Below are 72,089 nucleotides of genomic sequence, written 5' to 3'. Positions count from 1 at the left end.
AACAACATCCAATGAGCATGAGCTATTTGGTGGGGTATGGGAAGAAGTACCTAAAAGAGCAAGTGCACCACAGAGATAGATCAATTGATGGATCGGTTTTCCTGAGATGAGTTACATGTTTCCTTGTAATGCAACAACCTGATTCCAAGTTATTGCTAGTACTATAATTTCTGACCTTTTGTAATCTTATTTCATATAGATACTATTAATATAATGTGGCAATAGACTTTTACCAAAAAAAAACATCTTGAAAAAATATTTAAAAAGTCTAAATAGTGTCCCCAAAAAAGACCAGTAGCATCCAAATAATGTCTTGGAAAACTTTAAAAACATCCAAATAATGTCTTGAAAAACATTCAAAAAAATTCCTGAAAAAATCACAAAAAAATCAAATAACCATGAAACCCTAAAAAATTTCAATACAATTCAAAATTCAAAAACAATTCTTGTTATTCCATCAATAAACTTGTCCCTTGAAACAAACATACATTTGAGCACATACAAATAAAAAACCCATAAAACATTGTGCTTATCAAATCGCTCAACAATAGACAAACTATCAGTCAAGTCAACAATCAAATAGATCAACTTATCCCATCAATCAATCAATCAACACTATCCAAACTATCATCTATCTTATACAAGGTGCAATATACTCGAAACCAGATTGTGTCCATCTTAAATGGGGTACATCATTTCTGAAACCACACATCATGATTGTCCTATTAAACACAAACTATCAAACTCCGATAACAAGATTGGAATGGTTGTTGACTGCCTTAGTCTAATGAGTCTTATCATTCATTGATTTATCTTTGATCATGTTCCTATGTTACTCGAGGATATCCACAAGTGATTAGAGTGGGTGGGATGGTTCATGATCTTTTTTTGTCTTCTGGTTGTTGGATGTTTTCATTATATTCTATAAGAAGTATGTTTATCTCATCTTGCAAACATATGTTACTACCATTGCATAACATCGTAGGATTATGCATAATTCATACATTATATTACATCATATTAATTCATACATAATTCATATAGCAATAACATCAATAGCATAAAGAAGGCATCATCATCATCAAATAGAAACATAACATACATAAGCATTATCATAAGTAAATAAAAAAATTACATATAGAATAATACATCATATGGTCTCATATAGAGCTCGTAGGCTTACACAATATTAGAGTACAAAATCTGAGTCTCTATCTCAAAATAGAGCTCGTAGGCTTAGTACAATATGAAAAGGTTTCTACAAAAATGTATATCACTAGAAGTATCATTGGGTGCTCCCTAGATCTTCCTAACCTCTATCTTGTCCAAAGGAAGAAGCTCCTCCTATCCACAATCCTACCTGTCTTGGTGGCCTCAATGGCCCTATCACCTCTGCACTGCTATGTGTCCTCCATGAGTGTCTCCTATTGTGTGACCTGCTTTATGCTTGATATGATGGTGCTCTCTAATTTATTGGCACCATTCTCTCATATAGATTCCTTCAATACCTAGCCTCCTTCCCTAGCTCTCCTATCTCCCGCATAGCCTCATGCATATTGATATCTATGACACTCTAGATAAACTTCTAAATAGTCGCATCTTCTCTTTGTGCTCTAAACATTATTTTATCTTAAGAGGCTATAAGTATATCCCTCTTTGTTGTAAGTTTGTCCTTATCTACGAGCAAATGTGCTCGCTCTACCTCCCACGCTGCCTTATTTTTTGTATCCTGAGAGTCTATTAGAGTACCCTTCTCTACCAATAGTATAACCCTCTCTACACTCAATTGATCCCTCTCCATTATTAGTCTCTCCATGCCTACAATCAACGATGCTCTCTCATCATCCCAAGGTGTCTTGTGAACCTAAAGAGATGTTATCTATCTCTCTAACACTAAGATGAGCTCTCTCTCATACCTCACCTCACATTTAACAACCTCGTCATTTAGAATATGCTCAACCTCATCGCCTATTGCTATTGCTTGCATAGGCTCATCTTGTGGAATCTGTATGTCATCAGCTTGATCCATCGACATGACATCCTAGTCATCTAACTCTTCATCCTCACGATATCCCTCCTCGTTTGACTCCTCCTCATCCTCATGATTTCCATCCTTCTCATCCTCCTCATCCTCCTCATCTAACTTCTCATCCTCATTCCCCTTCGACTCTTCTATGTCATCATCATGTCCCCTCCTCCAATGTCATCGTGGTGCTCTCCTCAAAATTGAAATATCTAGATCTGTCAAAAGGAGTGGCTTGTGCTTTGGAAACCATCTATCATATGTTATTGTCATACATGTGTTTATAACATCTAGTTTGGCACCCCACGTTCTCAGATGTAACTACTCCAACTCAATAAAAGCTACATGCAGTCTAATCATTGGTCCCTAGTCTCCAACCTCCCTATTGGATCGTGCATAATATGTCATACTTGTAGGAACATCTTGTCTCTCCCCAAACTACCTCCATATCCTCTTTGGTAGATTAACCTAGATGATCCTTTGTCTCATAATGGTCTTTCATATCAGGTACCTCTGTTGTTTGCAATTAAAAAGATGATTGTTATCATTCGACAAAGTCGAACAATCCCTATATGATTTCCACGTTAAATCTCTCAAATGATCTAACTCATGTCTCTAGTACAATGTATGACCCAATGGTCCCTATGATAGCACCCCATGATAACAATATATACATAAGGTAGTCCTAGACACACCCGTTTGTTTGGGTATAGGTTTGCACTTTGCTATGTGCTCAAAACCCACACATGTAATAAGGTCAATTCATAACTAATATTCAAAGTTCATATGTATGCCACCTGGTGTAGACATGCATGGTCCCCACCTAAACATTATCCCCTCCATCACCATATACTCCAAGATTTGACTTTATCCAATAGGGAATCCATGTCCTCTCCTATCTAGTGATACCAAGCACACTTTAACTACACTGATGACAATCGCCAACCTCAAATGTTGACCAGTCATAGTCTCCTATCTAATCTCATAGTCAACAGTGCGTAGCTCGTCCTCGTCCACCTCAAACATCTGACTCAAAGCTTCTCTCCTAGTCACAAGCTCGTACATAGCTAAGTCATCATGGATAGGAATTTGTAGTATGCATCACACATCCTCTAATGTGATTGCCACCTCTCCTATCGACAGATGAAATGAATTTGTCTCAGAGTGCCACCGCTTAGCTAATGTAGTGATAAGTTCCCTATTCGCTCTTATCTCAATCATGGATGTGATATGATGTAATCCTAAATGCAAAAGCAATCTCTCTCATCTTCATAGTTGATGATGTAGTGACAGGCATGCAGGCCGATTCTCACAAGTCTATAAAGTCAAAAGATCAACCTACAAGACAATGGGGCAAACATTGTGTTTTAACCCTAACCTGCCAAAGCAGTTATGTGAACCTATCAACCCTAACTAAGTTCCCTAATTAGGCACATGATAATCAACCCTATTCAATCCAACCCAAACCCTAGTGAAATCATATATCAAACCATTCCTCATCTTAGTCAAAACCTAACCCTAAACCCTAATCTCACTGCACGCTGACTTAGTAAAATGCGTAACAAAACCTACTCAATTGCGCATCATAATTTAGTAAACTACACAGTTTTAGCTTCTAACTATGCAGTTCTAGCTTCCAATTGCGTAGTTTAAAACCCCCAATTATGCAACTCTTCCCTTAACTACACATAAAACACACACAATAGTGCAATTTTGATGTGAGACCCCCCGACAAGCATAATAAATAAATAAAATTAACCTAGAAAAGTGTGCTAAAATAAGAAATTGACAAGTGGGGTTCGAGGTACTTATCGTTGGTCCTACACCCTCTGGTCGCTGGTAGCTCCACACACACTCACCTCAATGATTCTCCCTCAAAATTAACACCATCCTTTCCTAGTCTTCTTTGCTCCACAACTCCAATTCTTCCAAATGAGAGAGTGAAAATGAGCTCTTTTCAACCTCCCACCTCCTTTTATACCCCTCTTACCTACCTAAATTGACATGCCCACACTCCCATTTTCATTGGTTGCAGTCTTTTTGACCTTACCGAGCTTGTAACTTTTGTATTTCAACTTTGATTTCACTATTGTTTGCGATTTTGGAATCCTAGCATCATTGTCGACAAATTAACCTTTCTTCCCAATTTTCCCGATCAATTTCCCGAGGGGGCACCCTTATAACTTTTCATGCCTAGAGCATGTTTTTAACGTGATTTTTCTCAAATTTATTTGAAACAACTCTCTAAATCACATTGTCTCAAAGAGGGACAAAATGTAGACATTAAAAATTGGTCAACATTTGCATTCTTTATTTTTAACCTAATCGTGCGTATAGTCTTTACTATTCGACAATCCTATCTTGCTTCTCTCTTCCCATTTTGTGTCTCGTTGACATCATTTTCTCCCCATTTCGAGTATGGAATATTATTTTGACCTAAAATTCATCCCATTGATGTCATTTTGTCCCCATTTTGATCTTGCAACATCAATCCATCCCAAAACTTGTCGTGAAAAAGTCAATTTGCTTCTATTTTGATCTTGTCATTTTTGCTTTCCCATTTTCCATCTAGATTGCATTATTTTATCCCAATTTCAATTTTATGATATCATTTTGACCTCTTCTCCTACCCTATGGCATCACATCAGTTCCATTTCGATCCTTTGACTCGATTTATATGTTTTTACGTGGTTTGACCTAATTTTCCCATTTTGACTCGTCTTCCCATTTCTATCCAAACCTTCCCAATTCTTCCCGATTTCACCCATTTGATCTAATTTGACTTAATTTGATCGATTTAAGTTATTTGAAAGTTGGTTTGACTTAGTTGACCCTTTTGGGTTTAATTAATTAATTAAACCCCCTTTCTTACTAACAATTCTTCTAAAGTTAAATAAATAAATTTAATAATTTATTTATTTGTCCCCTTTGTCCATTAATTAATTAAATTAATTTTATTTAATAAACTAAGTCATAAATGCGAACAATAAATTGTATTTATATTTTTTAAAATAAAGATAATTCATAAATTTTAATTATTAATTCATCTTTATCTGTCATTTTAAGGTGAGATATTTAATAAATTATATTATTAATTATCTCTATTTATCCTCCCATATGAGGATAATATCTACTTTTTCTTAATTTTAAATTCTTCATATCCTCCTAATTTTTTAATGTGGGAAATTAATAACTTTCCTTGTTTTAATTGATTTTCGAAAATTAGTCTTTTTTGGCAATATCTAATTTATCTAAGATTCTAAAATTAAAAATGAGATATGCACATTTAAAAATCAACTTTCTTCTATCTCTCCCACTTTATCTCCTTCATCTTCATCCTTCCTCGAATGACAACTTTTTCCATACACTTAATCAGGTTCATCCGATCAACCAAAAATCATTTTAATCTTAGTTGTCTACTGAGTCTCGAGTTTTATATAAATCGAGACTGTTCTTCATTTGAATAATATAATTTTCATGCATTTTTACTCTGTTAAAATATCTAGCAATCATCTAGTTTTAGCGTTATCATTTTGTTTAAATTGTTTAAGCTTAGAATTAGATTTTTGAGTGTCCTTAGTATCATCCTTGCTTTCATTTTCAATATTTGCATCTGCACGATGAGAGCTACATAAAAATTAGAGGAGAAAGGAAGAATAATGGAGCCATGCTAAAGGAACGCTATGTGATATCTGATGCTCTACAAAATGGACAAGTGTTAGACTAGAGCCTGTGGTCGTATAACACACAAAAACAACAAGAAATTGTTAGTGGTAATCAACCAAAAACTAATCTAAGCAGGCATATCAAAAGAGACACTAAAAACATGATAAAATATTTAACTATGGAAGTAAATACAACAAGGCATCTCCAAATGCCTTTTAACATGCTCTTAGCTCTTTCTCCTTTGTTCCTCTCCTCTCCAAGTTCCAAATTAGTGTAGCTCTCAACAACTTTTTTTGCACTATGGATGCTTATGGAGGTTCAAGATTGAAAATGATTAACTATGTTGTGCAAGTGTAAAACAAACTAATTAGATATATTATGAAATGAACTAAGATTTATTTTAGTCCAAAATGACAATATATGTGATTTACGCTAAATGCTCTCTAAAATTCACTATAGATTAAATGCATACAAGTTTTCAGGATCTGGATTATGAAGGAATGGGCTCTGTTTATAAGAAAAATGGAGCAATGGATGGTTGAGATTGAGTAATCTTAACAAGTGTCAGGATTGAATGATATTCAATCCATGTGAAGACTTTCAACCCAATCCCAGGATGACAAGTGTCAATGTGAGATAGGTTGAGAGGAGAGGGAATAAGCATTAAATGCTTGACATGACCTGAGAGTTAAGGTCAAGGTTGGGTTGAGTGAATAAATTCTTTATTCAAAGAATAAAACTTTTATCCAATAGATAAACTCTTGTGCAAATGTTAAAGGGATAACCATGGTCAAAGCAATAAATGCTTGAGGAGACACATGAGTCATATGAGGGTTGAGTTAGGGATTAACCATAAATGGTCATGTAAGAGCCATTAGTGGTTTGGAAGACTTTAGAGGTTAAATTGTTGAACACACAAAGCATTAAATGCTTTTCAAAGACTTTGAAGTATTTGAGAAGTGACTCCGAGTTGCTTAGGAATTTGACAATAATTAGGGGGTGGATTAGGCTAATTGATTATGATTAGATAGGTTCTAGAAGAGTTTTTAGGAAGGGCAAGTGGGAGATGTAGGAAAATGCAAGTGGGGGGGAATAAATGATTTAAATAAATGTTTTATTTAATTTATTTAAAAGAGGAAAGAGGATTAAATTGAATAGATAAAATTTATTCATTTAATTGATTGTGAATTTTGGCTTAATGAATTAATTAAAATAAATTGAATAATTTATTTAATTAATAGGATAATGTTTGAAGATGAATTAATTAAATATTAATTTAATTAACTAATGGCTAGTGGATTTTTAATTAAATAAATAGCAAATATTCATTTAATTAAAATGGACAGATTTATGTGACTACAATATCATTTTGTGTTTTACATTTAGTTTCAATGTCTTCATTGGTTAAATTAGGAAATTTTAACATAATTGTTTAAGTTTGTGATTCACTTTGATTGTGTTCATGGTTCATTCATGTTCCCGATTTTTCCTGATCTACAAATTTCATAAAGTTTTGACCAAGCTATGGTGGTCAAACATACAAGTTTTTTTGGTTTTTTAAAAGATCAAGTAAAAAATCATAAAGTTAATTTTTTACTTGGAATTTTGTTTCAAAAAGATATACGTCACAGTCAGACATGTGTTCTCTAATTATATTTAAAGTTTCATAAGAAAATATTATGCTTTTCTTGTACGTAGGTTGGTCAGACATACACTTGTTTTTTTATCTTCTTTTTTTTTAGTTTAGCACTATTGCATTTAAATTTCAAATTTTCACCAAATAGTTTTTTTTTTAAGAAAACAACTAGTGGCAACTAGAAACTACATTCAATTTGGTACAAATTTTGTTCTTACATATTTTTGAAATAATGTTGATAACCTATTCAAATTTTCATGTCAAGTTGTCTAACTTTTTTTTGTTTTTTTTCATCACCACTTAAGGGCCTAGTTCGGCCCCTCATAATCTTGCCCATACCCTTGAGGCATTTGGATAAATGGCACATATTATGTATCCAATTTGGGGTACAATACACACCTAGAATTATCTTGGCCAAGGTTGTGTTATTTATGTCATGAGACAAGTTGGGTTCTGTGTAAGAACTAGTTTCCTTCGAGGGTGACTTTTCATTGGTTAATTTATTGCTTCACATTAATGTTATTAATATTTAATGATGAAATATTTGCTACATATTATCATTGCCATATTTTAACTTTATTCACGATAAGCAAATAGATTGTATTTTTCATTAAATAAGTTACCTTAACATTATAACTGTATTCCCAACAAATAAATTATCTTTTAAGCAAATATAACATCATCTAGGATAAATGATAAATCGCATAAGGCTAAAAAGGTGAATCACAACTTGGTAATTGAGTAAAACATAATTTAGTGTTAAGCTAAGATTGAAATGAGGAGCAAATTAATATAAATGGATAAGTACAATAGTTTGGAGTAAATACATATCTGAATGACTTGAAAATTGAAATAAGACAAAATATGGTCAACTATGAGACCACAAAAACCGACAATGATAATATTCTTTAAAATAAAATATTGGATGAAACAAATTAAAACATTAGGGTGAAACAAATTATTTAGTGTTGCTTTACATATGCCATATATCATTATAGTGCCGTAAATTATACTCGCATACAATTTTGCCCTCACCTATACCTCACCTTGGTGCTTTGTCATTTGATGCCCGATAATTGTGTTGATGCTACTCACACCACCCCACAGATTCACATTTTCACCACCTTCCTTGCCTCCTCAAGCTTGAGTCCTAATTTTTAGGACCATGACGTTGGGCGTCCATTCAAAAAAATTCAAGTCAACAAAAATCAAGCATTCATCAAACATTGGATATAAAGTGAAGTCAAGTTAAAGCATTTAAGATGGCCTCCATGACCAATGTTTTATGAAGACATACTACATGAAACCCTAAAACCTTTGTGTGAAGATCAAACAAAACTTCATCACGATATACATTGCAATTTCAAGCACTTCATTTAAGATCCAACCTTTCCCTCAAAAGGAAAGTATTTTATTACAATTTTTTGTTACATTTATCATCTCAATTTCATGGTTAATTCTAAAATTGGGGTTTCACCTAAGGAAAACTCCTATCAACAACCTATTTCCTCTCTTTCTATGTATAGGGAACATGTGTAGGAGTTGTACAAAGGAATTTTGAAAAAGTTAATAGTGACGTACATGTTCATCTTTCGAACGAGCAAAATTTAGAGGACGAGGGCAAATCTTTACTACTTGGTCCTAAAATTTAGGCCGAACTTCTAGGAACAAGTTCTAAACATCTTCTTTTGCCTAGATCTCAGTTTGTAGCTTTGTGGGATATCCATAGCAATCTTTTTGCAATGATTGACTTCAAGTATCAATTGTTTTACCCTAATTTACAATTATTAATCTATTTCAACTTAGGAAAGAGGAAAAATCTAACCTAGGTGAATCTAATCAGAATTTCAACCTATTTCCTATTTGAATTAGGGCTAGACCTATTAGGTTCTCCCCTATTTTTGTATATTTTAGTTAATTCGGGATTGTTTGTGGTTTTATTATCTTAATTGAAACCGTAGTTCCGAATTGTACCAATTACAATCATATATAAAAACAAGACAAGAATCTGGTAACACTTGGGGAGAACAAGCAAACAACATTTGTATAACAAAAATGAAAAACAAATTGTAACCACCCCATAAGTATTAAATTAAATTCCAATTCAAGAAAGCCCTCATACAATTTTGTAAAACCTTAGAGAATGGCTACCAATTGAAACAAAGGGTTTCAACAAAAAAAGGCATTTACTTTAAAGTATTTTAAATTTCAACTAGAATTAATAAAGCCATAAAAATCTACAACCATACAAACCCATCTCGAAACAAAATGAGTGTAAAAATTGTAAACCAATTTTGAAAGAGTGAACCCATTTGGTGAGTGCTAGTGATCCTTGAACAAAAGATTAAATTCCCTGATAATATATATTGTGTTTATGAACATAGTTTTTTTATTGTTGAAAAACACCTTAGAACACAATGTCGATGCATATTTGTTATGGAAGCACCCTCAAAGCAACAAAATATTCAAGATATTTTCAAAACCACGTAAATCATATAAAATTTCAATAGATAAGAACCCACAAAATAACAAAACTCTATGATTATGAATTATAGAGTAAATGAAAGCAAAAGTATAACAAATTCCATAAATAAAAGAAGCACAAAAGGATAGGTGATTGGTGTTGCCTTAGTGAGGTTATAAAACCTCACCTGGGTCAAACAGGTGTTGTTGAGGTACCAGAGATGCAATTGTTGGTCAACTATCGAAGCTACCAACCCAAACTTGCAAGCATGTTACAGGCATAAGCATTTCAACAATGCAAGTGAAAAACCAATTTTTTTTAAGGTATCGAAACCAAAAAAGAATGCCTGGCAAAGAGGGAATCTTTTGTTGAACATTATGTACCACTCAGAGGGGGGTGAATCAGTGGTTCCTAAATTCTTTTCTTTTTAAACAACCTTGGAATACCGATTATTACCCTAAGCACTAAACAATCAAACCAGTAAGACAAATGTAGATATCAAAAGAGGCAAACACACAAATAAAACCCACAACACTAGATGTACGAGGAAAACCCAATATGGGAAAAACTTTGGTGAGAAATGCTATTGGAGTCTACTACTCCAATCCAGCCTCACAATGAAACAATGGATTACAATGATTTAGGGCACCAACCCAAGGAGCACAAACCCCTACTGATTTAGGGCACCAACCCAAGGAGCACCAACCCATGCACCAAGCTCCAACTCGGTGTTGTATAATGAAATACAATTTAAATACAGTTATAGCACCTAATTGCAAATGAGTTCTACAACACCTAATCAATGGCTTTCTCTCAATTAACAGGTTACTCTCTCTAATCACTCACCAGTTACTCCTAGCCTCTCTTCTTTCTCCCTTAGACTCACACCACACTATGTCACTCTCAAATGCCTTCTTGATCAATCACACCTCACCGGTTAGCTTAACTATTAGACCTGCAACAGTTTATCTGTTACTCTGTCTCTACTGGTTAGACCCTCTCACCGGTTCACCTGCTAACTCACTCTACAAATTTCTTATAATAAACTCTAAGGAAGATGATCTTTCTCCTTGCTCAAGTTCTCTTCTCTCTCACTCTTCACATCAAGCATCAGTTGATTTCTATCTTGAGCTCACCTGTTTATCATCTAGGGTTCCCACCAAAAACAACATTCAAACAGTGTTATGTTAGGTTTTTCCTTCACCAACTTGATCCGTATTGGATTTGATTCGATCTGCTTTTCAAGAGAGATGATATGCATGTCATCGATCAACACTGCCAACACCTCGCATTCCAATGTGCATTTTCTATATCTGAATGTCTGCACCATGTTTTTTTGTGATTCTCTATCACACACCATTAATGGCTCAGTTGTTTCCTTTAGCAAACAGGTATGAAGATCAAATCTTCTTGCAGGATTAGTTCAATCATTTGCCAGCTTGACTTCGTTGATCCACAATCTTCTGCTATCCTCCCATGACTTGTGAGTTCTTCATAAAAGTTGACCTGCTTGTTGACTGTTACATTGATACACACTTCACTGACCTATGCATGATCACCACTTGGCTTCCAACTGTCATATTTGTCAACATCCACCTCTGCTTGGTTTTCTATGTCAGTTTGACATTCTTCTTTTACCAAAATTGACTACCGGTTCAGCTCACCTGACTGGTATAACCTAACTCCACCGGTGGGCCTTCATACCTGCAAACCTCTTCTCTGTCGATGGTTCAACTTGGCCTTCCATCAAACATGTTGGTCCTACTAGTCAGTCCATTTACTGACAACATTAATCCTCTCTGAGTATATCGATTTACATCCTTCAGTTCTTCTCTTGCTTGCTTTCTTTGTCTTGTCGGTCGGTGGTCCTTCTTTACCAGTAGATGATGCATTTCATGTGTACCGGTAACTTACCTTGAACCTACTTACATACATATGGATTGGCATCATCATGTCTTACTTCTCCTATACCGGTCACCACTTGTTACTCACTGGTGACCATGCCAAACCAGTTGACATCAATGACAACTTAATGCCAATAATGCCAACAACCTCCCCCTTTGGCATTGATGTCAACTTATTGCAAGACTTCACACTGGTAGATTTATCCCCATTTTACACAATGAAAAAGGGTTAGGGTACTTTATACTCCCCCTTTGATTCATACCTAGCTCCCCCTTAGTCAAATCTTCTCTTAGATATTACAGCAGGTATTGAGACATACAACCTTGAACTTTCCCTATGATCAGGATGTGGTTCAAGAGTTATAGATGCTGCTATGAACTCCCCTTGAACCATATAACTCCTTGCTAACTTAAGTGCATGAGGCAGGTGACACAACTCCCAACTTGTGTCTTAAGTACTCAAAAGTGCTTACCGGCAATGGTTTGGTGAAGATGTTTGACACTTGTTCTCTTGTAGGGACATAGTCCATCTTTACTTCTTGTCCTTGAACCCTCTCTCTAAGAAAATGATACTTGATGGCTACATGTTTTGTCCTTGAATGCATCATCGGATTCTTTGATATGTTGATGGCACTTGAATTATCACACCGGATGGGAATAGGATTAGAGATGTCCACCTATATGTCCTTGAGGGTTTGCTTTATCCAAAGCACCTGAGAGCAACATGTAACAATAACAATGTATTCTGCTTAAGCAGTTGATAGGGAGACTGAATCTTGCTTCTTGCTATGCCATGAGACCAACCGGTCACCTAGGAAGAATGCACTACCACTTGTGCTCTTTCGGTCATCAATGCAACCTACCCAATCAATATCAGTATATGCTTCCAAGATGAATTCACCCTGTTTAGGGTACCACAATCCATAATTAAGTGTTCCTTGCAAGTACCTGAAAATTCTGCTTACAACATTCATATGTGACTGCTTAGGTGCAGCTTGAAATCTAGCCACCATGCACACTGCCTGCACTATATCCAGTCTAGAAGTAGTAAGATACAATAAGCTGCCTATCATGGATCTATACAATGTCTGATCTACCATCGATGATTCATCATTCTTGCTTAATTTGCTTCTAGTCACCATGGGGGTACTCATCAGTTTGTAGTCCTCCATTTGAAATTTCTTCAACATATCCTTTGCATACTTGGTTTGTGAGATAAATAATCCCTTATCTTGTCGTGATATCTGAAAACCAAGGAAGTATGTCAATTCTCCAAGCATTGACATCTCAAATTCTGACTACATTTGATCAACAAATTTTTTGCAAAGGGTGTCCTTGTTGCCTCAAAAAATAATGTCACCTACACACACAACCACAATGATCACATGGTTTCCATCTTTCTTGATGTATCAATTGTTGTCAGCACTCCCCTTTTTGAATTTTTTCTCCTTCAGGTACTAATCTAGTCTAGAATACCATACGTGGCTTTCTTCAAACGACACGCAAAGGTTTCATTGTCATGTAACAGAAAGCCTTCTGGTTTCTCCATGTTCACTTCTTCTTCCAAATTTCCATTAAGGAAGGCAGGTTTTACATCCATTTGATATACTTTATAACCCTTGTAGGGAGAAAATGCTAGAAACATTCTAATTGCTTCTAATCTAGCTACCAATGCAAATATTTCTTTAAAATCAATGTCCTCTACTTGAGAGTAACCCTTGCACACAAGTCTAGCTTTAAGCCTAACAATTTTACCTTCTTCATTCATCTTATTCTGATAGACCCATTTGGTGCCAATGATGTTCTTATCTTTCGGTCTAGGGACTAATTCCCAAGTCTTGTTCTTCTCAATCTGTTGTATCTCTTCTTCCATGGCATCCATCCATTTCTGACTTTTGCTGGCCTCATTGAATGTTTTAGGTTCTACTTCAGTCATGAGGTAGAAGTTGACTTGTTCATCATTCTAATCAAGTCTTCTCCTAGTCTGCACACCATCACTCTTATTACCTAAAATCTCTCTTCCGGGTGGTTCATCTGCACATAGAGGTTAGGAGCCTTTTTGGATGCTTCTTCCGATTCATTGTCTGACTGAGCTTCCTCACCTTCATCACTAGAATCATCATATCAATTTACCCATGATTGTCTTCCTTTGTGCATATCCTCATCAAATCTTACATGCACACTCACGATGACTATTCTTATTATTTTGTTGTAGCATTTATAGGCCTTATTGTTAGATGAGTAACCAAGGAAGATTCCTTCATCAATCCTGGAATCAAAACTACCTAGACCATCCATATCTCTCTTGATAAAATACTTGCTTCCAAATACCTTGAAGTATTTGACTGATGGTTTCCAATCATACCACAACTCATAAGGTGTCATTCTATTGTTTATTCTTAGTTGAACCCAGTTCAAGGTATATGCAATAGTATGAACCGCTTCCTTCCAATATATGTCTGGCAAACTGGCCCCATTTACCATGGTTCTAGTCATCTCCTTGACTGTCCCATTCTTCCTTTCTACCACACCATTTTGTTGTGGCATCCTAGGGGCTGAGTATTACCTTCTAATTCCATGTCTTTCACAGTAATCTTCAAACTCATTTGATGTGAACTCTCCACCTCGGTCTGATCTTAGACATTTCAGCTTGCACCCACTTTCCTTCTCCACCATCTTCCTAAATATCTTGAATCTATCAACTACTTGTGATTTATCTTGTAGGAAAGTGACCCATGTCATTCTTGAATAGTCATTAATGAAGAGCATAAAATATCTTTCAAATGCAAGAGCTCTTGTCCTAGTTGGACCACAGATCTGTATGTACAATTTCAAGTGGTCTTGAGGTGTTGTGTTCTTTTGTTTTGAAGCTCACCTTAGTTTGCTTCCCTTTCACATATTCATCACAAAATGTTCTTACCGGTTTGATGATGGGTGGAATATTTCTTACACAACCCTTTTTTCTTACTGCAACTAAGTTATCAAAATTTATGTGGGCTAATCTTCTATGCCACAACCAACTTTCATCCACTTGTCCCAACATACATTGGGATTCAAAACGTTCTTTCAGATTATATACATTACCATCTGTCCTCTTTCCTTTGGCTACAGTCTGATCGATACTCTCTTTCTTCACCTGGCAGCTGGTAGAATCAAAGGTGAATTTATAACCTTTGTCACATTTGATTCACACTCATCAAGTTATGCTTTAGGCCTTCCACATAATACACATCATGTGCTTTCAATTTTTCATCAATGTTTAGAGTACCTTTTCCCTTTATTTTGATGGATGAGTTGTCTCTGAATCTCACTGAACCACCATTCCAATCTTCAAGCTTGATAAAAAAAAATTTGTCACCGGTCATGTGATTGGAACAGCCACTATCTACAACCCATAGATTTTTCCTTTCAACATGTAAGGCAGTCTGCACTATCAGACTTGATTTTGCCTTGTCATTTTCTTTCTCATCCCGTACCAGTTTGGTTTCCTTCTTCTTGTCAGTTGCAATTTTGTGCTCCGGTTTAACTACCAGTTCTTGATAAGGATTTGTCCTCTTCTGCTTGATTTTCCTGTTCTTACAAAACTTTGGTATATGTCCAAACTCTTGACAGTTATAGTATTTCACATTTTCATTGAAGTATGAATCTTTGAAACTATTGTAGGACACCGATTTACTCTTCCTACATTCAAAACTCCTATGACCAAATCCATTACACTGATAATAGACAACATTCATATCCCATAGTGCATTAAATAAATTTCTACTTTCATAACTCATAGTGGGCTTATTGGTTAATCTACAGTCAGCTAACCTATGTCCAAATTTGTTACACCGATAATAATAACCATGAAAGTTTGGAACATATCGGTTAGGTTGACTTGGTCCTACAAACATTTGCGTCACTGAGGGTCTTCCTTTCATGTTGCTAACTCTGGTGAATCCTTCATGATCAACTCTTGCATTTCTCCTTGGATCTCCATGTCGGTACATTGAGTGTGGCCTCCGATTCATTGATTGTGTATATTGGTTTGTCTTCTTACTGGTATCCTTGCTTACCATAAATGTCTTTTTCTCTTCACCTTCACTCGAAGAAGTGAACTGTATCTCCTTACTGGATGTGTCCTTGCTATTTCAACATTGTCCTTCTTCAAATCCTAAGACACTGGTATCTTTAGATGGCTTCAGTTTACTCAACATCTTGTCCATTGCTTCGGTGTTGCCTTCATATTTGCTTCTCACTTTCATTTCTTCCTTTCCTTTTTCAAGATCCTTTCTGAGCTTCACTATTTCTGCTTCCAGATCTTGATGCTCCTTTTCCTTCTTCATCAAATCAGAGGATGTAACTTTACATATCCTCTTGGGTTCTTCCAACTGGAGTTTCAAGTCAGATATAACTTGATTGGACTCATCCAGGGATTTCTTCAAGAGACCTTGTTCATCTACTGCAACAAGCTTGAACTTCTTGAGTTCTCTTCTTGTTTTACTCAACTCCTGAAGAGCACTTATGAGCTCACCTTCTAGATCCACTTTGGCCTGAATGTCTTCTTCTTCCTCATCTTCACCAATCGGTTCATCAAGTGCCATAAAGAGATTAACCTCTCCTTCATTCGCATGGTAGTCATCTTCTTATGCACTTTCTTCATTTGTGGCATCATCCTCAATAGTATATAGGTTGTTCTGCTTTTGGTAGCCTCTTCTTCCTTTCCATTAGACATTTCTTTCTTTATCTTTACCAACAGATCTGCTAAAACTTCTTTGCTCATCTCCACCGGTTTCATTATAAGGACATTTTGCAAAAAAGTGTCCAACTTTACCACTGTTGAAACATTTGAGTGGTAACTTTCCCTTATACTTGTCGGAGCCTCTCCTGAGATTTCTGACAAAGTTTGCTACCTCTGCATCTGATTCTTCATTGGATCCTTTACGAGCAACCTCTTCCTTGTCCTTTTTGATGGAGTTGAATGTTGTCTCTTTCCTTGAGGATGCTTCACCGATTGTTCTCATTTCATAGGTTGTTAGAGTACCAAATAGCTCATCCATTGTGAAAGCCTTCAGATCCTTGGCTTCCTCTATGGCAGAAACTTTAGTATCATACTTAGATGTGAGAGATCTAAGTACCTTCTTGACAATAATCTCATATGCAATTTCTTCTCCAAGTCCTCTTATGGTGTTCACAGTTTCATCTATTCTGTGAAGGTAGTCTGCAATCTTTTCTTCATCCTTCATCTTGATGCCTTCAAGTTGACCCCTTAGTGCTTGCAACTTGACCTCTTTGACTTTTGCATCCCCTTCAAATAACATCTATATTTTATCCCAAGTCTCCTTGGTGGATGCACAGTGCATGCCCTTGACAAACTCATTATCAAACAACCCGCTTAAGATAGCATGTTTAGCCTTTGCATTATTCTTATACTCCTTCTAAGCATCCCGATCATTAGGAGGAACACTGGGGACAATATACCCATTCTTGACAGACATTCACACATAAAAACCAAGGGAGGAAATATAGGTCTCCATTCTTCTGCTCCAGAAGGCATAGTTAGATCTATCAAACATGGGAGCTTTTGAGGAGGCAGACTCATTTCTTGCCATTGTGTTCTAAGACCAGAATCTACCCAATCTTTAATCAATTGGAAACCTAGGCTCTGATACTAATTTTTTAACACAATCTACCACTGAGGGGGGTGAATCAGTGGTTCCTAAATTCTTTTCTTTTTAAACAAACTTAGAATACCGGTTACTACCCTAAGCACTAAACAATCAAACTGGTAAGACAAATGTAGATATCAAAAGAGGCAAACACACAAATACAACCCACAACACCAAATGTACGAGGAAAAAATAATATGGGAAAAACCACGGTGATAAATGTTGTTGGAGTCTACTGCTCCAATCTAACCTCATAATGAAATAATGGATTACAATGATTTAGGGCACCAACCCAAGGAGCACCAACCCCTGCACCAAGCTCCAACTCGGTGTTGTATAATGAAATATAATTTAAATACAGTTATAACACTTGATCAATGGATTTATGTTGGTTAACAAATTACTCTCTCTGATCACTCACCAATTACTCCTAGCCTCTCTTCTTTCTCCCTCAGACTCACACCACATTATGTCACTCTCGAATGCCTTCTTGATCAATCACGCCTCACCGGTTAGCTTAACTGTTAGACCTGCAATAGTTTACCGATTACTCTATCTCTACTGGTTAGACCCTCTCACCGGTTCACCTGCTAACTCACTTTGCAACTTTCTTAGCATAAACTCTAAGGAAGATGATCTTTCTCTTTACTCAATCTCTCTTCTCTCTCACTCTTTGCATCAAGCATTGGTTGATTTCTATCTCAAGCTCACATATTTATCATATAGGGTTCCCGCCAAAAACAACATTCAACAGCGTTGTGTTAGATTTTGCCTTCACCAACTCGATTCGTATTATATTTGATTCCATCTTCTTTTTCAGAGAGATGATCTGCATGTCATTGATTAGCACCGCCAACACCTCGCATTCCAATGCACGTTTTATATATCTGGAGGTTTGCACTATGCTTTTCAGTGTTTCTTTGTCACACGCCATTAATGGCTTGAACTGTTTCCTTCAGTAAATGGGTACGAAGATTAGGTCTTCTTGTAGGATTAGTTCAATTTCCTAACTTCCTCGAGCCGCAATCTTTTGCCATCCTCCCATGACTTGCGGGTTCTTCATAAAAGCCGACCTACTTGCTGACTGTTACGTCGATGCACACTTCACTGACCTGTGCATGATCACCATCTAGATTCCAGTTGTCATCTTTGTCGACATCCACCTCTGCTTGGTTTGCTATGTCGGTTTGACATTCTTCATTTACCAAAATTGACTATTGGTTCAACCCACCTTACTGGTATAACCTAACTCCACCAGTGGGCCTTCATACCTGCAAACCTCTTCTCTATCGGTGGTTCAACTTGGCCTTCCATCAAACATGTTGGTCCTACTACTCAGTCCATTTACCGGCAACATTAATCTTCTTTGAGTATACCAGTTTACATCCTTCAGTTCTTCTCTTGCTTGCTTTCTTTGTCTTGCCGGTGGTCCTGCTTTACCCGTAGATGATGTATTTCATGTGTACCGGTAACTTACCTTCAACCTTCTTACATACATATGGATTGACATCATCGTGTCTTACTTCTCCTATACTGATGACCATGCCAAACCAGTTGACATCAATGGCAACTTAATGCCAATAATGCCAATATCTTTAAATGGTGAGGATGAACTAGTACTGAAGCATCACAAAGATAAAAGGGAGACTGCAAGTGGAGCTGAACATTAGTGACCAAATACAAGTTTATTAGAGCATTGACAAACACATTCTTGTGCCTAACTCGAGGAAGACTCAAGAAGAGGCTTGAAAGAAAGGGGTGAAAGTTAGCTTAATGTGTGAGGTAACATGAGCACTCAATGAAGGAATTCTTGTAATTTGTGCCTCCTCTGGCTAAGCTAATGGGAAGGGACACATAGTTAATGTCATTGTAAGGAAGGGAATGAGATGGGGTTGGGTGATAAATGTGACCAAGTGGACATTAAATGTGGTGAACTATATTCTTAACATGTGACATCAAGATCTAGTTTAAGCTTGTACCACACAACTTCTGGCGGTGGGTTTGTGCCATGATCATTTCACCGTTGAAAGTGGCAAATTTTTAACACCTTGAGTGAATCAAGTAATTACATATGACAAATTGATCATGAATAAAAATAATTTTTCTAATAAATAATCTAATTTTGCATGCAACAACATTTTTTTACTATAGATCCATGTAGCACTCCACATAGACCTTGCAAGGTAGGGTGTGCCATTCCCTCTCCTCCATATAAGTAAATAAAAGAGATAGAAGAGTGTGACGACATACATTGAAATATAATAATGGATGCAATGTTTCAAGTTCTTTCCAATAGTGTGGTTAGTTGAGAGTAGAAAACAAAAACAAAAATGGTTAGTTTAGAGATAGAGGGAGGGAGAGTGAGCGAGGGAGAAGGTGACAAAGACAAGTAATAGAGAGAGGTATTGAGAGAGGCAGAGAGAGGAATAGAGAGGGGGAAAGATAGAAAGATAGGGATAGAGATTGATTGATTGATTGATTGTGTGTGTGTGTGTGTGTGTGTGTGTGTGTGTGTGTGTGTGTGTGTGTGTGTGAGAGAGAGAGAGAGAGAGAGAGAGAGAGAGAGAGAGAGAGAGAGAGAGAGAGAGAGAGAGAGAGAGAGAGAGAGAGAGAGAGAGAGAGATTGGCAGGGAGAGAAAGATATGGGCATAGAAAAATGGAGAGATGTCCAAAAGGGGAGAGTAAGAGGAATATGGAAAAATAAGTATAGAAAGAGGAAGATAGTGAGAGAGGGGGAGATGTGTGTGTGTGCGTGCGCGCACAAGAGATATGGAGACAGAGATAAAGATTGGGAGGGAGAAATATTATGTGTGTGTGTGTGTGTGTGTGAGAGAGAGAGAGAGAGAGAGAGAGAGAGAGAGAGAGAGAGAGAGAGAGAGAGAGAGAGAGAGAGAGAGAGAGAGAGAGAGAGAGATTTGTTAGTTGCACATGATATTATAGATATTTACAAAAAAAAGAAGTGGCGAGGAACAAATAAATATTATAAAAGAGCTTAAGAGTGAAATAAAAAATAGAAACTTGATTTATTATATTATTTTCTATTAAATGTTCCCACTAACATAATATAATCCCTTCAATAAAAGCAAGCAATATTTTTCTCCCAGACGATAGGGATTGTTGTAACAAGCTAAAACGAAATAACATGTTGAAATGAAATAAAACATAAAAACACATCAACTTAGCAACTTTACCAGTAGGGATTTTTTGATTTGCAATAACTGAAAGGAAAACTAAACATAACTAAGATCTAAATATAAGACATATCTATGCTGAAAGAATGAACATTTAATAAAATAGTAACTTAAACATTTCAATTTAAAAGAAAGAGAAAGGGTTTAGAGAGTACATTTCATTTGATGCTAATGTTCTGAACTTCATGGCTTTATCAACATACTAGTGAGGAGGGAAAGTATCATCAAGGCACTTTTCTGCCCAACCATGGACTTACTAGTCCCTCGTGCCATATCTGACTGGAATGGTCTGACCCTTTGTAGGGAAGTATCGGGAAGTGGAACTCATGCCATATGAGACTTGGTATTTAGGACCTACACAAGCTAGTTGGCCATACACTATGGGTAACCCCCATCTAGTATGATGCTCCTAACTAGAGGTGTATCTGGTACTAATGATCTGACGGTAGCTTGCATTATGCAACACCACCTTGGCCAAGGTTTAAACACTGCAAGCATGATTAAACGTGTTGTCAATGATCACCACCCTTCTCAACATAGGTCTAGGGTCAAGTTGGTTCAATTGAACTCATTTAGGAACTATGAACATACAATTGTTTAATATTCTTTTATTATCAGCTCTAATATTCTTAAAAGTTACTATTTATTTCTTCTCATTCATGATTGCAAAGATTTGTAATGATATAACTAATTCCCTAGAATGGAAAAGTAAGGGGCATAAGAGTCGCCAGTTGTACAATCAACCCTACGTATGGAATGTAAACCATGCCTGACATGTCTCTATTATCCTGACAACTTGAGTGTATTCTTTCCAATGGAGACGCTATCTACATCCATGTACAATTGTGCCCTTCTACCCACTGCCTTCCTAGGCTAGGGTATTAGCTTAATTCATAATCTAGAGATGGTAAGTGTTTATCCCAACAATAAGAATAATAACTCTAGTCAAAGTCTCAACCCGAAGTTTAGACATTCACTCCGTGCAGTTACTATCTCCATAGCTGGTGTTCATTTGATTGTCAACCCAGGGACGTAATACTTGAAGTCTGCACTATATATGCACTAAGTTCCTACGATAGCTACCCTGCATTAATGCAGCAACTAACATCTATGCGAGAAAGGTAAGCAAGAATTGAAACAATTAAAAGGCTACAGGAAAAACTCTGCATTAACATAAATTCATTCAAGAAATACTAGCTAAGTCCAATGCTGCCAAACAAGAATTACTCTGTTTGATTTGGTTGCAGGAACAGTCAATGGATCTATTTCCAATGGCTGTGGAAACAGTCAATGCAAGAACGTCTACTACTGTTAAAGAAGAAAACTAATTTTAACAAAGGCACATGAACACTCACCAAGTGGGCCCCCTTGGATGAGTGCTTCCAGGCTTCCAAAAAAATTCTAAGTGCTCAGAATAACATATCTTTAATCATGATTCTTCAAAAGTCATTACATGATTCAGAATCAAAAGAAACTCAAAACACTTGTAACTTTATTTCTAAATCCTCTGCTTTGTTTCTTCTCTTTTCTTTCTAACCTCTGAAAAGAGATAAAGACCCTTATTTAAAAGAAAACAACAACTTCTTACAACACAGATCATGCCAATGAGAAGAGGCGGATAATTATTCAAGAAAGGAAACAGTCGGAGTTAAGTCATTGATAATGTGGATCTAAACCAAACCACAGTCATAACATAGTGTGGTGGTATTTACAACACTAATGCCCACTTGAGTAAGACATCAATAATTATTGCGCGCCTACTTTTCCTCTACCGTTCCTTACGCTCATCAACTCCTTTGCTGATTTGATCTTTCAGTCACCTCCTTGAATATCTCTTACTGAAATTGGCGTGACATGAGAGCTTTCACCACAACATCATTTTATTCCTGCAATTCAAAAGAAAGAACATACAAGCACATACACATATATTTAAATTAATCAAAACATCTACTGATTTCACACCTTATATTGCCTAAGACAATCCGCATGGCAACATGAATGAATGACATGGCTACAGGAACAACTCGCAATGACAAAACATGATTTAATAGGTTCAGGTTAACATTTGAAATGCACATAGTCAACTTTTAATACATCGTCACTATCCCATCATCAAAATCTGAGAAAAACTTAAGAGTTATGGGGATAAAAATATGCTAATGTTTCAACTCATCAGTAACCTCAATCAAATAGTTTATCCTCATTGTTATTTTGACTTTTCAGACTCAAACAATTATGAAATAGCTCAATAAGGAGGTAAAAAATCTTCTTATTTCAAGTCTTAGGAAGAGCACCCTCTCTAATCTAAGAGGTATGGTTTGAAAATCTTTACCAATTTACTCTACTAATTACCCGTTATGAACCATATTGATATACACTTACATGTATATTTAAAGTACATATACAAGTATACATAAGTATAAATACCTTCACATATACGTATAAGTATTACCAGTTGCTTCAGATAACAAAATGTGACATATTGTTCTTATTCAAGGGTTTTTCGTTTATATTCTCTCAAATAGCATTAAGACTGTTGCTATAATCTTAGGATTATAACAGTTAAAATTTATTACACAACAAGACATAGAGATATATGCTGAATAGAAGTCCTATTTAAGAACTTAGATAACTATAGGTTACCCTCTAATTTTCATGAAGAAACAAAGATTTTGCTACACAAGAAGGAGCTGACAACAGAATTATAACATGGTGTAAATAATTATTCATCATGGATATTATTACACCTTACTTAAGTTTACTTAGTACATGCATTTCATAGTAGCTTGGGTATGATACACTTAGGTGTTTGTGCCACATTGGGATAGTGTGTGTAAGAGAATTTCCACCTTTTATGGTGTGATCTTGTTACTACTCTATCATATCCACTTATTGTAGAGTGATAATTCTACCTTCAGTGGGTGATCCACCTCATGTGGAATATTATATTGTTTCTCTTACCTGCCACACCTATTTCCTACCTACCCTTGTTTCTTATTGAGCCACGTGTCATGTTTGTGTGCTCACATATCCATATAGCCTTGCCTATATAAGCAGGCTCATCTACATTGTATGTAATAACCATTTTTTTATCTATTGATGAGAATACAATTTATTCTTGTCCTATATTTTGTCTCTCTATTTTGTACATTTCATTGAGCTCTTGATTTTGGCAAAATCTCACATGGGATCAAAGCCATTGGAGCATCATTGATTCATCTTTGAGAGGCATTATTGCGACGTCAAGAGGCGGATTTGAGGAGCAGCATCTTTTGGAGGCATCTTAGACCAGATCCGACCTCACCATTGTGTCTGGGTGACCGTTTCCATGAATTTTGAGTATAAATTCGCCTATATTGGGTGAAAGTTAAATTTGGGGCTTGGAGAAAATTTTTGCCCAATTTGGGTGGTACGGTATGGATTTTTGAAAAATTTTTTTTTTTAAAAATCTACAAAAAAAATTCATTTTCCTATCAGTAAATTTTATTTTATTTTTTAAAAAAGTTTTTTGAAAAGCTTTTTTAAAAAAAAATCCCCCCCAAAAAAAAATAATTTTTTTTAAAATTGTTTTGGGGGTTTACAACCCCCCGCACGCCACTGTACAACTATGTAGATTTTGCAGGTTGCAGATTGCTGCTCCGTACACCGGCCCGTGCTATCGCTCTCGCTAATTCCGTTTCCGCTTCGATAGGTTCCGTGGTCTCTGGTCGGACTTCCTGCTATCAGTCCGTACGGTATGGACACCCAGTCAATAGGGAGGTGAAGTTTTCGCGACGGCTAGATGACTGTCAAATTTAACCTCGTGTTTTACTGACATCATCATTAATTTTGAAAAATTAGCAGGCCCCCTCCGTTGAGCTTTTTTATTTCGCAGTTCAAGTTCAAATGGCCATATCTTGCTCATTTGTGCTCCTTTTTTGGTGCAATTTTTTTTGAAATTGGCTATAATTTAGTGTATGTTCTCATGGTGGCATTATTTTATGATTTTGATGGACATATTTTTTAGAAATCTTAGTTTTTGGTGACTTTCCCTATCCAATCCCCGTTTCTGCAACTTCCGAGACTCTGTTTGGGCTCATACAAACTCCTTTTCAAGTGCCGTTTTTATTGAAAGTGCATAATTTTTTGTCTAATCTCATAATATGCTATCAGTTTGCAGTGATTTTGGGTAGAAATTGCACTTTCAGCATATGGTCTTTTTTGGCCAATTTGGCATTTGTATTGCATAGATCTATCTTGCTGGTATTTTGCATTGTAGTTCTTAGCCTATTGGGGAAGTTGTAAAACAAAATCAAAAGTTCACCTTGCCATTATTTGCAAGTGGCCTTGTACACGCACTACATATAAAGTGCCAAAATCTCTTCTTTTTTTTTTTTTGGGGGGGGGGGGGGGGGGGGGGGTACTTTGATTGATTGAATTTAGGGGGGTGTCTCTTTTGCTTTTGTGCTCTTGTGTTCCTTCCTTTTTGCTGCTATGGGTTCTCCTAAGTTTCCTCTCTTAACTCCTCATAATTATTCTACTTGGAAAATTGATGCACGGAGTAAACTTATGGAAAAAGGACTTACTCATTATATTGATGGAACTATTGCTTCTCCTGCTGATCCTAAAGGTTGATCCTATTGGTCACTTGGATTGGCTCACTAAAAATATCAGGGCAATTGGTACCTTAAGAAAGTATGTATCAAAGGATCTCATTTTTCATATTGAGAAATGTACTCTAATCAAGTATGCTTGGTAAAAGTTTCAAGACTTGTATGGTCAAGTTGATGAGATTAGGGGATATCAGATTGATAGTGATATCGCCATGTTAGATCCCAAGAACTTTGATACTATACAAGATTATGTCACTAAGGCAAAAGAGTTGAGGGCACAACTCAAGAATTGTGGCATTGATAAGAAGGATACTCAATTGATCTTCAATTTGATGGGCAAACTTCCACAAGAATATGCAGCATTTGTTTCTAGTTTCCAAACCCATAGGATGATAGTGGGTTTAAGCTACACAATGCCTACATTTGATTCTTTCACCAAAATGTTAATGATGGAACAAACTAAGTTGATAAGCATGGGCATTATTAAGACCTCTAAGTCTCAAGCATTACTGGCAAATCAAGGGAACAAAGGAAATCATGGAAAGGACAACTCAAACAAGAAGAAATGGCAATCAAAGCCTAAGGACAAAGCATCACCTTCTCCACAACAAGGAGATTCATCCTCTTCCAAGAGGGACAATTCACCAAAGAGGGAGAGAACTACTTGTGCCTATTGTAAAAAGTTTGGTCACGAGGAGCGTCGTTGCCATTCTAAGAAGATTGATGAGCTCTCACACATCCTCAAAAAGCATAACATTGATTTGCCTAATGTTTACAAGAAGGAGGATTCATCAACTTCCACTTCCTCACATTCAAAAGGGAAAGTGCAAGCATTCATGGCTTCTACAAGTGGGGAGACTCACTCTTTTGGGACAAGAAAAGGAAAAGCTCTTTGTGCTACTACAAGTCATGATTCAGGGAGATAGCTTGTAGATCCAGGGGCTTCTCATCATATGGCATCTTCGTAGTCTATGTTCTCTTCATTTGAGCCTTGCACCATGACGAAGATTTTGATGGGCAATCATACATACATGGATGTGATTGGGAAAGGATCTATGCCATTGGGGATAACTCCTTCAATGATGTGTTGTGTGTACCCCACTTGACAAACAATCTCCTTTCCATCTATCAAATTACACATGGCGCAACTAAGAGAATTGTGGAGTTCACACCCGAGTCAGTTTCATTAGAGACTTGGAGACTAGAGCTATGATTGCGACTAGGGTGGTTGATCATGCATCTCAATTATATTCCTTTTTAGATTTTGTTGATGAGGATTATTTCACACATGGGGATCACACTTCTTGTGATGATTCATATTTTGAGGAGAACTTTGGGTACTTGAACTTGGGGATTCTCACATGTGACTTCATTCTTGAGCCTTGTGTTTCATCTTCTCCTATTGATATCACATCACCTATTGCACCTGATGATGCAGATAGTGTGACAGTTTTGCCTTCATGTGATTCAGTGCAGCAGAATATTCATTGTCTTCCAACTTTAGATTCATAGGATGAGTACTTGATAGACATTGTAGGTTTGTTTGTGGAATCCTACATTAAAGATTTGGGAGACATCATTGATGATATTCATCTTCTCTTTGATGAAGATGATCCTTCTTCAATTGTTGTGAGGGAACACTTTGACCCTCTTGTTCATTCTCTACATGATCATTCTTTCAAGGTTGACATGATTGTGGATACTTATGTGCAACAATTGGAGGAGGTCTCTTTATCCTTAGAGGAGACGTGTGAGTCTTTGGGACTTGTTCTACATTCTTCTCCACTAGATCTTGGAGTGCCTTTTTCAATAGTGTTGAGCAGTTCACCACCTTTGGAGGGGGTACCTTTCAACATCGACATGGGGACACTTGGAGCAGTTTTTCAGAGACTTCGTTCATCATGAGTTTTTTTCATACATCTTCCCTTCATGATTGGGGAGACTTCATGAATACACCTTTGGTTTTGTTTCTTCCTAAGGGGAGGAATGTTGTTTGACATTCATGGAGCAGTTTCTTCATACATCATCGAGCTTATATCATTGGTGCATATTCTACATTAAGGGGGGGCTACCTAGCTTCTCTTCTTCTCTCGTATGGGGGGGACTTTTTCCTCACATGGGGTTTTGTTCCTCACATGCTTCTACGAGAGTTATCTTGTATAGCTTTCATCTCTCTTTTGGGGGAGGGTTTTTTCCCATTGGGTTTTCCTCTCTTTCCCCACTTTGTGAGAGATTTCATTGCATTGGTTTGCATGCATTTGCATTTGTACATGGGTATCTAACATGGCCTCATAGTCGGGACACATCATTGCTTAGTTTCATTGTAGACTTAAGTGCATTCCCCTAAGTTGCACTTAAGGGGGGGTGTTTGTGTAAACAATTATTCATCATGGATATTATTACACCTTACTTAAGTTTACTTAGTACATGCATTTCATAGTAGTTTGGGTATGAGACACTTGGGTGTTTGTGCCACATTGGGATAGTGTGTGTAGGAGAATTTCCACCTTTTATGGCGTGATCTTGTTACTACTCAATCATATCCACTTATTGTGGAGTGATAATTCCACCTTTAGTGGGTGATCTACCTCATGTGGAATATTATATTGTTTCTCCTACCTACCACACCTATTTCCTACCTACCCTTGTTTCTTATTGAGCCACATGTCATGTTTGTGTGCTCACATATCCATATAGCCTTGCCTATATAAGCAGGCTCATCTACATTGTATGTAATAACCATTTTTTAATCTATTGATGAGAATACAGTTTATTCTTGTCCTATATTTTGTCTCTCTATTTTGTACATTTCATTGAGCTCTTGATCTTGGCAAAATCTCACATAACAAAATAAGATGTATATCTCCTTTTAATTTGCAGTATAATCAAACTCTTTCCCAAAATCAGAGGTGTAAGGACTTAAATACCATTTCTCTCTTTCTAAATCAGAATTGCAGAGAATTTTAAAATATTCAAACCCAAATTATTTATCAACATTTATATATTCATACATACATATATATGTGTGTGTGTGTGTATATCTATGTGTATATGTGTGTGTATGTGTATATATATATGTATATATGTATGTATGTATGTATATGTGTGCAAAATATTTCGAGCAAGACTAGTAGTCAAGGGATATGCTCAGCAGCAAGACCTCGATTTCAAAGAAATTTTCTCGCCAGTAGTCAAAATGACTACCATCCGAGCAATATTGGGATTGGTTGCAGCCTGGGATCTTGAACTTGAATAGCTGGATGTGAAGACAACATTTCTCCATGGCGATGTTGATGAGGAACTATTTATGCATTAACCGGAAGGGTTTATTAAAAAGGGGCAAGAACACCTTTATTGCAGATTGAAACACAGTTTGTATGGGCTTAAGCAAGCCCCCCGCCAATGGTATCTTAAATTTGACAAATTCATGATTGATCACAAATTTACTCGCAGCGAGTCTAATCCTTGTATCTACTTTAAAAAGCTTCCTAATGGCGAATTTGTCATACTTCTTCTTTATGTGGATGATATGCTAGTGGCCGACACAAGCATGAAGATCGTGAGTGAACTTAAAACTCATTTATCAAAGGAATTTGCCATGAAAGATTTAGGGGCAACAAAGAAGATTCTAGGAATGAGTATTTTTCGGGATAGGAAAAAGAGAGAACTCAAACTATCTCAACAAGATTATATTAAAAAGTAGTGGACAGATTTGGTATGGCAGATGCTAAGTTTGTTTGTGCACCCTTAGCCCCTCATTTTCAGTTGTCTTTTCAATTGTGTCAAAAAACATAAGAAGATAAGGAGTTTATGGACAAAATTGCATACAAATCTGCAGTTGGAAGCCTTATGTACACTATGGTGTCTACTTGTCCAGACATTGCTCATGCCGTGGGAGTGGTGAGCAGATTTATGGCTAATTCGGACAAATCACATTGGGAGGTGGTCAAGCATATTTTGTAGTATCTCAAGGGCGCGCACACACACACACACACACACACATCTATGTGTGTGTATATATATAAACATTATATACATATATATGTACATGTACACACACACACACACACATATATATATGTATATATACATGTATATATATGCACACACACACACACACATATATATATATAGATATATACATGTATATATGTATATATATATGTATGTATATATGTATCTATATATATATATAGATATAAATGTATATATGTATATACACACACACACACACACGTGTGTGTGTGTGTGTACATATATGTGTGTGTGTGTGTGTGTGTGTGTGTGTGTGTGTACATACATATACACATGTGTATGTGTATATATATATACATGTATACATATATATATATATATATATATATATATATATATATATATATATAGTATATATAAACATATATATTGTATACATACATATATATATATATACATATATATGTGTATATATACATATACATATATATGTATATATACATATATGTGTGTGTGTGTGTGTGTGTGTGTGTGTGTGTACATACATGTGTGTGTGTGTGTGTGTGTGTGTGTGTGTGTGTGTGTGTGTGTGTGTGTGTGTGTGTGTGTGTGTGTGTTGATAGTTCTGATACTTAATATAAGTACAGATCCAATAGCCAACAAGATGAGAGGGGGGGGAGGGGGGTGAATCATACAAACTTAATCATCCATAAAAACATCAGATTCAACCTCGGTAACATATATATAAGTCATATAACCAAAACTATCAAACATGCAAACTCAAAAGCATATGAACAATATAAACCTCATAACACCAGATTTAACGTGGAAACCCAAATAGGGAAAAACCACTGTGGGATTTCGGACCCACTAAGAAATATACTCTTCTAGAGTATGCTCGGTTAAAAGCAAATCCTGTTAAAGATTACAAACACATTGCTAGATGTGACTCGGTTAAGGGATTTCCCTCAGATCTGTTAGGATCTTCACTTTGTTAGAAGTGACCTTGTCAAAGGATTTCAAATACTCAATCAGAATGTCACCTTGCTAGAGGATTTACATATAAGACTGTTAAGTCCACTCAGTTAATAGATTTTCTGTCACTTTCACAAAATAACAGTAATAAAAATCTATCTGCAACTTCACATCTAAAATGCTAAAGCAGATTCCTATTTGTTCAATACAATTTAGACATAGAACTAATCTTGTCTATCTGCTGGGCTTCTATACTTTGTTATTCTAACAGGTCTTCAAGCTTCTATGCTCGGTAATCACTATGTAGCATCCCTGTGCACACACTTGCCCACATACATTGTTTATCAACAGTTTCCTATTTAGAAACAATTAGGTAACCGCTTAATCTCCTTGATCACGTTTCCTATGATCAATCATAGCCATCAGATCTTCAATCTTGTCCAGGTTCAATGCATCTTTCGATTTGAAAACGTTTTACCCTGCCTTGGAACTTGCATAATAGTCTTGGAACTTGTGCCAGGATATTGCGGTTCAATCTGAGCTATAGATCTTCATGCCGACTTTCCATTGCCTTAGATTCGTTAACAAACTTCTTCCATGGCTTACCAATCATTAGTCTGCTCTAGCTCATCAACTTCTTTCATTAAATACCGTATGCAAACATTTAATGCATTTTGTTATAGCTCGGTTACAACTCGGTAACAACTAGGTGAATAGTAAACTTCACTCGGTAGACATTCCGCCTTCATTAACCGATAGCGATAACCTTAGGGTTCACCGACTAGGTTCTTTGCCTGATAACATAATATAGTATTAACCTTTACATTTTACAACATATGTATGATGTTAAAACAATCTAAAACATCATGATCTCATCATTGTCTAACTCGGTAGTAGTTGCCCATTAAATACCTTATTCATCCCTTTATTCATCATATTCTTTCCCATGTCTTTTACCGACTTCTTTATAATCTTCATATCATACTTCTCAAGATATGGCAACGTCATACTGAATTAGAAAATCAATTTCTTGACATCAATGACAAAATAATAATATCAAGATAGTAAAACATCTTTAATTAGTTATAACCATAATCATCAACAACCTTCTCAATATCCTTATTGAAATGCCAACAATCTCTCATTGTTTGCTATAATGCAATATTGCCAACATATGTGTGTGTGTGTGTGTGTGTGTGTGTGTGTGTGTGTGTGTGTGTGTGTGTGACTTGACTACACGTAGACAAAGGATTTAAAATGATGATACTATGCAAGCTAGATGAGATTGATTATGCTAGATTGATCCAAGAGGCTAATTAAGCTAATGACATCCATGATTAAGCTATGATGATGATGCAATTAAGCTAGAATAGAGATTGATGAAGCTACATGATTCAACAATTATGCTATAAAGTGATCAAATCAAGCTAGATCTAAGATGCAATTGCTTATAATAACAATTATTAAATGATATTCTAGAATGGATATGCCTATAGTAACAATGCCTAAATTGATATGAGATGGGATCTTTTGTGCTCCAAAATGAGGGATATTTATAAGATTTCTAAGGCCAGGGGTGAGGTGGCAGGAATCAATGGTCAAGATTGAGTCTGAAGATATCAAGGGTGAAATTGGAGGAGGTTGGAGGGAGGGACACTTGTCATCTCTGTGGTGACAAGTGTCAAGGAGCCTTGCTCCTAAGAGGGCAAGTGTCCAAGGGAGGAGACATGTGGCATAAGTGCCATGTGTCTCAAGGGGAGAATATCCACACCATAGGAGGTTAGGATGTGCAAGATAGGATAGGGTTAGTTAAACCCAAGGTTAGGTGGAATGGTTTAGTTTAGGGGGTGGTTAAGTTAGGTGGTTAGAAGTTAGGAGGCATGTGGGGAATTTGAATTTAAAAATTCAAATAATAGGAAAATACTAATTAATTTTCAACAAACTCATAAATTGATTTGTTTTAATTAATTAGGGGATTAGAATAAATGAATTTAATGGGGGGAGGATTAATTAATTTAGATTAATTAATCAAAGGGGACTATTGAAATGAACCTATTCAATAAATCCTTCGATTTATTAATAAGTAGATGAAAGGGATTTAATCAAATTGATAATGAATTCAATTAAATTGGGAAGGAGGGTTAATTAAATAATTGCTTATTTAATTAATTATCTTCAGACCATTTTTAGGTGTATACATTTATCACTCTCTCCTTAAATATTCTTGATGTGACAACTCCAACAATTACCATATTTCATAAGACCCATTTTCTCAATAATAAAACTGTCACCTTTAGATAAATAAATAAAATATCACCTTTATGGAGGAAGTTGAATTATTTGTGGCAACAATTAAAGCATTTGATTCAAATGAATGTGTAAAAAGTAGATTTGGATAACGTTATCTTGAAGCCAACGATTGAGAGCATAAAGGTGTATGGAGCCTCTATACCCATAGTTTATACCTTTATAAGCAGTCATTAACTATATTTGTGGCCACTTGACAACAAGTGCAACAAATTCGTTATAAGATGTACCTATTCCTTTAATGTCACTTGTATAAGGTTGTGATTTTTTTTAATTTTCTACCTATTATAACCAATAGAAATACAGAAAAATAATATTTTAAAATCATTGAAAATAAAAATTAAATATAAGTTATGAATTTTTTGTGTAAAACTTTTAATTCTCTAATATGATTGGTTAAACTAATGGATGCAATAGTTTATCAAAAGAACTAATAATAAATTATTCACAATGAAAAATCCAAGACAAAAAAATAAACTTTTAAAATCATTGAAAAAAATAGAATATAAATTATAAATTTTTTATTTAATTTCTGTAAATATAATTAATTAAACTAATTTGGAAAAAATTGAATGAATGCAATACTATCCAAACTATTAGTGATAACAAGGATGCAATGCACAAAGTTCTTGCCAAACATTAGTGACTATTTTGTTATGATAGTATATGATACCAAATAATTACAAAGGGGTACCAAATAATTACAAAGATATGTATAAGCAACATGCTATATATTGGTAAAGATGTGGGCAAAAGTTTAGAACAGAATTTTCACAAAGATTGCATATTGAAAATATTTAAAGAGGGTTTGATTTTTTTTTTTTTTTGAATATTGTTTTAGAACAAATTTTGGACGTTTAGCTGGGCTTAATGGTCTAGATTTGTTTACTTTCCATTTCTAGAAGACAATTTACTTTTGCAACTTTACACCAAATTTACTTCCATGTCGGTTTCAATTTCTTTAAATACTCTTCCATCTATATTGAAATTTTACATCTATTAATATAAATTTATTGACCATTCACTATTTTTGACCTGGCTCATATTGTTTACCATTGTGATATATCTAATTTACTTAATATTTAAATAAAACTATTTTTGAATTATTCATACTAATAAAACTCAAATTAATTCCAACATTTCTAAGTTTTTAACATTTAAAATATATCAAGATATATAATTTTAACTATTTTAAAATACATTTATATCAAAACCTTTTTGTCTAGATTCCACTGGCACTAATTAATAATAAATACAAATTAATACATAAATAGCTCTAAAAATTAAATTGTTCAAAATATTAACGACATGTAAAAAAACCTATTTTACCTAATAAAAAATGATATCTAACATTAAAAATAATTTACTATGAAATGTTAAAAAAATAAAGTATTTAAATATTGAAAATAAGTGGAAAAAAATTATTAATATTTTCTAAATAATTAAAACTCATTATTTTAATATTTTTTAAAAAAAATCATTTTTCTTGATTAAATTTGGAAATTATTCAATTGAACGATTTAAGAAAGAAGAAAGCATAAAACAATTCTGAAATCACTTAAAATTTAAAAACTAATTAAATAGAAAATAATTAATTTTTTTAATATTCTTAATTAAAAAATTTACATTTATTAATTTCTTTTTTATTAACAACTAATTAAAGAACAACCCTTTGCCACAAGAAGTAACAACTATGACAAGAAAAGTAATAACAATAACTATGACAAGAAAGTAATAACAATAACAGAAAGCAATAAAAAATTACTTCAATCTTCATTCAAATTCTTTCACATTATTTATATGTTGTTGATCAGGTATTTGGTTCAACTTCAGCTGAATCCCCCGCGGCTCAGTCGCGGCCATTTTTTTATCTTTTTTATTCGGATCTCTTATAGAGCTGTGGAAAGGAAGACTGTAGATTTGGATAAAAACTACATTTCGTAACCAAACAATTCTGCCTTAATAGCGGGAATGTCTTCGTCATCGAATTGTCGAATTTGTTATATTAGTCATTTTTACTACTTATGAGTGTCTTACATTTGGAGCTATACCTGCATGTTTAGAACAATAACAGTCGATTAAGAACTACTTCCGAGTCTTGCAACATTTGCAACCATGAAGCTTGTACGGTATGCTAAATGACACTAGAGACCTCATTCTTTGTGGGTTTTCTTTTTTGCTCATTTTATATGGAAAATAATATGATTTTGACGTTGTTTCTTGGAGGATTTGCCTCATTCATTGGCTATTTATATGCATCTAATCGTCCGGTTTCTTTTGGATTCCATCTTCGCAGGTTTCTGATGAAGTTGAACAACGAAACAGTCAACATTGAACTCAAGAATGGAACTGTAGTGCATGGGACCATTACAGGTTTGATGCCCAATCATTCGCTTCTTTGCTAGGATAGGCTATGGAGGTTGAATGATTTTCGGTTGCTGAGATATAGGGTTTAGGATTTAAGAACAAATGCAAGTTAATTTTTTGGGCCGTTTAAATTGGTTTTTTCGTAGAACTTTGAATTTAGAACCCCAACTTTCCAAAATATTTTATTAGAGGCGTCTTGCAAAATGAATACATCGAAGTATATGTAGATTTCATTTCCTCGCTGCTTGGCTACGCCAGCTCCCATGGTACCGAATTTTATTAATTATAGGGTGCGCAAGGAGCAGTGGTATCAAAAGTTAGTGAGAAATGATTTTGGTTCGTTTGGAATAAGTTTCTGTTATTTTTTTAGCAAACTAAACTTCCTGCCAAGGGTCAGGTGTTTTACAATGATAGTTCATGTCTGATTTGGTGCCGCATCAGTGGATTGAACTCATGTTTGGCTTTATGCCATATTATTCTGGACTTAAATATTTGGCTGGATGCCGCAACAGGGGCATCTGTTTTTAATAATACACCCATAACTTGTAGCCGTTCTTGGTCATGTAAGCCCTAGCGAGGTTGGGGTTTTCTTTAAGACTGGAAACCTGATGTATGGCCTGATTGACTATGGGAAACTGAGTAACGTAGATTATACAAAATCTGCCTCCCCCTCTTGTGTTGTTGAAGGTTACAGGCCCCAAGGAAAGTAGTGGTCAACCTAAATTTAGAATTTTAGATTTTCTGGTCTAGAACTCTTTTACTTTGATGGTTTACAGGGACGTGCCCATGGGGATCCATGTGTTGTTTCTAGAGATGGGGAATGAGAATGAAACGTTCCCCTCCAAGCCTTGAATTTTTTTTTTTTTTTGGGTGGCATTCCAATAACGTTTCTGTCAAGTGGGGATTTCTTGAGGGACGCTACCTGTTTTTGGCAATGCTTGGGGATGCCCTGCTGCCTCTGGTATGGCAAAGGAAGTGCAAGGATGTGTTTGGGCCGTGTTGGGAATAGCAGGGCATCCTTGGTTGTCGCCCTCTTGAGCAAGCCAAAATATCTAAAAACAGCAAAAAAACGCTAAAAACACTACAAAAAAATATAAAAAACATAAAAGGGTAGGTAGTGGGTATCGGAATGCTGCCTTTGTTTCACTATATCAGATATCACTGGATAAATGGATTCTTAATATTTATGTAGATAAGCAATTTGGTTTTGATGTTTGTGCTTAAATTTACCATTTACACTTACAGTTCTTAATTTACACATATTAATTATTAATTATAGAATCTGCATTAATTTGTTAGTAGTGCTTACTTAAAATAAATTTCGGCTTCCTTTCATTCAAATATTATATTTGATATAATTTTTCAATAGCTGCTCCTTGCTGTCACCAAAATCCAGGAATTTTTGTGCTGTAGCTGGAATTTGGAGAATAGAACTTACTTTTGAAGGGTGTTGTGTTTTTCAGTTGTTTTGATGCATTTATGATTTTGATGTTTTTTATTTAAATACAACATGTAAGTAATGCGTGGGATATGCCCTCCATCTCTCTTGGAATAGATGTTTTGCATGTAGAAGACTCTTGCAGTGATTTGGATGATTCCATATTCCTGGCCGCCATGTATGTTATGCCTGTTGGTTCTTGTTTGGCATATATTTGCTTCTATCTCTCAGTATATATGGCTCTACAAAGATAAAGTGTGGACTTGAGTGTGTTGCTACATATCCTCAAAATGATTGCATAAATAAAGTTGGGCATCCGGGCCATATGTTTTCAACCTGCTAATGGTCATGAGATTAAGTACACTACTTATCATGCAAGCCAATGAACAAATGGTATCCAAGGTGAAGTAAACATCAATGCAAACAAATATTGTGGTACATTTACTGAGGTAATGTGAATTAAAAAGTTGAAGCGAAGAATTGAGGTGGAATGCATGTAAATACATGTGAAGAAACACAATTTGCAAAGTGTGAAGTAATTAGTGTGAATATGTTTGGGAGTGATTGGGTATTTTTGCTCAAATGCTTGGATAAAATTGATAATCTTTGGATATTTAGCCATTAACATACATTTTTTCTTCTCTTCACTTGAAAGAGAAAAAGATCTTAAGGAAAACTCGAAAAGCTTTTTAAATTGCATTTTACTTCATCTTTTCCTCGTTCAACTTGCTAAGGGGAAAACTATTTTGGACAAAGTTGTTAATGCATAGATAGCTTCGGTAAGATAAATGATTGAATGAGAGATAAATGAAGTCTCTCATTCGATCATTTATCATATCGATTATTAAAATGAATATCATCATGCCCTCAATTGATAAGCATTCTTTCTTCATACATAATTGTTTATTATTATAGAATTCCGATTTGATAATCTATTATATTAGTTGCATTCACCGATTAGCAAATTGGGATACCCATTGCAAAACCGATTTGATGATTATCAGTAAACTGAACATCAATTAGTATTGATGATTATGCTTGAACCGATTGTTATCGGGGAGATGTAATAAACTCACACCGATTGATATCGAGTGTTAAGGAAAACATTCGAAGCATTAATATAACCATACACCGATCGGTATAACTTCGATGGTTATCGAATATAATATGCACCGCTTGGTTAATAAACACTGGGCACTATTGTTATAGCGAATGGGCATGATCAAGTGATGTCTTGATCGGCCATGTCCAAAAGACATGGTCGGTCAAGGCATTGCTTGACCGTACCCAGCCCCACTATATATATAAAATGGGATGTGTGAGAATGGACATCGAAATTGATAAATGCTCCTCTCACCTGCAACAAAGAAGAAGATAGTCAGATTCATATATTAATTCAGTAATATATATATAAAGATCATTTTAAATAGAATATAACTTGCATATTGAATGTAAATTGAACATCATTTACATGGTATCAGAGCCAGGTTAAATTGAACCTGAGGCGGTTCATTTTTGTGGAAAATTCAAACAAGCATATATTCAACATCAAAATTCTTCTAATGGGTAGCGCCATCAGATTTGAAGATCCTATCAGATTTGTTGAAGCAATCAGACAACTCCTCATCTAGGTCGGAACTTCTTTGAGCGTGGTGATTTGGATATCCCGATTGCCTATTCTAATGCAATCTGGATATTAAAGGAGATTGACTCTACTCTCAAAGAATCAACTGCAGTTTGCACATTAAGAGCCAAGTTCTTTGTGGAATCACCAGGGAGCGATTCTATGTGAATCGAACAAGGCAATAAGGAAGGTTGCAAGTCAAAGTTTGATGGCAGATATGTGTCTCTAACTGTCCATAAGATCATAGGAGTAATCAGTGCACTCTGGATGAACACTTGTTCGCAGTGCCTTGTTATCATCAGACAACAACGACTGTATGATCAATCGTCGGGCTTCCCTACTATGAGACAAGATTATCTTGTCAAGTGTCTTTCTGTACGAGGATGGGTTCGAACATGCCGCATGAAGAGGTCTATCACATTCATAGAGTAATGAAACATAAGTTGATAGATATTATCACAGGCTGTTTTTGCAGAGGCGATGACATAGTACACACACCCCGTGAACACAGTTACGGATACAGTTGCGCTACAAAGATGATAGAGTATGTAGCGTCAAAATGTGGGAGAGATGATCTTCCATGTTCCAAGCAGACATTGCAAAGCAATGCAATGTGGAAGAGCAACAACCAGATCGGAAATTATGATCTTCTAAACAAGCTTCTAATCGTTGTAGCTGGTGGCCATGCTCCTAGACGGTTGGAAAAGAAGGATTTTTTGCTGGAGGAATGCGATGGAGGAAAACAGTTGATAAATACTCCAAACAAATATGAAGATGGAGAGACTTCTCTTCATCTTGTTTTCTCGGCAGGGTCACGCAAATAAGTTTCATTTGTTTTTGAGAAGGGAGCTGAAGTAGACGTTCAAGATGACTGGAAACAGACACCTCTGGACCGTGCAATTACATGTAGACAAGATGCAGTCACAAATGTCTTTATGAAACTAGAGCAAATTGCCGAAGTAATAAAAAAATAAAAAATGATCAACGACGAAAGTTCAAGGGAGGCGGCAAGATCTCGATCTGACATAAATCTGATGGATTGTTTGTGTATCAAATCACTTAGCAAGTTTTTGTGATTAGTAGTTCCATCTATTGAATTGGGCATTAAGGTTTATCTTTAATGTTGTTTGGCGCTAGCGCCACAACATTGGAAACAATACTCATATATTTGCCAGTCAGTGAGCGACATGAGAAGCGACGGTCTTACTGTAGACAAAACCAATTCGATGCTCTCTTTCCATAGCATGTACAGATTTGCAGAGAAGGGTCTTCATTTGAATGCATGGCTGGGAAGATTATTGAGGAAGATCGATGCCACTTTGATACTGCTGAGTGTCCTGTGCGTGGCATATGGGCTCAACATCTCACAAATCCTGGTTATGTCAGATGAACACAACAACTAAAAGTATGTGTATCAAAAAGCAACCATCAAATGAGATCTAAATCTTCAAGTGCAAAGAATCAGGAATGAACAATTGTTGGATTGAGAGGAAGACTAATAAACAAAGAGATAAGTAATCCATGTTTGATTAATGGTCATGAATTTCATATGTAGTTATTAATTCATGCGATTACATTATGCGTGTTATTTGTGAATCAACATTGTTAGTAGGTGTCCGCACACGACAAGCTGCATTTGAATATCTTGTTTCAATTTCTTCAAACGTACTATGAGAAACTTGCCCCTTACATGCAGGACATCTTTAGAATCACAACAAAAGCAGTTAAAAGTGATGAAGAGCTTGTTGCTCTTTAGGCTATAAAGTTTTGAAGTACTATTTGTGATGAAGAATTCAGGAAGAATATGGAGGGGACTTTAGTGGAGATTCTGAGATTTCGCATTTCCATCTATAAACAAGTATTTGCCTGCAGAAGTGCCACAGTCCATGAGGAAGCAATGTTGACCATAGGGGCTCTTGTTTATGCTACTAGTGGTGAACTCGCTAAGTACATGCCAGAGTTCTATAAGTCATGTTTTGTAGGTGATCTAGAAGCATAAGAAATTTCATTCAAGGGAGAAAGAACTCGATGCTTGCAGTCATAGGACCGAGTTGATGGCGGTAAGTATTTATCGAAGAAGAAGAGCCCATACAGTTTGTCCTTGTGATCTGGTTCTTCGAAGAGGAGGTCAGATGGTTGATATTAGATTCAGAGGGAGTCTAACATTTCATCAGAAGCAACCTTAGACAAGGAGGTCAGATGGTTGATATCAGATTCAGAGGGAGTCTAACATTTCATCAGAAGCAACCCTAGACAAGGAGGTCAGATGGTTGATATCAGATTTAGAGGGAGTCTAACATTTCATCAGAAGCAACCTTAGACAAGGAGGTCAGAAGGTTGATATCAGGTTCAGAGGGAGCCACACCATCATGAAGATATGCTTAATGCATTCTTTTCTGTGAGAGAGAAGTTTGAGGAGCAAGCCCTTGTTAATACACTCTTCTCTGTAAGGGAGAAGTTTGAGGTGAAGGCTCTTGTTCCACCCTCTGGGAGTAGTCATGGTGAACGTCATGATGAGATGAAAACATTACGTTGAGCAACTCCGTGATGGGCACTTGTGTTCATATGCATTCTCATACATGGGAGTAAGCCATGATGGATGTCATCATGTTGAGTACCGTGATGAATGGTGTTCCACCCTCTAGGAGTAGCCATGGTGGATGTCATTTCATGACTATATTATTAACAAGGATTCCCCCCTAGCTAAGAGGGAGTGTTGATGTTGTAGTGGCCAACCTTGTGAAGAGACATATGGTGTCATTGAGGACCGACCCCTTGTGAAAGGGTGCCTCCCTCATATATATAGAAGATGCAAACTCATTCTCTGATCCATTCAATTTATGTGAAAAGCAGTTTATATATTAGTTAGAGCAGATCGATCCTGTGAAGAAGGCCAATCAGATTTGTTCTTGTGAAATTTGCTTCAAGGAGTGAAGCAACATATATTGGGCCTGTATCTTGCATTATTGCTAGACATATTTGATATATAAAGAAGACACTTTATGCTGGGTTTTTCTCCCTCAAGTAGGAGGGTTTTTCCCTTGGAGATCAAACTACAGATATTCTGACCAAACCTCTTTCAGAGTGAAGGTTGATCACTTCAGAAAAGGTTTAGGTATGATAGAAAGGTAATTTTCTTTGTAATCTGTATTTGCATATCAATAAGGTGTTTAATGTGTAAACTTATTTGTCATGAATGGACATTTTGGATTTTATCCCCTAGGTTCATATCTAAGAGGTGACGATCTCTCAAGATAATGAACACTTGTATGTAGACATTATAAGGTGACGATCTTATAATGTCCAAACCAATTATCATGTTGGATCTTTGGTGTTTCATGAATGTACCATGATTGTGTTGTGGTAAAACATTTGTATAAGGTGTTTTGTGCACATACCACAACTTGGATAAGATGAGAATTTAAATCTTTCTCATATGATTATCCTTAAGTATTGCGTGTTTAGGCAATACTAATATCACATGCTTAGGTGATATCCTGTCATCACAAGATTGACGTGATGGACATTTGAATCACGTGTTTAGGTGATACTTCATATCACGTGTTTAGGTGATACTTCATATCACGTGATTAGGTGATATGATTTTCTAAGATGAGAATTTAAATCTTTCTCATATGATTATCCTTAAGTATTGCGTGTTTAGGCAATACTAATATCACATGCTTAGGTGATATCCTGTCATCACAAGATTGACGTGATGGACATTTGTATCACGTGTTTAGGTGATATGATTTTTTAAGATGAGAATTTAAATCTTTCTCATATGATTATCCTTAAGTATTGCGTGTTTAGGCAATACTGATATCACATGCTTAGGTGATATCCTGTCATCACAAGATTGACGTGAGGGACATCTGTATCACGTGTTTAGGTGATACTTCATATCATGTGATTAGGTGGTATGATCTTCTAGAATGTCAGATTGAGTAAAGAATGCTAACTGTCATTTGAATTGTGATGCTTGAATATAATTGTTTACATTTATCTTACCTAGCTAAGAGGGAGTGTTAATGCATAGATAGCTTCGGTAAGATAAATGATTGAATGAGAGATAAATGAAGTCTCTCATTCAATCATTTATCATATCGATTATTAAATGAATATCATCATGCCCTCAATTGATAAGCATTCTTTATTCATACATAATTGATTATTATTATAGAATTCCGATTTGATAATCTATTATATTAGTTGCATTCACCGATTAGCAAATCGGGATAACCATTGCAAAACCAATTTGATGATTATCGGTAAACTGAACATCAATTAGTATTGATGATTATGCTTGAACTGATTGTTATCGGGGAGATGTAATAAACTCACACCGATTGATATCAGGTGTTAAGGAAAACATTCGAAGCATTAATATAACCATACACCGATCGGTATAACTTCGATGTTTATCGAATATAATATGCACCGCTTGGTTAATAAACACCGGGCACTATTGTTATAGCGAATGGGCACGATCAAGTGATGTCTTGATCGGCCATGTCCAAAAGACATGGTCGGTCAAGGCATCGCTTGACCGTACCCAGCCCACTATATATATAAAATGGTATGTGTGAGAATGGACATCGAAATTTATAAATGCTCCTCTCACCTGCCACAAAGAAGAAGATAGTCAGATTCATATATTAATTCAGTAATATATATAAAGATCATTTTAAATAGAATATAACTTGCATATTGAATGTAAATTGAACATCATTTACAAAAGTAAAACCAAAAGCACAAATTATTTCTGTTGGTTAAGAATTAAGTTGAAGTTTTGGAAAAGTGTCTTTTAATTTTTTTTTTCTTTACAAGGTGATAATTATTGGACTTAGTTCTTTTTAAAGCAAGGGCGGGCTAAGATAATTCTTTGCTTGTAAGAAGAGGGCTTTTTTAAATGGAGGAGTCAAGGGGAATACCTTGACGAAGAAGAGGGTACCATTTGAAAAGTTGAAGTACTATTTTGAAATACTTTGTTCTATCAAAAAGGCATGTTATGTGGGAACGAATTCCCTAGTTTTCTTTTTTGGGTTGAGGACGATTCTCATGTAACCAATATGTGATTAAGGATGCTTGCGTTAATTTTCCTGCCATTGAGTGGGGAACCAAATTTATGTTGCATGGCATGCTTTTGTAATTCTTGTGTTACATTAGGGACATTGGTATTCTTTTGTTGAAGAATTCAAACTTGATCAATACAAAAGATCAAACACTTAGAGAACTCCTAAGTTGGCATTTTTTGGACTTAGGACACATCTCTTGTAACCAAAATGTGATTGGGGATGCTTGTGTGAATTTGCACACATTGAGTGGGGGAAGCACACCCATTTCCCTCTAGACATATGAACCCTTGAGTTATATACCCTAGGACTTAGTTGCTTCTTTTGTTGAAGAAAATACAATTTAAAATTTAAATTGTATATTGTAGACTAAGACTATGTAACACAAAGATTTGACAAAGTTTTTGATCTCCTTTTTTGTGATTTTTTCTTCATTATAAGGAGTCATTAGCTCATGGGACTTTTGAATAGTGACAATGGAACTATTTAAGATTCCCATTCCATGAAATGCAATTTCTATGTAAGCATTCAGATTGCTCCTTTGTCTGTGTGTCTTGTCCTTTGCAATCAACTAATTTGTGTAAATTTTCTAAGTTGTCAATGGGTAATTAGTTCTCCTTTATTTTTCCTTTTGTATCCTATCTAGCTAAAGGTTTTAATAAGAATTCAAGCCAAAAATACTGATGAGCCTACATAATATCTCATTTTTGTCTATGTCTTTTATGTCTTTATTGGGTTTGTCAGGGGTTTGGATACTATTATAGGTCTTAAGACTTTGTTAATGATGGTTCTATGTTGTTTTCTTGAACTTGACAAAAGTGGGTATGAACTCACCCTTATACTTCCTTTTTGATTAAATGGTGAAGGATGATAAGTGACCTTGCTATGTGATTTATTCATATTAATCTTGCATGTAGTTAAATAAATGTTACTCTGATGTGAAATGGATATGCCTTTGTTTTGTACACTCTAATGTCATGTTGCAAGAATAAATAAAGGAGTAACAATGGTCAAAGCCTCACAACATGGGAGTTCGTGCCAATTAACTGGTTGAACACAAAGTCACACTATGATGAACATTGAAAGAGTCAACAACTGATTATTTACAGCTGTGGAGTCATAATGAGACTTTAATGTTCATGCTTGTAGTAGAGTAGATCTAGGGAGGATTAGTTATGCTAGATTTCCTTTGTAGCTGAAACAGCTTGACTGTTTCCTATTTGAAGCATAACTCCCTTTCCTTTTCTTATGTTGTAATAAATTGCGTCCTCCTAATGTCTTGGGAGTGGACTTGCTGTTGGTTAGAATCAGTTAGGAGTCTTCTTGCTATAAATAAAGTTTGGATATTCCTTCAGAAGACGGTTGAACTTCAAATATTGTAATCTTAGTTTTTAGTTTGTTGAAGAACAGTTTCAGCTTCATTATGGTGTAACCGTTGTTTTGGATAAATAAGATGATGATGTTTTAGTTTGCAGTACCTAGTTGAGCTTTAGGAAGACTCACTAAGGGGGCCCACTTAGTGAGAACTCCAATCTTTGTGTTTAGTAGTTATCTTTCATTCAGTATTTAGTTCTGTCCTGGCAGTTGACTGCTTTTGCAGCCACTAGAAATTCCTTCCTGTGACTGTTCTTGCAGCCAAAGCAGACATAGTAGTTCCCTGTTTGCTTGCCATGTATTGGATTGCTGTTATTCACTTGAGTTCAGATTAGATAATAGTTAATCAATATCATTAGATTTCCACAATCCATTAGTTTATCTGAATATGCTTCTGGATTTGATTGTGTTGAATTTTTTGCATCAATGTTTCGGATCACACTCTGTGATCCGTCATCAGGATGATAGTAGAGAGCACAAGGAGAAAAAAACTCGTAGAGTGTGATCCAAAACGTTGATGCAAAAAACTCACACAATCAAATCCAGAAGCATATTCAGATAAGTTAGATAATAGTTGTTGATTAGTATTTGAACTGTTACTTCTCCATGCACTTTACTTTCAGTACCATTTCCTTCGTAGATAGCATGGCTACAATTGGACCTCTAGTGCAGATACTTTGCTGACCCATTTCAAGTATACGCTCCCGGGTTGACAGAAGATGAGCCTTCGTAATGATGAGGTAACTACTTAGCATGTATATCCAATCCCTAAATTATGGTTCTAGGGCCTAGTTATTAAAACCATTAGAGGAGACCAACAAATACTACTAATGTTTAATTTATAATGGTAGGTGTTGATGTGTTTTTTATGCACCTCAAACACAAAATAAAATGCCAAGGTATTCTATCCTCTTTTGAATAAAGAAACTTTGAATGCTAAACAAAGTGATCAATCAAAGCAACTCCAAGGTTTGCAATGCGAACTATGCGACTTCTTGCTTGGGATAGAATCAATGTTTATGATGTGATTTAGCTGGAATCACAAGGGGACTTATGTTTTGCATGAACTCTCCTAGAACTTAGGATCTATTCTAATTGCTCAGAAAAATAAAGATAAAAGAGATAAGGGTTTAGAAAGACTATGCTACTCCTAAGATCAATGATGACGATGAATGCTACTTAGATAGACAAACTCCCTCAAATCAAGCCTTGCTTTGCCATGGCGACAACAACTACACAAGACATGCAATCTTCTAAGGGTAATGGAAGATTTTCACATTGCAAATACATCAACCAAATACCCAATGCTGGTGCAAATTGAACAAGTATTGACAATTGAACTTAACACAATGATGAGGTTTAGGCTAACTTTACACTATGACTTACAATCAACAAACCACAAAGAATGAACCAAGGAGTGTTGGTGTTGGAATAAGCCACACCCGGATTGACGATGGACTGGTCCAAGAGGGACCAGTAGCTCAATGGTAGAGCACTCCAGTAGCGTATGGAGGGTCCTAGGTTCGAGTCCTAGTTGGTCCATGTCTCAACATGGTATCAGAGCTAGGTCCAGGCTAGGAGCCCCAAGCACATGAGAGGTGTGGCTTAAGGAGGGGTGTTGGTGTTGGAAATAAGTCACACCCAGACCGACGATGGACTGGTCCAAGAGGGACCTGTAGCTCAGTGGTAGAGCACTCCAGTAGCATATGGAAGGTCCTAGGTTCGAGTCCTAGCTGGTCCATGTCTCAACAAGGAGTTCATCACAATATCTTTATAAGCATCCACGATAATCAATGATGTTTAATTAAACTATGAGAAGTAGAGACCATGCAACCTGTTGAAATAGCACACCAAAATTCACCATATCTTCAATGAAAAAGCATGTTCATCACAACAACTTTTTCAACAATATCCTTTCCTCCTACTCTACTCTACTATTTGGCTATTATCTATTATCTATTAACCCTTTACAAATGAGAGATTTGAGCCTTATATATTGAGATCTCATTACATTTTGAAGGCTCAGATTGATTCTCAAATCAATAGACAAGATCTTACAATAAAACCTTAATTAGGGTTTGTTACAACAAACTCTGCTTTGGCCAATGAAATGATTACAACATTTGGGACACGTGTCCTCCTCTGAATTCTAACCAATAAATGATGAGGTTTGGTACATAAAACAATACTTGATTAAGTGCCATGTGTCACTAGCTCTTTCCTTAGATGAGTTAGGTTCATCGAACTCGAACATCTTGACTTGGAACCCTCTAATCGGTTTAATGATGACTAGATGTCACCTCGGCTTGCATTGTAGACTTGATACCTTCTCACAAAGAAGTGTTTGCGATTGAGCAATATCTCTTGATACTCAACATTATTTAGCTTGCTAAACATGATGAAGATAGTGGGACATATTCTCAAATTGCATCATCATTGTGACCAAATCCTTAACTTTGATTAACTCTTCTGGAACTATCTTCATTCCTTGTTCATGTTCACATTTCAATTCTCAACCTTGGGAATTCGTCTCTTGTAATGAATCTACTCCCTTGTGTAGCCAGCCCTTCACCTTGATTGTGTTTGATTCTGACTTCAATGCTTGATGCCAGGACCCATTTGCTCATGGTGTACTCGACCTTGATCTCCTTTGTAGCACCCTGACTCGAACGCCTTCACTTGATGTGGTGAGCATCTTCATGTTGTACTAGCTCTAAATACCTTGTTGTACTGATTGTAACCTTGGGTTTCCGAAGGAAATTCAAGGTTGTAAAATTCCTTATGTTGATCTTCACACTTGCTGTTTTGAGATGTTCCTTCTTTGATGCCTTAGAGCGTAGAACTTGTCTTGGCATCGGATTTGTGGATATCTTCTTTGATATCCTCTTCATGTTGCAACTGAGTCTTCTTGGTCTTTTCACATTCTTGAGCACCTTTCCTAGCCTTCCATCCTCACATAAAAAACCCGATAGACAAACACAACAAATCAAGAATCATGATAATAAAGCAATCCATCACACCCCTAATTCATCATAAATTAATTTAAATCTGAAAATGACAATCTGCTGATGGAATTTGTCCTTGAATTTCTGTTCCAAAATTTGCCCAGGTCTGCTCTGCACATTTCCTTTGCTGGGAAATTCACCCTTGATGTTGAAGAGTAGCTGGAAACCCCTTTGTCACTCCCTGGGCGCTCGTATCCCTGTATCCAAAATGGATATGTATCCGATACGGCCTGGATATGTATCCAATACTGTACCCACATGTGCCCAAAAAACCTTGATTTTCCAACCATGCTGGATACTATGTGATTTGATTTTTAAAAAATTTGAAATAAATCTTCCTAAATTTAATTTAAAAAAAACTTCATTCATGCATTTAAAAAAAAATTTGGTATAAACAAAATTTACACCAAATGAGAAAGACAAATGAAATGTTTTTCTATTTTAGTGACCCCTTTTTTGGGTTACCTTCCAATGCACTTTACTATTTTTGCATATTGTAAACTGTTAAAACAACTTATAATTATTTATGTAGCAATTATGCATCTATATTGCTTTTGAAGTAATGAAAATCTCCTTTAATATCTTAGAAAATGTGTTAAATATATGTGTATGTGTTCTATATGAATGCTGTATCCAGCCGTGTCCATATTGCGGGTCTTAAAAAATGGCCGTATCCGTATCCGATACCGTATCCATATTTGTATCCGTATTTGTGTCCATGACTTGATCATCAAATTTGGATTTGCAATGCCCTAAGTCTTCCATCTCTGCTTTAAAATCATTCAAATGTGGAAATGATTTTCAAATTTGGAAATTGTTGATGTTGATCAAATTGCAGATAGGATACACCCCCAAAATCAGGATGCCCTGGCTGGAAAGTTTGCCCAGAATCAGGTCTGATCCTCTGTCACAAAACTAGTGAAGATGTCTGCCACCTCACACCAAATTGAACTCTGAAAATCTGATGAAGGTCTGATGGAATTTTGTTCTTGTAAAGTCTGCTGGTTACAACTTTCTTAGATCCGCTGTCATATTCCCGTATAGACAGCGGAAATCATTAGAAACATAACTATACGCGATATGTACATAAATATGTATTTTTCCAAATGTTCAAATTAATAAATTATATTGACCGCTTAAATGCATTTAGACCTTAACTAATAGTAGTAATGAAAGGATGCATCCATTCCCAAGTCATCTCCGGAAAAGACGCCATGCTTCCAAGGAGGGGTCACCTGGTTTCGGGAAGTATAAACCCCGCACACCAAGGGAAGCACGGGGGAAGGAGGTGACAAGGGCAAAGCGCAAGGAGGATCTGCAAACAGGTAACCTCATTAGTCAGCAATGATATTAATTTCAGTTTCATCTTTTACGATGCCTAAACAGCCATGAGGGTTAGCCAGTCAGCGCATCAGGCAGCAGCGATGTGGAGGGCGAGTCGCTGGTTCTTCCTAGTGATGAAGAACCAGCGCCTAGTAAAGCATCCCTCCCCATCGCCGGCAGTCTGGTACGTTCCCAGGCTAGTCCGTTTGGGTGTTGCAATGTGTCCATGGGATTATCGTCCAATGAAGTATTTCCATATGCAAGCTGTTTCCAATCTGTCTTTCTTTAACTCATCCTTGATATCAACGGTAATGAATATAATCTAATTAGTTGCACAGATTAATTGCTAAATCAGATCAATGCATAAAAATTCTTGCCAATGAATTAAACACATCTATAATGTGCAAAAGGTTAAAATGAACTTATCTTCCACGCCAAATAGAAAACCTGCAATATCAGGTTTAGTATAATAATTAATTCATTAAAATGAACTCTAGTAACAGACAAAAAGGAATAAACATAATTCATTTATTCACAGACGCAACAAAATAAGTAAAGAAAAGGAATACTAATTAATGATAGTCATATTTATGCAACTAGGCACAAACGTAATGAATCAACCCTACAAATTGACAGAATGGATAAATGTTAACCAAGTAATACAAATTCTATAATTATGAATCCATGTTTTCTGTAGACATTTATTATCATCCTGCTGTCCTCTGTTGTTAGTACATTCAAGATAATGAGTGCAAGCCAGGGGTATGCTGGGCCCATTCTCAGGTGGCCCTATTAGCCCTAAGAGACGGGATGGGTCTGGATGGGTAGCTCAGCCAACCTGGAGAGTCCTCAAAGCCTAGAATGGGGCATGTGTGTATTTTTCACTGCAATAATTATGCTACTGATTTAATATTACTGCTGACATATAAAATGAAATATCTATAATGTTGCAGGAAACCATAGATCTGTTTATTTCATTTGCCCTAATCAAACCTTCGGTGGACAGATCAGGCCCTAATTATCAGGAAGGCGAGGTAGGTACAGCTGAGGCACATTACATCCGGAATGGCATCCCACCCTTATCTCATATGCCTCTGCAAACTTGAATTCACATTTCCCTCGACAAAGCCGACCTAGGGCTTAATCTTTCCATGAGCGGGCTTGAAAGGTTGAAGTGCACAAAAGAAGCTTAGCGCCTAGTGCATGTATGCCTGCATAACCTGAGCGCATTGTGCAGGTGTGCTTGCACAGAGTTGGGTATACTGCGCTATGTGATGACCCCAAATTAAGGAGAGGTCTTGGGGCACACACGGTGTTCTATAACACCCATTTTAAATGCTTTTGCCTTATAGATTTTTTAATAAAATGGAAATTTTGGTCGGTTCTGGCCGACGTGGCTTAGTAGGTAGTAAATTTATTTTCTTTTGTTTTGGGTATCTGGCCTCTTAACATGGCACTGCCCTGGAGACACAAGCGCCTAGATAAGAGTGGGGAACGGAGAAGGGAGGGTGGCTGGGTTTATTGAAATTGCCTGTGGGCACGATAGGGACTGGGATGATTATCTCAGGCCTAAAGCAAGGTGGGAAGCTAATCCCATTCTTGTTATTCAATTTGCCGAGTTTGGAATCACATACTATTGTTATTGCAGCTGGGTATTGTTGAGGAGTCACAGATAAGGAAATCATGGGATTTCATAGATTGCAGGAGCAGCGATAAGGAGTGGAGAGAGTGCAAGAGGAGGTGACTGTTCACATAAGGGATTGAAGAGCTTATATTTGTCTCTGCATTAAACGTATGCACCTTCAGATCTGCTTGGGCGCCAATTTGAGAGACCTTATGTGCTGTCCAAGGCTTCAAGGAAGGCTACAGGGAGACTTCGGGTTTTAGCAGACCTAGGGAAAGAGCTTGAGGTGAAACACGACTCCAGATACTTAGTGGGGTGTGAGCTGGTAGTGAGTATGCCTCTGAGTCAATATTGCTCAAGTTCATCATATCATGTATGCTGGGAGGTTCGGATGATTATGAATTCAGTTCATCTCTGTAAGTTGAAATACTTGACCAATGCATTGGTGTGCATTATTGTAAGAGACTGAACTGGTGAATGAAAGAGACTGAATTTATTTGAGAAATTATTTTGAAATTGCTGATTGTCTTCTGTATTGATTTATTAATGATCTGAGCAATTATTACTGAGTTGTATGATTTCATTTCTAGCTGAGTGAATACTATTGAAGACTGGGTTGTTAATTATAAAAAAAATCTTTTCAAGTTTGGTATATTTCAGTGGTATCAGAGGGTAAGTCCTGCCAGCTTGTAGGGAATTGATTATGAGCGAAAGAGAGCAGAGATAACAGCAGAGGGAAAAAAGAAGGTTACCATTAGTGACACAGGAGACGAAGAGGCAAGAGCCTTCTTCAAGAGGTCTAAGGAGCTGCATCTCAGCATGTCTGAGATGTTGAAAGAAGTGGCACAGTTGTTGAAGGGAATCCATCAGAATCATGGTGGTGACAAGTCTGAAACAGATAGGAGCAAAAGAAGTGCTACTAATGATGGGAAGTCTATTAATAACGTTGAAAATCTCAGGGAGAAAAAGTCTTAGCCAAGACATTCAGGACTAAGTTTTTGACAAGTGAAGAAGTTGGTGAGGACCAACTAGGCCAGGTCAATGAAATGGGTCGCCTTCATGCTGAATACCATGCCCTGAGTGAAGCAGTTAAGAATAATATGACCTTTACCAAATACTGTGGACTGAAAGCAAAAGGAGGGCATAGGAAGAGGGGGTGTGAGATGAAGGATATTCAGCACCGATCGAGAAAAATTACAATGCCTAATTTTGATGGAAAGAGTAGAACCACAACCAGATCATGGTTACAAGAACTTGACACTTACTACTCATTGAACCTACTGATGGGGGAAGAGGTCATCAAGTTTGCAACCTTGCATTTGGAGGAATAGCTCATGAGTGGTGGTACCATGGGTTAGCAACTCAAGGACATGACTTAGTTTCAACCATAGAGGAATTCAGTCAAAGACTGGTTGAGAGATTTGATAGAACTGATCCAGAAATACATTTCAGGAATTTAGCCCAATTGAGGCAAGAAGGCACGGTCGAAGACTATGTAGCTGAGTTTGAAAATCTTGCTGTAATGGTGCCTGATGTGTCAGATAGGAGGCTGATAGTACTCTTTGTGGAAGGATTAGCTGAGCCCCTTAAGGATTACTAAAAGCTTTATATCCTACAACCTTCAATGAGGCCATGACATCAGCTCTCAACTTGGAAGACTCAGTGGCAGGGGACAGCTTCACAAGTAAGAGGACAGCTCCACTTATGCAGACCAAAAAGCCCTTTCAAAGAAGTTCAATGGCCCCAAGAATGCCTACAGCTAAGGTGCAGCAAATGGATGTAAGTAGGAATGAATTAAGGAGGAAGTTGTGTTTTACATGCAAGGAACCATGGCAGCCAGGACATCGTTGCTTGGGGAGGGGACAGGTACATTATATTGAAGTTATCTCTGATGAAGATGCTGAAAGTGATGCTGTTGGTTCTGAAAATGAAGTGGAAAATCATGAAGATTCCGTAGGAGGCACACTTGCTGCCCTCATAGGAGAACAACGCTATAGTGCGTTCTGCATTAAAGGGGTCTTGAAAGGACAAAAGTTAATCATCCTAATTAATGGTGGAGCCACTTACAACTATATCAATGAGGAAGTGGTAAGGAGGCTTGGACTGCATTCAGTTCCCATTGAAGGTTTTGATGTGAAGGTGGTCAGTGGAACTATTCTCTCTTGCACTCGGAAGGTACCTCAAATTTAATTAACAATGGGAGATTATAAATTGCAGGATGAATTCTATGTGATTGATATGGATATGGAAATAGTCTTGGGGTGTCAATGGCTGTATGCAATTGACAAATATGAGATCATTTAAAGAAAAATGAAAATCTCTTTCCAACACAATGGGAAAAAGGTGGTATTACATGGATTATCCAGCAAAGGGACGATGGAGATATCAGCCAAAAGAATGGAATGAGTTTTTCGTAAAGAACAAGTAGCATGGGCAGCGGAATGTCTTATCACCAATACAAATGCTGCTAGGAAAGAAGGAACTACCAATGTGCAGATTCAATTTATATTGGACAAACGTAACAGAGTATTCAAAGACATACCCCCAGGCTTGCCCCGTAATAGAGGTTTCCAGCATATCATTGAGCTTTAAGGAGCAAAACCAATGATGATCACTCCTTACCATCATCCAAAAGTATAGGAGGAGATTGAAAAGGCAATTAGGGAATTGTTGGATATGGGACATATTCGGACCTAGTTCTAGCCCTTTTGCATATTCAGTTGCCCTGGTTAAAAAGAAAGATGTAACTATGAGGATGTGCATTGATTACCGAGCTCTCAATAAAAGGATCATTAAGAATAGCTACCCAATACCACGCATTGTTGAGTTAATCAATGAGCTTCAAGGAGCAAGGTACTTCTCCAAGAATGATTGATTTGCATTCAGGGTGCCATCAAATCAAGGTCGGGGATGAGGATGTACACAAGACAACATTTCGATGTCATTATGGGCACTATGAATTTCTGGTGATGCCTTTTGGTCTCATCAATGCCCCAACAACTTTCCAATCTTGTATGGATCAGATATTTTTTCTGCAATTAAGGAATTTTGTGTCGGTCTTCTTTGATGACATCTTTGTCTATAGCAAGACTTGGGGAGATCATCTAAAACATTTGGATGAAGTGTAGAGTATTTTAGAGGAGCAGTCCTTTTATGCCAAGGCATCGAAGTGTGAGTTTGGTTTGCAAGAAATCTTGTATTTAGGGTTCAAAATCAGTGAACATGGAGTGAGTGTAGATGAAGAGAAGATGAAGGCCATCCAAGATTGGCCTAGGCCAAGCAACCTAGCACAACTCCGGGGATATGTGGGGTTATGCAGCTACTACAGAAGGTTTGTAAGTGGGTTTTCACAGCTAGCTGCCCCCTTAACCAATTTAACAAAGAAGGGTGCATTCATGTGGACTTCATCAGCTCAACAAGCCTTTGACAACCTCAAAGAGGTAATGAGTTCGTGCCCGGTTTGGGCCATTCCAGATTTTTCACTTCCTTTTGTTTTGGAATGTGATGCTTCCGGTGAGAGAATAGGGGCTGTCTTGATGCAAAATAAACATTCCATTGCATATTAGAGAAGGAAACTCAAAGAAGCTGAGCGTAACTCTCAATTTATGACAAAGAGATGCTAGCCATAATACATGCTTTGACCAAGTTTAGACAATATTTGGTTTGCAACAAGCTTTTGGGCAAAACTGATCATAACAGTCTGAAATACTTCCTTAATCAAAGAGATTTGAATGATAGGCAGCAAAAGTGGGTCTGTAAAATTCAGGCCTATGACTTTGACATTGAATATGTTAAGGGGAATAATAATGTAGTGGCTGATGCTTTGTCTAGAAAACCTCATTTACATTCAATCTCTGATATATTTACTGACTGGAGATCATTAATTACTGCTGAGTATGCCAAAAATCCATTTGCTAATAATGTTGTGGAAGGCGAGGTGCAAGATGATAGGTTCAAAATAGTTGACGAGCTGATTCTTTATAAAGGACAGGTTTACATTACACCTGATTCCAAAATGAAGGAAAGAATTTTAAAGGCTTGCCGTGATACCCCTCTTGCTGGTCACCCTTGCTTCTACAATACATATAAACAAGCGAGGGAATGTTTTTCTTGGAAAGGGTTGAAAAAGGATGTGATGCAGCATGTAAGAGAATGGAAAGAATGCCAACAAAACAAGGAGCATCATGTTTTCCTAGCAGGGCTATTGCAGCCTTTGCCCATCCCAAATCAGAAATGGGAGAGCATATCTATGGATTTTATTACCGGGTTGCCAAGGGTCCAAGGTAAAGATTGTTTATATGTAGTGGTTGATGGACTTGTTAAGTTTTATGATCAGATTAGATAGATAGTAAATCAAACACAAATGCACAGAATATATCCTGGGAAAACCTTCCTCTTGAAGGTGAAAAAACCCAACAATTAATCTCTTGCAATATATATTAGCAAATGTCTTTACAAATGCTTCACACTTTGAAGCTATACAATAAGCAGATTCAATCTAGAATCAATCAATACATTATCGATTCCATTCGCCTCGTATGAAGATCACAACTTGCTGACTAAGTTAACAATTTGTTAAACATCAACCACAATGTGTAGAAGTAGAATCCGAACTGCTGGTGTTAGAATACAGCCTGCTACAGATATATACGATGTGCTGGTAAGAGAAGAAGATATTTCGATCTGTTGTATTAGAACGCAAACTGCTGATGGAGAGATATCGATCTGCACTTAGGAATACAATCTGTCGTGAGGTGTGTTGATCTAAATTGCCAAGAAGAAATGACCGAGCCCATCTATATATATAAAAGTCATGTCTTATTCAAGCAACGCGACTTATCCATAAGTCGGCTTATGATTTAATCAACATGACTTTTCATTAACACGTCTTATGCCAAGGGTCACGACTTCCAAGGTGATTGATTATTAGATATGTATTTATTAACAAGTCTTTTCATTACAAAGGATGGAAATGAGAAATCAGACACATTAAATGTGTAAGGCCGATCCGACCCTTCACACATTTGAAAGCAAAGTCGGCCTTGAGGAGTCCGACCGAAGCTATACATCAACACTCCCTCTTAGCTAGGGAGGAATCCTTCTCGATAATTGAGTCACATAGTGACATCCACCATGGCTACTCCCAAAGGGTGGGTCCATCATGGCTACTCCCATGTATGGACATGTAAGTGAATACAAGTGCTTCATCACGGAGTCACTCAACGTGATGTAGTCATCTCAATATGACGTTCATCATGGCTACTCCGAGAGGGTGAATAAGCACAAATGCTAAGTCATGGAGTCTCTCACATGACATCCACCATACCTACTCGCAGAAGGTGAAACGAGGGCTGGAACCTCAAACTTCTCTCACAAAGAAGAATGCATAACAAGGGCTGATACCTCAAACTTCTCTCGCAGAGAAGAATGCATAACAAGGGCTTGCACCTCAAACTTCTCTCACAGAGAAGCATGCATAACAAGGGCTTGCACCTCAAACTTCTTTCACAGAGAAGAATGCATTATAATACATATCAAGTAATTACTGATGCTGAGATTCCCTCTCAGCAAGGGCCTCATTCTCCACAACTCCAAGATTGTCTTGAAAATGTACAAACTTCACTTTCGCAAGAGGTTTGGTGAGAATGTCAGTCGTCTGTTCCTTAGTGCAAATGTATCTCAACTGAACCGCGTTCCTCTGTACTATATCTCTGATATAGTGGTACTGAATCTCAACATGCTTTGTTCTGTCATGGAACACTGGATTGACTGAAAGCTTCGCACAACTTTGGTTATCACAATGAATGGTAGTAGGCTCCAATGATTGTCCAAACAATCCTGCAAGGAGCTTACGAAGCCTCACTGCTTTGCGAGTTGCCACACATGCTGCAATGTATTCTGCCTTTGCAGTGCTCAGAGCTACTGAAGACTGCTTCTTGCTACATCAGGAAATCATAGCAGATCCCAAGCTAAAGCAACAACCAAAGGTGCTCTTCCGATCAGTAACGCTCCCTGCCCAATTAGAATCAGAATATCCTTCAAGAATCAGGTCCACACTGGAAGAGTATTTCAAACCATATCCAATTGTGCCACGCAAGTATCTCAAGATATGCTTGGCTGCAACTAGATGTATTTGTCTAGGTTCACTCATGAACTGGCTAAGTGCACTCACTGCATAGCAAATATTTGGTCTAGTGTTAACCAGATACATCAAGGACCCAATCAATTGTTTGTACATAGTAGGGTCCACAAGATCTGAACTAGCTGCAACTTCCCTCAATTTCTTCAAGTTAGTTTCCTTTGGTGTAGACATAGATTTACAATCTGACATTCCAAATCTCTTCAAGATATCGATGGTGTATTTTCCTTGACTCAGGATAATTTCATTGGGCCTCTGCCAAACTTCCAACTCTAGAAAGAAGTGCATGAGTCCTAAGTCCTTCGTCTCGAATTATGAAGTCAACTCCTTGCATCTATCAATGAGATGATCTTCTCCTATGACAAATAGGTCATCAACATAAAGTACCAATATCAACGTATCACCATTGAATATCTTGAAGTAAAGGTTGGGATCAACATCATTCTTGCAAAATCCCAAACCCACTAAGAATCTGTCAATTCTTTCATACCAATCCCGAGGAGCTTGTTTAAGACCATATAGGGTTTTTTTCAATTTACACACATGAGACTCTTTCCCATGAATCACGAACCCCTTAGGTTGCTCGATGTAGACCTCTTCTTCAATCACACCATTGAGAAAAGTTATCTTCACATCCATCTGATGTAACTTCCATCCCTTAGCTGCTGTAATGGCAATGATGGTTCTAATGGAAGTATAGTGAGCAACAAAAGCAAATGTTTCTTCATAGTCTATTCCTTCTTGTTGAGAGAAACCACGAGCCACAAATCTAGCCTTGTACTTTTCAATGCTACCATCAGCTGCATGTTTAATCTTGTACAACCACTTGGAAGATACAACAAACTTCCCTTTTGGTCTAGGCACGATATCCCACACATCATTCTTGAGAATGGATTGATACTCCTCATCCATTGCATCTTTCCAAACCTGTTGTTTTGAGGCTTCCTCTACGTTGGAAGGTTCAGACTCAATAAGATTACACATCAATGCAACATAATTAGAAAATCTCTGTGGTCTTTTACTTTCTCTGAATGTTCCTCTAAGAGCGGCAAACTATTTTGCTTCCCACATAGTGTTTCTTGCTCAAAGAGGTCTCTTTCGAGACACAACAATATCTCTAGGTCCATCAGTGGGATCCAAAGGTTCAATTGGATCATCATACATATCAAGTTCTGTAGACTCTCTCTGAATCTCAGGAGCATGATCAACATCCATGTTTTGAGGAGTCTCATCATCTATCTCCATGTATGAACCCTTAGATTTCTTGAATGCAACATCTTCCTCAAATGTGACATCCCTACTTACTTCTATTTGTTTATGACCAAGGATGTAAATACGGTAGGCTTTGGAGGTTTCACTGTAGCCCACAAATATCCCTCTCTTGCCAGAAGGTTCCAACTTGGTCCTCTTGTCCTTGGGAATATGAACATACACAGGACAACCAAAGATCCTCAGGTGACTGATATTAGGCTTGATCCCTGAAAAGGCTTCTTCAGGAGTCATATTTTGCAATATCTGATGAGGACATATGTTCTAAACATATACGGTTGTTCTAGAGGCTTTTGCCCATAGAAAAGTCTAAAGGTCTTGATCATGGATCATAGCTTTTGCATCTTCAACAATAGATCTGTTCTTCCTTTCTGCAACCCCATTTTGTTGAGGTTTGTAAGGAACACAAAACTCCTTCTTGATCCCTGACTCAATACAGAAATCACGAAAGCTACCCAAGGTGTACTCACCTCCATTATTAGACCTTAAAATTTTAATTTTCTTTGCAGACAAATTTTCTACTAGAGCATTAAACTCCTTAAACCTACCTAGGACTTCATCAGACTCTTTAGACCTTAAGAAATAAATCCAAGTCTTCCTAGAGTAGTCATCTATGAAAGTTACATAATACAAACATCTACTTGGGGATGGAATTGACATTGGTCCACATAAATCTGAATGTACAAGATCTAGTATTTCTTTAGACCTACTTTCACTGCTATGAAAAGGACTCTTAATATTTTTACCCATAGCACAACCTTTACAAGTGCCATCATGTATATGATTAAGTTTAGGAATACCTTTTACCATCTTTTCCAGTGATGGAAGAGCCCTAAAGTGGAGATGTCCAAGCCTTCTGTGCCAAAGTTTGATGGAACTGGAAGAATCATGAATGCTTGAACTGGAAGAGTGGAGAGTTTATACAAACTCTCATGTTGATTTCCGATCACACGAGCGGTCTTGATGTTAGAGTTCTTAGGCCAATACATCACTTAGGTGTAGAGAAACTCGAGATTCAAGGTTTAGAGATGTAGCACCAAATCCTTTTACTAAATAGCGTGCATCATCTCCAATAATAACTTGAAGATTTGACTGCTCCACCAAATTAGAAAGGTGATCCAATAGCCGATGATGTGTTTAGAGGCTCCACTATCAATCAACCATCACTATTTGTAGGAACATTGCTCGATAAAGCTGATATGAAAAGAAAACTATTTGAGTTATCTTCAACCTCCTTCTGAGATGAGACTTCATTGATGTTTGCTTCTTGATGATTTGCTCTTGTCGAACAATCCTTTGCAAAGTGACCAAACTTGTCACACCTAAAACACTGGATGCGAGAGAGATCTTTCTTCTTCCTAGAATCAGGTGCAAAATCTGATTTCAGATCTCTATTCCTTTTGAAGTTGCCCTTCTTCCAATTCTTACGTTTCTTGGTAGATTGAGTGGCAAGCACATGTGTATCTTCATTTTGAGAGCTTTTGATAATTCCCCTAGCTGCCAATTTTGATTCTTTTTGAATACAATCCGCACGAAGTCGATCAAACTTAGGTAATTTAGATCTTCCACTTATGCTTTGGATAAATGGTTCCCTTGAATGAGGAAGGCCATTCAAGGCTAGCATGACAAGGTCTTTATCAATCACTTGATCTCCAATTGTGCTTACTTGATCTCTCAATTCTGAAATTTTCATGAAGTAGGTGATGACTGAATCTCCCTTTGCCATCTTCACTTGGTGGAGTTGTTGCCTTAAGGTAAGAGCCCTACTTACATTGTTAATCTCATATAAATCTTCCAAGGTCTTGAACATATCTCTCACAGTTGTCATCTTGGAGATGAGAGGCACCAAGTGATCCCTCACGGAGTCGATTAATATCTTCTTTCCTTTGATGTCATTTTTCTTAAATTGAAGCTTCTCCTCATGATCTTCAGGTATGGATAAATCCTTTTCCTCCACAAATTGAAGAATATCATTTTCTTCAAGTGTAATGAGCATTTTAAACTTCGATGAGGTGAAGTTAGATGTGCCTTCAAGCCTATCTTCAACTTTAAGGCTGTTCACCATTTTCGAGACTTAGTAGATACTTCTCGAAGGAGGGAGAGAGGAGAGAAAGCTGAAAAGTTGTAGAGAATCTGATCACGATCTTCTTTCACCGTGGCTGACAGTAAATCAAACACAAATGCACAAAATATATCCTGGGAAAACCTTCCTCTTGAAGGTGAAAAAACCCAGCAATTAATCTCTTGCAATATATATTAGCAAATGTCTTTACAAGGCTTCACACTTTGAAGCTATACAATAAGCAGATTCAATCTAGAATCAATCAATACATTATTGATTCCATTCGCCTTGTATGAAGATCACAACTTGCTGACTAAGTTAACAATCTGTTAAACATCAACCACGATGTGTAGAAGGAGAATCCGAACTGCTGGTGTTAGAATACAGCCTGCTACAGATATATACGATGTGCTGGTAAGAGAAGAAGATATTTCGATCTGTTGTATTAGAACACAAACTGCTGATGGAGAGATGTCAATCTGCACTTAGGAATACAATCTGCCATGAGGTGTGTTGATCTAAATTGCCAAGAAGAAATGATCGAGCCCATCTATATATACCCAACCATGTCTTATTCAAGCAATGCGACTTATCCATAAGTCAGCTTATGATTTAATCAACATGACTTTTCATTAACACGTCTTATGCCAAGGGTCAAGACTTCCAAGGTGATCGATTATTAGATGTGTATTTATTAACAAGTCTTTTCATTACAAAGGACGGAAATGAGAAATCGGACACATTAAATGTGTAAGGCCAATTCGGCCCTTCACACATTTGAAAGCAAAGCTGGCCCTGAGGGTCCAACCGAAGCTATACATCAACAGGACTAATGAGGTACGCAAATTTTCATGCGATACCATCAGATTTCAAGGCACCTCAAGTGGTAGATTTTTTTTTTTGAGGAGGTTTTCAGACTTCATTGGTTATCAAAAGTGATTGTAAGTGACTGGGATAGCAGGTTCCTTAGTTTATTTTGGCGGGAGTTGTTTCGATTGACAAGGACATAAATGACACTTAGCACCAACTACCATCCACAAACAGACGGACAAACTGAGATAGTCAACAAATGGATTAAGGGTTATCTGAGGAACTATGTCACAGGTCAGCAAACAGCATGGATTAAGTGGTTGCATTTGGGGGAGTATTGTTTACAACACCACTTATCACATGTCAATAGGCATGTCTCCTTTCAAGGAACTCTATGACTATGATGCTACTTCTTTTGTGTATCTGATTCATACTGATAGTAGAGTTCCTAGCACTAAAGATGTGGTTCAGCAAAACAAGGATATTATTGTGGTCCTCAAGGAGAACTTGCAGCGTGCTTAGAATCAACAAAAGTTATATGTTGACCGGCATTGGAGGGAATGATCGTTTGAGGTGGGTGACATGGTGTTTTTAAAGTTGCAGCCCTATAGACAGTCATCCATTAAGGGAAGTGGAGTAGAAAAGTGTAACCACACTTCTATGGTCCCTACCAAGTTGTAAGAAAAGTGGGACAGCCTGTGTATGAGCTAGAATCACCACCCAACAACAGAATTCACAACACATTTCACGTTTCTTGCCTTAAAAAGGCCCTTGGACAGCAGATTGTGCCTTCAACAGAGTTGCCACCACTTGATTACGAGGGCAGAATGATACTAGAACCTGAAACAGTGCTGAATGTGAGAGAGAAGAAACTAAGGAATAAAGTGATTTCAAAATATTTGGTGAAATGGAAGGGACTGCACCCAGAAGATGCTACTTGGGAGGGGATAGAAATTTTCAAGCGTCCCAATCTGCAATTGCTTGAGGTCAAGCAATTAGAGGATGGGAGGACTGTGATGACCCCGAATTAAGAGAGGCCTTGGGGCGCAGGTGGTGTTCTATAACACCCATTTTAATTACTTTTGCCTTAGCGATATTTTAATAAAATGGAAATTTTGGTCGGTTTTGGCCAATGTGGCTTAATAGGTAGTAAATTATTATTTTTGTTTTTGGGAGCTGGCCTCTTAACACAGCACCGCCCTGGAGACACAAGCACCTAGATAAGAGTGAGGAACGGAGAAAGGAGGGCGGTTGGGTTTATTGAAATTGCTTGTGGGCATGATAGGGACTGGGACGATCATCTCAGGCCTCAAGCAAGGTGGGATGCTAATCCCATTCTTGTCATTCAATTTGCTGAGTTTGGAATTGCATATTAATGTTATTGCAGCTGGGCATCATTGAGGAGTCACAGATGAGGAAATCACGGGATTCATAGAGGTTGCAGGAGCAGCGATAAGGAGTGGAGAGAGTGCAAGAGGAGGTGACTGTTCGTATAAGGGATTGAAGAGCTTATATTTGTCTCTGCATTAAACATATGCACCTTTAGTTCTGCTTGGGTGCCAATTTGAGAGACTTACACACTGTCCAAGGCTTCAAGGAAGGCGACTGGGAGACTTTGGGTTGAGCAGACCTAGGGAAAGAGCTTGAGGTGAAACACGTGACTCTAGATCTTAGTGGGGTGAGAGCTGGTAGTGAGTATGCATCAAAGTCAATATTGCTCAAGTTCATCATATCATGTATGAGGGGAGGTTTGGGTGATTATGAATTCAGTTCATCTCTGTAAGTTGAAATACTTATGCAGGAATAGGTGTGCATTATTGTAAGAGACTGAACTGGTAAATGAAAGAGACTAAATTTATCTGAGAAATTATTTTGAAACTGCTGATTGTCTTCTATATTGTTTTAATGTTTTATAAATGATCTGAGCAATTATTACTGAGTTTTATGATTTCATTTCTTGTTGGGTGAATACTATTGAAAACTGGGTTGTTGTTAAGATTAAAATAAATCTTTTCAAGTCGGTATAATTCAGTATATGCAAGTGCACAAAGTTATTTCATGTTATACTTCAAAACTTGTTCTCGTTTTGATGATATTGACTCGCTCTCTCTATCATGTTAATGATCTTGATGCTTCCTCCTTTGATGTTGAATGTTGGTATTGATGTGCAAGGTCCCCATAATGTTTGATTTGCCTTCCTCTTGTTAAGTCCTCATAACCTGGATTAGCTCTTGATCTGCTTGCAATTTGCACTTGAGATGGAGGTTACTTGCAATTGACCATATATATATATATATATGCTACCCCCAGTCATCCAATTAGGTCAGCTTTCTTAACATCTTATTAGTAATTAAATCATTTCTTTGTTTCCAAGGCTGACTTGGTATTATATCAAACCTCCTTTACCCTTTCTACCTGTTGTGACGTATTCACACATCGCCCATTGCAAATGGGGACCCCTAGTTTTTTTTGCTTTCTGGGGTTTGCTTTCTAGGTTTTTAGGGTTTGTCTGTTAGCCTTTGCATTCTGAGTGTTGCCAGAGGGATCACTAGGATGGCAGGCTCTGTTTGAGCTAGGGTGAGTCCATGGGGCCCCAGAATTAGGGTTTCTTTGAAAGTCTTCCTTAGGGCCAGGTTTTGCTCTTGTTGCTAATTGTGTCTTGCTCGGTGAGTGAGTATCATCCTTGAAGGTTTGAGCTAGGTCAAGTTGGTGAGTGATGAAGTCTGGAATGTCATCCTGATTTTCAAATGCCCTGAAATTTGGCTAAGTCTGGAATGTCTTCCTGATCCTGAAATTTGACTGTTTGGAAAACTGAAGAATCCTCCAAAAACTAGATTTTGCATTATAACTTAAAGTATAAGTGACATTTCCTTCATTGCCCAAAGTCATGAACTAGCTCATTCCTAGGCATTTGTGAAGGCAAAACACTTATTTGGAGTGAAGAAATGTGAAATTGAAGTTAGGATTTGAGCCCAAGGATGATTTTCGCTCCTGACCCTTCCAAAGGGTCCAGAGCGAAATTCCAAGAAGACACCTATTCTTCACCTTATTTGCACTAAAAGTCTTGTTCCTTAGACATGTGGTGAAGGTTTTGATATGTTCTTGCCTAAGAAGTGTTTGAAAGCATTAAAGGATGAAGATTATGACCCAAGACATGAATTTCGCTCCTCACCCTTCCAAAGGGTCCAGAGCGAAATCTACCTTTTTCTCCACTTTGCTCAAGGATATGACCAAAATTGTAGACTTTTGAGGCATAGATGAGAAGGTTTTAGACCTTGGGATGATGAAAATCAACCTAAAAGGAGAATTTCACTCCTGACCCTTCCAAAGGGTCTAGAGCGAAATCTTCCATTTTGCCTTCCTTTGGCCTAAAAAACCTAGTTTGACCTTGCCTAGACCCAGTTGGATGATGGATTGTCTGGATTACGATAGAAGGAAGTTGAATTTATCAAGTTTGGAGGAGAATGAGATGAAAGAAAGTGAGAAACTAGCCAAGAGTAGGGATTTCGCTCTTGACCCTTCCAAAGGGTCCAGAGCGAAAATCCCCTCAAACCTCAATTTCTTACTTGTCAAGACCAAATTCCTAGTTTCTAAGGCATGTATGGAAGTGTTTGACATGTTTTTTGCCTAAGGGAATGACTAGAGGTGGAGGAAATGGAGGATTTTAGCCTGAAAATTGAATTTCGCTCCTGACCCTTCCAAAGGGTCCAAAACGAAATTCTTGAAAACACTCATTTTCCCCTTAGACAAGATCAGGACCTTGGTGGAGATGCAAGAAGAATGGTATATGTTTGCCTCCCAAGGAAGATTGGAGTTGAAAAAATGAACAATCAAGCCTAAGACATGATTTTCGCTCCTGACCCTTCCAAAGGGTCCAGAGCGAAAATCTCAATAAACCTCATTTTCTTCCTTGTTTGATCAAATTTTTAATATCCAAGGCATGTTGAAGGGAAGAATGGACATGTTTTGCCTTTAGGAATGTTTGAAAGCAATGAAAGGTGGAGATTTTGTCCTAGAAATGGAAATTCGCTCCCGACCCTTCCAAAGGGTCCAGAGCGAAATTTCACTAAAACCACCTTTTTTCCCAATTTTGTGCCAAGCCTAGTGCAGACTAAGGTGAATTGTGATGGGAGAGGTCCTTAGGAATGACTTCAAGTTGCTAAGAAATCATTGAATTTGAAGGAATTGAGCTAAACCAAGATTTTCGCTCCTGACCCTTCCAAAGGGTCCAGAGCGAAAATTCTACAATCACCTACTTTCCTTGCAAGACAAGTCAAACTTTGGGTTTTTATAGCTTGGATGAGTGTGAAGAAGTGTTTTCTTGCCTTTTGAAGTTGATTCAAGTTGAAAGGATGGAGGAAGAAGCCTAAAACAAGATTTTCGCTCCTGACCCTTCCAAAGGGTCCAGAGCGAAAACCCTAAAAACCATCTTTTTCTCCAAAATTTGAGTGAAGTCAGGCCTAGACCAAGGTGAGAGAAGTTCTTTCGATTGCCTTTGAGAGATTTTGACCATCAAAAATGTGAATTTTGAGCTAGGACATGAATTTCGCTCCTGACCCTTCCAAAGGGTCTAGAGCGAAATCCAAATGGGTCCTGTCCTTGGCCATGGTCTTGAGCGAATTTCTCCTTCCAGGCCTTCTTGGGGGTCAAACAAGTGTTGTCTTCATGAGGAAGGAGTTCAGAGGTGAGAATCATGGCATAGCAAGGGAAGAAGGAGATGGAATTGTGTCCTAATCTTGAATTTCGCTCTTGATCCTTCCAGAGGGTCTAGAGCGAAATTCCCCAAAACCACCCTTTTTTCTCAATTTTATGCTAAGTCAAGTGTGGGTCAGGATGGGGTAAGATTGGAGAAGTCCTTGAGCAAAACTTTGAGTTGCTAGTGATCCTTGAACATGAAGGAATTGAGCCAAATCAAGAATTTCGCTCCTGACCCTTCCAAAGGGTCCAAAGCGAAATTCCTAGGATCACCTATTTTCCTTGCAAATCAAGTTAAGTTTTTAGTTTTTATGGCCTAGATAGGAGTGAGGCGATGTATCCTTGGTCTTGGAGGTGGATTGGAGTTGAGAGAATGAGAAAATAAGCTCAAATCATGAATTTCGCTCCTGACCCTTCCAGAGGGTCCAGAGCGAAATTCCTAAAATCCACCTATTCCTTTCATATTTGTGCCAAGCCAGGCCTAGACAAAGATGATAGAAGCCCTTGAGATTGCCCTTGAATGGATTGTTGTTTCCAAAAATGATGATTTTGGGCTAGAGGAAGAAATTCGCTCCTGACCCTTCCAAAGGGTCCAGGGCGAAATCCATTATAGGTCCTGTCCCTGGCCATGATTTCGAGCGAAATTCTCCTTTCTGGTCATTTTGAAGTCAAACAAAATGTTGCAAACATGGGAGAAGGATCCAAGGATGAGAGTCCAAGTATAGAAAGTGAAAAAGATAGACCTTGGTGAAAGAAAACAAGCAAATCATGGATTTCACTCCTGACCCTTCCAAAGGGTCTAGGGCGAAATTCACCAAATGTCCTTTTTCTTCCAAATTTGTGCTAGACCAAGAGAGTGATCAAGGTAGATTGGGCTTAAAGATTGCCACAAGCATGTCTTAGAAGGGGTTGTGAGTGAAAGAAGTGAGTGTTTTGTCCATGATCAAGAAATTCGCTCCTTACCCTTCCAAAGGGTCCAGGGTGAAATTCTTATAGGGCTTGTCCCTGGGAAGGATTTTGAGCGAAATTTATTTTGAAGTCTTCTTGTTGATGATTTAAGGTGGAAAATGCTTTGTTGAAATGAACATGTCATATGTACTTAATCGCCTTTTGGTTTATTTTGCAGATGGAGAAAACCAAGCCAGATCAAGGACAACCTCTTCCAGTCCAGCATCATCAAGGACGACCACTTCCAGTCCATCATCGTCAAGGACGTTCCACAAGCAAAAGGGAAGACTCAAGGTGTTCAAGGAATTGCCAGCTACCTCCATAACCTTCACTTTGCCACACTAAGGAACCACAAGATGACAATGAAAGGCGTTGCCAGCATTTCAAGGAAAGGTACACCACCCATCCATCATGTCAAAGATAGAGGAGAATCAAATAAGGTCAGTGCAAGGGTCCGTTGAAGAAGCAGATAGTCTCAGAAGAGTTAATCAAAGTTAGCTTCTCAACATCATCAAATTCAACATCAACCAAGTTACAAGTGTCAGACAAGGTGGCGTCCCAGTCATCATTCCTCCAGTTGGATTGGTCCACCTCAGCGTGTCCAGATTCAATGTACCTGACTCATTGAGGACGACACAAAGTTCGAGGCACCTACCCATGCTTCCTATTGGTCCTCACCTTTGGAATGTAATTTTCTAATTGGCTAAGGAAGTTTGTTGTAACAAACCCTAATTAGGGTTTTTATCTTGTAATCCTAGCCATTGATTCTAAATCAATCAAAGTCGTCTATTTGTAAAGGGTTTCTCTATATAAGCTTTGGCTCCTCATTTGTAAAGGGTAATAGTTGATAAAAGTGGGTTAATAGTTGTTGGTTAATAGAGAATAGATAATAGTGAATAGTCAGAGAATAGGAAATAGTTAGAGTAGAATAGAAAGAGAAGGCAAAGATTGTTGCCAAGATGTTGTTGTAAAGGACTTGTAAACTTCATTGAAGAAATGGTGAGTTCTATGGGTCGATTCAACAATTTGCATGGTCTCTATACTTCTCAAATTTGATTTCATGTTATTAGATGAGTGGAAGAAATGTGTATGATCGATGGTGAAATTTGTATATCCATACTACTAGCAGTTTGTTGATTGCAGACTTGCCTTGTGTAGTCAACTGGAATCATTCAGCTTAAGCTTAACTTCAATTGTCGCTTCTTCATTGATATGCATCAGCCTGATGGTGTCCATGCCTGTAGCGGTGATCTGAACATCATAAAGCTTTCCTCAGAAGATCGCACTAACCTTGTGGAGATGGTCCGGGGATGTCAAATCAAGGCTTAGTTAGAATTTCATCAAAGGTCATTCATTGCTCCTACATTCTTAGTGTTAGAATTAGATCCTTCCCTCGCCCTTATCTTTTTTTTCCTTTTTCAAAATCTAGGACCAGTAAAATCTCACGTTCCAGCAATATCCAAAGCAAATCAGATGTTCAGGCAGTCAAATGTAAGTCCCCTTGTGATTCCAACAAAAATCACATCATACCACAAGAAGCTTATCCACACGTAGAGAACCTACATACAAGAACCTTGGAGTTGCCTCGATTGATCCTTCGGCGAAATCTTCAGCAGTCGGGAAACTTTGTTCAAGAGAGGATAAGGTACCTTCAGGTATTTTATTCTGTGTTTGGTCGTGTACAAAAAACACATCAACACTACCCTGGGTGCATATTACATGGTGGCATGCACAAAAGGGAGTGCATTTTACATATATGCTTGCACAAATTTGTAGTGTTCCATGGCAGTTGGGGACAGGCGGACATGAAGATGGGTTTCGGGGACTGGGGGACAAGGGGCTAAAGTTTGGGGATGGGGGGATATGATGGCGGGGTGGTGGTGCTGATATACATATAGTACTTGAAAAACTAGTGCCGATATACATATAATATATCTTTTATTATCTGATTATAACTGCTTTGGAGCATGGAACTGCAGTTCATATTCCTTGAGGATGAAAGCACTCATGGCAGGAATTGCATACAAAGAATATATCTTTAATTATCTGATTATTACTCATTTGGAGCATGAAACTGCAGTTCATTTAACTGGAGGACAAAACCCCTCATGGCAGGAATTTGTTGGTCTTGGAAATAAGCCACACCCAGACCGACGATGGACTGGTCCAAGAGGGGCCAGTAGCTCAGTGGTAGAGCACTCCAGCAGCGTATGGAAGGTCCTAGGTTCGAGTCCTAGCTGGTCCATGCTTCAACATGGTATCAAAGCCAGGTCCAGGCTAGGATCCCCAAGCACATGAGAGGTGTGGCTTAAGGGGGGGTGTTGGTTTTGGATATAAGCGACATCCAGACTGACGATGGACTGGTTCAAGAGGGGCCAGTAGCTCAGTGGTAGAGCACTCCAGCAGTGTATGGAAGGTCCTAGGTTTGAGTCCTAGCTGGTCCACGCTTCAACAAAATTGAAGGACAAAATCTCTTAATTTCTCATGAGTGGTTTCGCAAGGAAGTCACTATTGTGTTAAGTTGACTGATCTTCACATTATACAAATTTCAAACTAATAACGTTTGCTGTTTATCAGCAAATCTGATTACTATCTTTTAAAGAGATATTTAATTAGGCAAATTTGATTAATTGTCAGAAATACCAATTGGGAACTGTTTAGTTTCTGGTGTATATATTATTGTATGGAAATTAAAATTAAACTTGATTGGATATTACAAACTCACTTCAAATGATATGTTTCACAACCTATGCCATAGTGTTGAGTGTCTGCGGTGGCACAGGTGCAACAGCATTGTAAGCTTTGGCCAGGTCCAACACCTGAGTGAGCTCTAGAGAAGGCTGGTTCCTATCTACTCGACCCTAGTGCTAATCCTAATCAACATCTGCTGAGAATAAGTGTATGCAAAGAAATAAAAGAGGTGTTGTATAAATATAGAGATCGGGAAACTCCATAAAGAAAACCAGAACACACAAGAACACAGCCTACAAAAATTGCAGAACCACAAGCTCATGTGACATCTCATATGGCAAAGGGACTCCGATGTGTACTTTTGCCGTCCAGAGATTACACTCAATCACAAAAATGAGACTCTAGTGGAGGGCAAACAGGATGTGTGCGTCTTCAGGTATGATTATTGGATGCCTGCAGAGTGTGCTTAACCTCTGCAAGGAGACTCGGACCAAAAATGTGCAGAAAAAATGGTATAATGCAGCCTATATTTCTTCAGAGGGTACCCCCTTTCCAAAATGTTAAATACTTGAATGCACATTTATGGTCCACCCAAAATGTGAAGGCTGATCCATAGCCATCGATTTTACAAGGAGAGTCAACAGAGGAGGTTTAAAGAACATGGTAACTAAAAAGGGCCTCATGTAAGATTACTGGCCTCACACTCTTAATTTGGGGGGAAGGGGTAGGGGGTGAAAAGAATTGCATTAATTTAATAGAGGGCCTTACAAAATAATTCCTACTCAACAGGCTATGTGCTCCATGGGTATTGAAATATTAAGTATGCAAATTACGACAATGTGTACTTTCTATTTGCATAAAGCTTGCCAACTTTCTGTGGAATACCTATGTTGGTGAATTTGGGGTAGTAGTGGAAAATTGTATTATAAAGTCTGACATTTTTCCCATCTTTCATTAGATTTTGAGAGATGATGTCTTCAATCTGCCATGGACAGTGTGCCGAAGCTATTCTGGCTTCAAAACAGACCTTTCGTACAGTGCGATAGCGACGTGTTAGTCAATCGCAGCCGTTTATTGCAAAATCGACGGTGTAAAACGCGCGACTAACACCCGTGTTAGTCAATCCGTACTGCTGTTTTGGAGCCAGAAAAGATGCGTCCTGGACAGTGCTGCTTTCCCTTGTGTTTGTCTCTAAGTGGTACTTTCTTGTATCAGTCATACAAATAGTCATTCAATCGATGCTTCAAATCACTTTCTATTGGCAGGGAGGTGGGGAAACACTAATGCTTGTAAAAGATTTACTGAAAAGCTGATATTTATTTTGATTACATCTTCCTGGAAGCTGTATTTTTAATCTCTACATTGTGTGTAGCCTATTTCATTGCAGTCCTTTAATTTTTGAGTTAATGTTTCTGACAATCTTTGTAAGATTTGTTTAGAAACCTACTAATTCCAGATCATAGAAATTATTTGATTTTTTGGATTGTTTTGCATCCTTGAATGACAAGACACTAAATATAGTTTAGATTGCAGAATATGATGTCAAGCTATGGCGTAGACATAAGGTTTCGATATATTCTCTTTTTTTTTTTTACTTGAATCAATGATAGTCGTTGTGAAGTCTTGAGAATTGCACCCTTTAGTAGCTTATGCTGTATTTGTGTCATGAACAGGGGTTGACATAAGCATGAACACACACCTGAAGACAGTGAAACTGACGCTCAAGGGGAAAGCTCCTGTAACACTCGATCATCTCAGTGTCAGGGGCAATAATATTCGGTACTATATTTTGCCTGATAGCTTGAACCTGGAAGCGCTGCTGGTGGAAGATACACCAAGAATCAAGCCAAAGAAGACAACTGCTGGTATAATTTTTTTTTTCAGTAAGAACTGAGTACATTTTTTAATGGTTAATGATTTTAGATTTGAGTAAAGCCTTTATATTGGTTTCAGGCAAACCTATTGGTCGTGGGCGTGGACGAGGAAGGGGCCGTGGCCGTGGTCGTGGGCGGTAAATTGTATATATATATTTGAGAGTTTCAATGTAGTACTTGGTTGTACAAAATTATTGCAAACACTTTTGAAGCTAATCTGTAGCACTCTACGTTGCTGTCTGAGTATTTTCTTCGGGTGTGGAAATTTCTGTGAATTGAGGTTTTACTTGGGGCTACTTTCTTGGTCCTTAGATCACCATGATGAGTTGAGGTTTCTTGCATGCTGTTACTATTTTTTTGAGAGGCAATTTTCTTGTGATGACAATGTTTTATGCTGCCATTTTTTGCTAAAATGAAGTCTCAAAAGTTACAATACTCGCACATGAGGGTGTTATTTTGTGGAGTTGACTTGGTTTGTTAAGAAATGGTAGGCCTTGTATGCTTTCTTCTCAGCTGTGAGGATATTTGTACCCAGTGAAAGTACTTTCCTGAGCTTTATTTTGTACCTTCATATAGACTCGGATGATTCATTAGCCATCTCAGTTGGAACAATTTTTACTGGTTAAAAATATTGTTACATGTTTTTGGTATGTTCGTGGAAGTTTCCTCTTAATCATGTCAAGAATGAAATGGATAGTCTATTATTTAGAAACTGGTCAAGAACGAAATGGATAGTCTATTATTTAGAAACTGTGTTACGAAATTAATTGCATCGAAGGATGCGATCAAATTTCCCTATATTCAAATTTCCCAATAGTAGTCTCATTATAAACAATGCATTCTGCACGGTAATTCTAACAAAGAGCGAGGTTTCAAATTTATGCAGCAGATTTTTATACTAGATTTGCATCTCATTGATATGGTAGCTAGTCTGAGGGGCATTCTTTTGGTTATTCACTGGTTTAAACTTTATCCAAGCTAGCTGCATTAGATGAATCATGCCATATGACGAAATTAATAACCTTTTGCAACGATCCTCAATATTCCTGTAGTAAGAAAGCGGAAAACATTTATAGAGATCTTCACAAAGAATTTGGAGCCTAATCGTAACGAAAGATGATATAACCGATCAATTGGGTTTGTCAAATAGGTCCACACTGTTAAACCAAATAAATCAGAAATCAAGGTTTGTTAGAGGAATATAATTTGATAGATCATCTGGGGTTGTCAAATAGATCCACTGTTAAACCAAATAAATCAGAAATCAAGATTTGTTACAGGAATTTAATTTGATAGATCATCTAGGGTTGTCAAATAGGCAGCATGTGGCAAAATCAAATTTCTAATCACACGGCATAGGAAGTGTAAATGGAATTTCATTTACCGG

The 72,089-nt window shown here is 37.2% G+C and overlaps 1 protein-coding gene and 1 non-coding gene across 2 annotated transcripts; both read left to right on the top strand.

Moving 5' to 3' along the window:
* The first annotated feature begins 34,189 nt into the window (after positions 1-34,189).
* Positions 34,190-71,214, top strand: LOC131050178 (small nuclear ribonucleoprotein SmD1a). The gene is made up of 4 exons (XM_057984365.2): positions 34,190-34,513; positions 34,681-34,757; positions 70,502-70,693; positions 70,782-71,214. The coding sequence occupies exons 1-4, from the start codon at positions 34,500-34,502 to the stop codon at positions 70,841-70,843; spliced, it is 345 nt and encodes a 114-aa protein (XP_057840348.1). The 5' UTR covers positions 34,190-34,499; the 3' UTR covers positions 70,844-71,214.
* Positions 45,932-46,003, top strand: TRNAA-AGC (transfer RNA alanine (anticodon AGC)). The gene has a single exon. It is a non-coding gene; the product is annotated as a tRNA-Ala (tRNA).
* Positions 71,215-72,089: the final 875 nt, after the last annotated feature.

The sequence above is a fragment of the Cryptomeria japonica genome, chromosome 1 (genome assembly GCF_030272615.1).
Source record: "Cryptomeria japonica chromosome 1, Sugi_1.0, whole genome shotgun sequence".
Classification (NCBI taxonomy): domain Eukaryota; kingdom Viridiplantae; phylum Streptophyta; class Pinopsida; order Cupressales; family Cupressaceae; genus Cryptomeria; species Cryptomeria japonica.
Note: the sequence above shows the minus strand (reverse complement) of the source record. Positions and strands in the feature narration are given on the sequence as shown.

Bases quoted from the DNA above. Each gene is read 5' to 3' on its own strand.
- LOC131050178 (XM_057984365.2), top strand. The intron at 34,758-70,501 runs GTTTGATGCCCA...TGTCATGAACAG, and splicing joins AGTGCATGGGACCATTACAG to GGGTTGACATAAGCATGAAC. The intron at 70,694-70,781 runs GTATAATTTTTT...TATTGGTTTCAG, and splicing joins GCCAAAGAAGACAACTGCTG to GCAAACCTATTGGTCGTGGG.